The 72,089-nt window shown below is 44.0% G+C and overlaps 1 protein-coding gene across 2 annotated transcripts; it reads right to left on the bottom strand.

Moving 5' to 3' along the window:
• Positions 1 to 24,180: 24,180 nt before the first annotated feature.
• On the bottom strand, positions 24,181 to 68,358 carry LOC122941154 (tripartite motif-containing protein 16-like protein). 2 transcript variants are annotated; one of them, XM_044298185.1, is made up of 6 exons: positions 67,639 to 68,358; positions 39,542 to 39,637; positions 35,939 to 36,172; positions 34,881 to 35,052; positions 27,581 to 27,676; positions 24,181 to 24,977 (listed from the first exon to the last, which is right to left on the bottom strand). In XM_044298185.1, the coding sequence occupies exons 1-6, from the start codon at positions 68,137 to 68,139 to the stop codon at positions 24,277 to 24,279; spliced, it is 1,800 nt and encodes a 599-aa protein (XP_044154120.1). In that variant the 5' UTR covers positions 68,140 to 68,358; the 3' UTR covers positions 24,181 to 24,276. The 2 variants fall into 2 exon arrangements, with proteins under 2 accessions (XP_044154120.1, XP_044154121.1); XM_044298186.1 differs by lacking the exon at positions 67,639 to 68,358 and adding an exon at positions 41,452 to 41,508.
• Between the last annotated feature and the right edge of the window lie 3,731 nt (positions 68,359 to 72,089).

The following is a 72,089-nucleotide window of genomic DNA, read 5'->3' as shown; positions in this document are numbered from 1 at the left end:
TGACAAAAAAATTATTTTTTTGCACCTATTTTTTTTTTTTTTTGACCGTGTTAATCTGGGGGGTTGGGTCATGGGGTATTTTTATAGAGGAGATTCTTACGGACGCGGCAATACCTGATAAGTCAACTTTTTTTACAATTATTTTGGTTTTAGACTATATTATCTTTTTTGATTCAAATTTTTTTGGGGGTATCTCTAAAGTCTAAGGGTCATTTTTGTAAAAAAAAAAATTATCCAATTATCTCATGTGGGGGCTCATTTTTTGTGGGATGAGTGGACGGCTTTATTGGCACTTTTTGGGGGGCTATATGACTTTTTGATCGCTTGCTATTAAACTTTTTATTATGTAAGGTGACAAAAAAAACCTTTTTTTGCACCTTTTTTTTTTTTTTTTCCTTGACCGTGTTAATCTGGGGGGTTAGGTCATGGGGTAGTTTTATAGAGGAGATTATTACCAACGCGGCGATACCTAATATGTCTACTTTTAATAAATTATTTTAGTTTTTTTTGGGTGTCTCAAGTCTGAGAACCAGTTTTTTTTATCCGATGTCAGTGCTAAATTGGGATATAAATTTAGTACTCCATGGAAGTGTGATACTCCCTGAAGCAACCGTCAATGCAGAGGCCCGGATGATCGGGGCAAGTGTCGCACTGAGTAGTTGTGTCCTTCCGTATCCCCCTCCTGCGACACACTCTGCACTTTTTTTGGGTTCGTCCCTTCTTTCCAGTATGGGGGACCACACCTGGAAAGTGTTGGCCAGGGACGATCCGGGCACCTACAGTTCCCGAGGTACTCCGGCCTGCTCTTTCCCGGTCCGAAAAGATCAGGGCCTTGAGGACTGCCTCATAGAACTGGAGGAATGTCCCTGTGCTGCCAGCGCTTCGGGATAGTACAAAAGAGTTGTACATGGCAACCTGCACCAAGTAGACCGCAACTTTTTTGTACCATGCCCGGGTTTTGCGCATGGCGTTATATGGCTTGAGGACTTGATCAGAGAGATCAACTCCTCCCATATACCGATTGTAAGCGACGATACAATCGGGCTTGAGGACCGTTGCCGCGGTACCTCGCACAGGGACAGGGGTGATGCCGTTACCATGAATTGTGGACAGCATAAGGACATCCCTCTTGTCCTTATACCTGACCAGCAACAGGTTTCCAGTGGTAAGGGCACGGGTCTCACCCCTGGGGATAGGTACCTGGAGGGGGTGGGCAGGGAGGCCGCGTTGATTTTTCCGCACGGTCCCACAAGCGGACGTGGATCTGGCGGCAAGGGACTGGAACAAGGGGATACTGGTATAAAAGTTATCCACGTAAAGGTGGTAACCCTTATCCAGCAGTGGGTACATAAGGTCCCACACAAGTTTCCCGGTAACACCCAGAGTGGGGGGACATTCTGGGGGTTGAATCCGGGAATCTCGCCCCTCGTACACACGAAATTTGTAAGTGTACCCTGAGGTACTCTCACAAATTTTGTATAGCTTCACGCCATACCTCGCCCGCTTGGAGGGCACATACTGGCGGAAAATGAGTCTCCCCTTGAACGCAATGAGAGACTCATCAACCGCGACCTCTCTTCCAGGTACATAGGCCTCCATGAATTTGGCCCCAAAGTGATCGATGACCGGCCGTATCTTGTACAGACGGTCATGGGCAGGATCACCTCGGGGGGGACATGCTGCATTATCGGAATAATGCAGACATTTCCGGATGGCCTCAAACCGGGAGCGTGTCATGGCTGTACTGTAAAGTGGGGCCTGGTATAGGACGTCCCCACTCCAGTACAGCCTGACACTGGGTTTTTTGACCAGGCCCATATGCAGCACGAGGCCCCAAAATGTCCTCATTTCGGCTGCACTGACCGGCGTCCAGCCACCGGGCCTGGCCAAAAAGGAGCCCGGGTGTTGAGCGACGAACTGTTGGGCGTACAGATTCGTCTGCTCCACCATCAGATTTACCAGTGGGTCACTGAAAAAATGACAAAAAAAGTCATATTCAGTGTAGCCCACTGTGGAAATCTGGATTCCTGATTGGCCTACAAAATCAGGAATCACAGGCTCGTATCGCTCTGGGCTACACCAGACAAGTTCACCGGCAGGGGGCTCCGGTGGATTTAACTGGTGGGCCGGGAAACCAGTACGAGCCCCAGAGCTGCTCGTACTAGTGTGGGCCACAGGGTCCCTAACATGGCGGTCCCCTTGCTCCGCCTGGCGGCGTCTCCGCCGCCTTGGGGGCTCATCATCATCGCTAGATGATGAGGAGGATGCGGATGACAACAGGAATGTGGGGTCATCCTCATCCTCACTGGGACTCTCGGAGTCAGAGGCAATCTGGGCGTATGCCTCCTCGGCCGAGAACGTCCGGCGGGCCATAGGGGAGTGTGTGTCTGCGTGTATATGTGCGTGTGTGTAACTCTTTATTTTGTGTGCGTGTGTGTGGGGGCACGGGTGTTCACGAACTCACCCTAAAACTAACAGAAAAAAAATAAAATAAACTAACTAAAAAAAAGGGCAAAAAATGTGGGGAAAAAAATTCAAAACCGCTGATCAACCGTCCGAAGTTGATCAGCGGTGGGGTGTGCGATGCGCTAACAGTGGCCGGACACTAAGTGCCGGCCACAGTCAGCGTACACGAAAAAAAAAAAAAATGCACCCCAAAAAAGGTGGGGGGGGGCAGGGGGGGGGGGCAAGTGGCAGCACCCCTGGGGGGTCTAGGGTCACACAGCTGTGCTGTGGACCCCAGACACCCTAACTTAGGGTGATGCAATCAAAGTTCAAAAACTAACTTTCCCTTTTTTTTCCCTGCCTAAACCAAACTTTCCCTAGCTGTCCCTATGTACCTGATGGGGTCCTGGGGGGCACAGATCGGGTCCTGGGGGGCACAGATCGGGTCCTGGGGGGCACAGATCGGGGTGCAGGCAGCGGTGGCAGACACGTGCAGGCAGCTCCTCTCTCCTCCGGCTCCGGAACACAAAAGGAGGAGGAGAGGAGCGCCTGCCTCTTTTGAATCTGCCGCCGGACCGCCCACAGACCAATCAGAAAGCGATCCTGAGTGGTGATGTCACCATCACCACTCAGGATCGCTGGATGGTGATTGGTGGGGTGAAATCACACCACCATCACCATCCTGTTCCGGGTTATCGGGACTTCAAAGACCCGAATAACCCGGAAACGCAGAAAACCGCAGGTCTGAATTGACCTGCGGTTTTCTGCGATCGCATACATGGGGGGGTCACCGGACCCCCCGGCGCATTTGCTCCAAGTGCCTGCTCAATGATTTGAGCAGGCACGGGGTTCCGATCACCGCCCGCCGTGCGGCGGTGATCGAAAATGCACAGGGCGTACATGTACGCCCTGTGTCCTTAAGTACCAGGGCACAAGGGCGTACCTGTACGCCCTATGTCCTTAAGAGGTTAATATAGAGTCTAAAATTAGACCCCAAATGGGACAAAAATAATACTGGATCCTAAAACGTATCAAGACCCAGGCCACTAATTTAATTTCAGGTCACAAACTAGGCCTCCTCAATATATTCAGACCCCAACCCTCCAACGTAATATCAGACCCCAGATCAGACATCCTAAATATACACCATAGCCATAGTAAATTAAATTCAGACCCCCGACCATACTCTCAAAAACATATTCAGACTCCAGCAAATGGGGTGCTGCCTGTATGACCAGCCAGGTGCAGCACCAATATATGAAATAGAGGGGGGAGCGGTGCACATACACATTGAGAAAGGTAGAGTGCCCCACACTCACATACTCACAAAGTGGTAAGCAAAGTGCAGAACCCGAGCACAGTGAATTGTGCAGTTACCCCACTTAGAAATGTGTAGAAACTTCTGGGTGCATACACAGGAGGTAGGGTGCAGCAAACACAGTGAGGGGGTAGCACCAAGCTATTGTACATATACAAACCGGATTCCCAAAAAGTTGGGACACTAAACAAATTGTGAATAAAAACTGAATGCAATGATGTGGAGATGCCAAATGTCAATATTTTATTTGTAATAGAACGTAGATGACAGATCAAACGTTTAATCCGAGTAAATGTAGCATTTTAAGGCTGAGTTCACACGAGCGTGACAGATTTGGTCCGGATGCGTTCAGGGTGCGTTCAGTTAAACTCGCACCATTTTGCAAGCAAGTTCAGTCAGTTTTGGCTGCAATTGCGTTTAGTTGTTCAGTTTTTTCCGCGCGGGTGCAATGCGTTTTGATGCGTTTTTCACGCGCGTGATAAAAAACTGAAGGTTTACAAACAACATCTCCTAGCAACCATCAGTGAAAAACGCATCGCACCCGCACTTGCTTGCAGATGCAATGCGTTATTAACGCAGCCCCATTCACTTCTATGGAGCCAGGGCTGCGTGAAAAACGCTGAATATAGAACATGCTGCGATTTTAAAGCATTGCAGAAGTGATGCATAAAAAAAACGCTCATGTGCACAGCCCCATTGAAATGAATGGGTCAGGATTTAGTGCAGGTGCAATGCGTTCACCTACTGCATTGCACCCGCGCGGAAATCTCGCCCGTGTGAACGCAGCCTAAGGCCTCTTTCACACGGGCGTCATGTTTTTTGCCTGGATAAGAGGCGGGTGCGTTGCGGGAAAATGCGCGATTTTTCCGCGCGAGTGCAAAACATTGTCATGCGTTTTGCACTCGCGTGAGAAAAATCGCGCATGTTTGGTACCCAGACCCGAACTTCTTCACAGAAGTTCGGGCTTGGGATTGATGTTCTGAAGATTGTATTATTTTCCCTTATAACATGGTTATAAGGGAAAATAATAGCATTCTGAATACAGAATGCTTAGTATAATAGTGCTGGAAGGGTTAAAAATAATAAAAAAAGTTAACTCACCTTCTCCTCTTGTTAGCGTAGATCCCGGTCTGTTCTTTAGCTGTGGACTGAATGACCTGAGGTGACGTCAGATCACATGCTCCAATCACATGGTCCATCACCATGGTGATAGAGCATGTGATCTGACGTCATCAAAGGTCCTTCAGCCACAGCTAAAGAACAGACCGGCCTCTACGCGAACAAGAGGAGAAGGTGAGTTAACTTTTTTATTATTTTTAACCCTTCCAGCACTATTATACTAAGCATTCTGTATTCAGAATGCTATTATTTTCCCTTATAACCATGTTATAAGGGAAAATAATACAGTGAATAGACTGTCACCTAGAACCCATGCGTGAAAATCGCACCGCATCCGCACTTGCTTGCGGATGCATGCGATTTTCACGCAACCCCATTCATTTCTATAGGGCCTGCGTTACGTGAAAAACGCACAAAGAGGAGCATGCTGCGATTTTCACGCAACGCATAAGTGATGCGTGAAAATCACCGCTCGTGTGCACAGCCCCATAGAAATGAATGGGTCAGGATTCAGTGCGGGTGCAGTGCGTTCACCGCACGCATCACACCCGCACGGAAAACTCGCCCGTGTGAAAGGGGCCTAAAGGAAAAATACGTTGATTCAAATTTTCACGGTGTCAACAAATCCCAAAAAAGTTGGGACAAGTAGCAATAAGAGGCTGGAAAAAGTAAATTTGAGCATAACGAAGAGCTGGAAGACCAAGTAACACGAATTAGGTCAATTGGCAACATTATTGGGTATAAAAAGAGCTTCTCAGAGTGGCAGTGTCTCTCAGAAGCCAAGATGGGTAGAGGATCACCAATTCCCACAATGTTGCGCAGAAAGATAGTGGAGCAATATCAGAAAGGTGTTACCCAGCAAAAAATTGCAAAGACTTTGCATCTATCATCATCAACTGTGCATAACATCATCCGAAGATTCAGAGAATCTGGAACAATCTCTGTGCGTAAGGGTCAAGGCCGTAAAACCATACTGGATGCCCGTGATCTCCGGGCCCTTAAACGACACTGCACCACAAACAGGAATGCTACTGTAAAGGAAATCATAGAATGGGCTCAGGAATACTTCCAGAAACCATTGTCAGTGAACACAATCCACCGTGCCATCCGCCATTGCCAGCTGAAACTCTACAGTGCAAAGAAGAAGCCATTTCTAAGCAAGATCCACATGCTCAGGCGTTTTCACTGGGCCAGGGATCATTTAAAATGGAGTGTGGCAAAATGGAAGACTGTTCTGTGGTCAGACGAGTCACGATTCAAAGTTCTTTTTGGAAATCTGGGACGCCATGTCATCCGGACCAAAGAGGACAAGGACAACCCAAGTTGTTATCAACGCTCAGTTCAGAAGCCTGCATCTCTGATGGTATGGGGTTGCATGAGTGCGTGTGGCATGGGCAGCTTGCATGTCTGGAAAGGCACCATCAATGCAGAAAAATATATTTAGGTTCTAGAACAACATCTGCTCCCATCCAGACGTCATCTCTTTCAGGGAAGACCCTGCATTTTTCAACAAGATAATGCCAGACCACATTCTGCATCAATCACAACATCATGGCTGCGTAGGAGAAGGATCCGGGTACTGAAATGGCCAGTCTGCAGTCCAGATCTTTCACCTATAGAGAACATTTGGCGCATCATAAAGAGGAAGGTGCAACAAAGAAGGCCCAAGACGATTGAACAGTTAGAGGCCTGTATTAGACAAGAATGGGAGAGCATTCCTATTTCTAAACTTGAGAAACTGGTCTCCTCGGTCCCCAGACGTCTGTTGAGTGTTGTAAGAAGAAGGGGAGATGCCACACAGTGGTGAAAATGGCCTTGTCCCAACTTTTTGGGGATTGGTTGACACCATGAAATTCTGATTCAACATATTTTTCCCTTAAAATTGTATATTTTCTCAGTTTAAACTTTTGTTCCGTGATTTATGTTCTATTCTGAATAAAATATTAGAAGTTGGCACCTCCACATCATTGCATTCAGTTTTTATTCACGATTTGTATAGTGTCCCAACTTTTTGGGAATCCGGTTTGTACAACCAGTGGGGTGCATCAAAAACAGAGATGGGAGTGCATCAGGTAATATAGCATCCATAATTGTTGCCTGATCCAGGGACAGTAGTTACATAATGGAAGAAGTATAGCTACTGCACAACACTATAACCGCCACTACTCTGTCTCTTCTCCTCGGTTCCAGTCAGAGATCACTACACTGGGAACACATCAACTATTCACATCCTCCATTACTTCTTCCCCAAGCCCTGAGTCAAAAATTACTGGAGCTCCTTACCCTAATTACTGACACAGATAAACTTTTTTTCATACTGGAGATGTTCAACTAATGCACCCCCTCCACTAAGAGACCAGCCCATGAGCATAACCTCCCCTGAGGATCCTGAAGATCATATAGATAACATTCCTCTGCCACCAATGCTGGAGCCATATGGACACCTACAATCCTTTATTTGGTCCTGATATATGTATCCAACCTTACAGACCACAGGTGTCAATATCTGGTCCTCCCATGAGGAACCAGCTCATATGCTTGGACCTGAGGTTAATAAATTAAGGTACAGTGCAGCCAACATGGGAACTGTGTCCTAAATTCGATCTACATGTTATCTCTCCATCATCCCTTGTTTCTGTAACTCCATTGGCACGTGATCATTACCGAATCCATTCACCATGATGCATGAGATCAGTTTCCACCAAAACCGCATGCATCACATCATCAACCTTTGGACATCCCTCACAGAACTTGCTCTGTCAAACTACAAAAGTGACATCACTTAGAGCATCAAACTCCCCGTCTATTTGAAATCAATGATGGTCGAGACGCATTTGTCTATAGTCGCCTTTAAGATGTTACTTTTGAAGTTCTCCCCAGCGTCTACCTGACTTTCTCCACTGCCAGTTGGGTAAGAACATCCAGGCGCCAGCAATTACGTGAAAGAGAGAAGAGTCAATGCTTGAATCTTGCATGCAAAATCCTCCCTTGGGTTTTGCCAATAGAAATTGATCTCAGATCTCAACGTCACATTATTCTTACTTCAGCTACAAGACGTTAAATAATGAACGGCGCAGCCCCTATGTTTGTACCAGCGCATCTGAACTCAATTCATTTATCACTCCTGGACTGCAGAAAGGTGACATCAGCCCTTAAATTGATATCCCGGAGGCTGAGATTTGGGAACAGCAGCTTGTACTGTAACAGCTGCACTCCTCGAAATGATGGAAGACAGAGAGCGGCCGGGGAAAGGTCGTCCCAAATTGAGCTCTATTCCAGGTTCGGATGAGGCCCCTTTCTCACCCCGTAATTCACTTGCTATAAAGGACGTCAAGGGAGAAATTCAAGACTTTTTTTTTTTTCAGCAACAGCAGTGCAGATAACAAGTATAAAGTAATACAGACACTACATTCCTGTGTGAGAAAAAATATGGCAATACACACTATTACTATTGTTACTATTATTATGAGCATTAGCATTATTGTGTTATTAATCTTGGGAAAGACAACTACTATAATACTGCTCCTTTGTACAAGAATATAACTACTATAATACTGCTCCTTTGTACAAGAATATAACTACTATAATACTGCCCCAATGTACAAGAATATAACTACTATAATACTGCTCCTATGTACAAGAATATAACTACTATAATACTGCTACTATGTACAAGAATATAACTACTATAATACTGCTCTTATGTACAAGAATATAACTGCTATAATACTGCTCCTATGTACAAGAATATAACTACTATAATACTGCCTCCTATGTACAAGAATATAATTACTATAATACTGCTCCTATGTACAAGAATATAACTACTATAATACTGCCTCCTATGTACAGGAATATAATTACTATAATACTGCTCCTATGTACAGGAATATAACTACTATAATACTGCCTCCTATGTACAAGAATATAACTACTATAATACTGCCTCCTATGTACAAGAATATAATTACTATAATACTGCTCCTATGTACAAGAATATAACTACTATAATACTGCCTCCTATGTACAGGAATATAATTACTATAATACTGCTCCTATGTACAGGAATATAACTACTATAATACTGCCTCCTATGTACAAGAATATAACTACTATAATACTGCCTCCTATGTACAAGAATATAACTACTATAATACTGCTCCTATGTACAAGAATATAACTACTATAATACTGCTCCTATGTACAAGAATATAACTACTATAATACTGCCTCCTATGTACAAGTATATAACTATCATAATACTGCTCCTATGTACAAGACTATAACTACTATAATACTGCTCCTATGTACAAGAATATAACTACTATAATACTGCCTCCTATGAACAAGAATATAACTACTATAATATTGCCCCAATGTACAAGAATATAACTACTATAATACTGCCTTCTATGTACAAGAATATAACTACTATAATACTGCTTCCTATGTACAAGAATACAACTACTATAATACTGCTCCTATGTACAAGAATATAACTACTATAATACTGCCCTCTATGTACAAGAATATAACCACTATATTACTGCCTCCTATGTACAAGAATATAACTACTATAATACTGCTCCTATGTACAAGAAAATAACTAGTATTATACTGCCCAATGTACAAGAATATAACTACTATAATACTGCTCCTATGTACAAGAATATAACTACTATAATACTGCCTCCTATGTACAAGAATATAACTACTATAATACTGCTCCTATGTACAAGAATATAACTACTATAATACTGCCCCCTATGTACAAGAATATAACTACTATAATACTGCCTCCTATGTACAAGAATATAACTACTATAATACTGCCTCCTATGTACAAGAATATAACTACTATAATACTGCCTCCTATGTACAAGAATATAACTACTATAATACTGCTCCTATGTACAAGAATATAACTACTATAATACTGCTCCTATGTACATGAATATAACTACTATAGTACTGCTCCTATGTACAAGAATATAACTACTATAATACTGCCTCCCATGTACATGAATACAACTACTATAATACTGCTCCTATTAAGAAGAGTATAATTGCTATAATACCACCCTTTATGTAGAAGTATATGTTTCTGATTTGGTAGAATAATACTGCCATATGATTGGAGTAGACCCGTGTACACTCCCCTGTGAACACTGTGCAGCGGTGTAAGGTTCCCGCGTAGTCTCTATTATCATGGGTAATATCACATCCAGCGACAGGCTCAATGTAGCATCTTTACATTGTAACAAATTTATTGAATGGCAATAATTTGAACCGTTTGGGCAAACACCGTCTGTGGCCAATTATTAGCTAAACGACTTAATTTCATTACGCGCGGCCTTTCTATCGCCTCACAAGTCGCTGCGTTTGCACATCACAATTACCCAACTAATCAAGAATAAATGAACTGCAATTTCCTCTTGACGGCAGAGAAGAATCGGGGAAAGCTCAGCGGAACGCTTGGCATTTCAGAGTCGAAATGTCAAAGATTTTCCAGGGAGATTGGGCATAAATTCCACTTTTGTGTCAGAAACGAGCAGACAGAACCGTTCACATTAAACGCGGGCAATAAAAAGGATCGCCACTTGGGGACCGCGGACGTGCACGACTTGTGAAGCGTAATCCTCTACCTTATAGACGGTGACTTTGAAGTAAAAATTTTTACAGTTTTGAAGTTTGAAGATGATCCTGATGAACCTGACATTATGTAAATCCATATCCTGTGGTTAGTTTTAGGAATTGTTCTTTGGGAACACAATAGTAACATCTTATCTTCCGGGGTCTTCACGACAGATAAGGTCCATGTGGCATACACATAAGAAGATATTGTATGCAGTCAATCAATAGATAAAACAGAGCCACTATGGGCACTCGTGTGCGTTTCTCACATGTCGAAGCATGGTGCACCACGGTATGATGACTCTTACTAATGTCATTTGGTGCACTTTTCACACCATTTGGAACCAAGCTTATCAATGGGTGAGGATTAGCAGGATATGGGCATAGGTTTATACATCATTAAGTAGAAAACAAAGATGAAAGACAGACATACAGATGGATATGAAATACAATAGATAGAGAAATAGATAATGAGATCGATGTATAGATAAATTTGAGATGGATAGATCTTTTTTTATACTTCAAAACCTGAAATTTCTACATAGGCGTATAGCAAGCACAGCACCCCACAGTATTCTGCTGCTGAGCAATTGCTCTTTGTTTTTTAAAAACGAGTTGCATTATAGCAAAAGCATTTTCAAGCATTTGATGCCCATGATAAGAACATAGTCCTACCACTTTACAAATCATTAGTCAGACCACACATGGAGTACTGTGTACAGTTCTGGGCTCCTGTAAACAAGGCAGACATTGCAGAGCTGGAGAAGGTCCAGAGGAGGGCAACTGACCCCCTTGGGGACCCACAAGGAGAAACTCCCATGGAGGAGGAGGATGAGGAGCTGCCACAGGAGGAGGAGCAGGAGGATGATGATGACAATAACATTAGCCACAACACCCAATCATCTCAGTGAAGGGGGGACGCTGGTTATAATGGGCAGCTGTATGGTTGCTGATGATTACTGGATAGCCATGCTTTTAGACTCTCATTATCAATGCAAAATAGGGGAATGTTTTCCTCCTGCCGAAACGGACTCCAATTTACTTTATTACCAGAAAACGCTGTGTATGTGACTTGCTGCTGCTTCCGACGAGCAGACACTTGCCTCAAGCGTGTCTGAAAGGAAGTCCTCTGTCTGCTCCCCCTGCCCACAGGGTTACCCACCTCCCACCCTCTCCGCTGGCACAAGCAGCAGCTAGTTCCCTCAACATGATAGAGCAGTTTTTTCATGTGGTGCGCCAGGACAAATCAGTAAACATAGACCTCCCGCCTCAGTGACCAGGTTCAGGCCTACCTACACTCTTGCCTGTCTCCAGCGCATACCCTGTTCCCTGATCCCATGGATTTCTGGGCAGGCAGACTGGAACAGTAGCCCAAACTGGCACAACACACTCTCTGTCTTCTCTCTTGCTCAGCCTCCAGTGTAATCTAAGAGAGGATTTTCTGTAATGCAGGAGGCGTGCTGACACCCAAACAGGCCAAGGTATTCTCTGCCAGTGTCCAAAACATCAAATTTTATCAAAATGAACCAAGCCTGGATTGGGGAGGATTTTTACACACATCTGTCTGAGGCCGATGAATAGATTTGGCCTTGCTGATGATGCCCTACATGCATTGTACTGCTGTTGGTTCCAATTAAAAAGGAGAATTTATCTAGGCTTGTACACAACCGTCCGGTCCCATTCACTATAATGGGGACTGGTGGAGTTTCGGCTTCATTCCGGCAAATATGCCAAGAATTGGCAGGAAGAAAACTGCCGCTCCTTTCCCTTCTGTCCTATAAGTTTTACAGTGAGGAACAGCCTGCGATTTTGTCCCTCACACATTAGGGATTTTTTTCCCCCCTCCCCCTGTCCTGACTTCACCTCTCGTATATCCATTGGCCAGGTCCACGGTCTCCAAACTGTAAGTTGTCGGATTTCTGTTTTTTGGATTGTATTATCATGGACACGTTCAAAGTAAGGCTTTGTCTAATTATCTGACATTGTTCACGATTATTATCTATATATATATATATATATATATATATATATATATAGAACAAAGAAATCGGACTGCACTCCAGTTGAATCTTCAATGAAAAAAGGTTTATTCACCCATAGGTGGCACAAGCGACGTTTCGGCTCACATATGAGCCTTTCTCAAGCATTGGTAAGATGTGAACAGGTAACATATAAAGGTGTGTCAATCATAACACTAAGTGATTAAACTTAATTGATACTTTAAGACATATCTGCAGAAAAATATTATAAATAAAACAACATACTGCCAATTCAATGTGATTGATGAAGTGAGATGTGCAATAAGTGCATAAAGTGCATAGTGCATCAAAATTATATCTAAATTCATCCAACTCCAGAAGTACTCTCAGCTGTATTCAACTTGGAACATGGTGATTACATAAATCATAATGATACACATGTGTGGGAGGAGAAAATGAGTTGATTAATACCTTGGTCAGTGTTAGCGACCACGCTGTCCATCGCGCTGTACCGCGCGTCCTTGTGTTGTCTATGCGCATGTCCCGACCTGGTTGCTGCGTCACTCACAGGCGCCCTCCATAAGACGTACGTACAAGATCCAGGCACACATCAGTGACGTGAGCGACGCTTGCTGCAGTAACTCACGTCAGCCTGTGTGTCCATCAAGGGAGGGAGCGCATGCGCCTAACTAGTCCCCAATGTACTGACCACCATTTTGGATAAGGGAGTCCTGCCCTGTTATTGATATGTACAATATACTACACGGATTGCCGTTTTTAGTTCCACATTCTGTCACTCAAATATATTTGCAGGTTGGAAGAGTCCCCTCCCTTTCCAAGCAGGAGACTCAATTCCAATTGTTACCCCAGTCCTGTAAGCACGTCAGTGCCATCAGTACTGTGGGTTCCTAACCTGCTAAAATACGTGACCGGGGGGTTCTCCCCATCTTCATGTATCGGAACGTAACCTATTTGCAGGTCGGCACCACAGTCAAATTATAAACGTAAATTACATCCTATTTAAAGATTGGGAAAGATAGGGGATGAATCAAGGAAAATTTCCTGTTTTCAACCTTCGGGACATGTGCAAGACAACAAGAGACACTATTGTGTAAAAGAAAAAAGAAAAAAATATCTATTTTTTCAACGTAGGTCTCTCATCCACTGTCCAGGTCCATCAACTTTACAAGATACCTTCTCCAAAAGTATGAGTGCGCCTAAAATAATGAAATAAAAAATATCAGTGATATATATAATTTATTTCGCATTTTTCATTTTTAATTATTGATTTTCAAGTTACTGTTTTTATAAAAAAATTATCATTGCCAATAAATCCGTCTACTGCAAGAGGATTACCTAACGCCCAACCAAAGCATAAAAGGGCAAACCACCCCTCTCACAACCCTCCTACATATCTATAGTCAATATTTAGTCCATTTGGATGTAGACTATTTAAAGTCTGTATCCAGTACATCTCTCTTTTTTTAAGTAGGGATATTCGATCCCCACCTCTCCGTGGCATATGGACCTGATCGATGATCCAGCACCGAAGGTCTTTTTCACTATGCTTATTTAAGCTAAAATGTCTTGGAACTGGAAGGTCTAAACGTCCCTTTCTAATAGTAAAACGGTGGTTGTTCAGTCTGGTCTTTAAATCAGTGGAGGTCTCTCCCACATAAAGGAGTTGACATGGGCATGATAGAACATATATGACATGTGACGAATCACAAGTCAGGTGAAACTTAATAGGGTATATTTGCCCTGTCACAGGATGTGTGAATGTCCTCGACCTACAAATTACGCGGCAGTTGACACAGTGTAGGCATGGGTAACACCCAGTACCTAATGGGGCTAACGTTGTTTGTCTAGACACTACTTTGGGTCCCACGTCAGCTCTCACCAGCTGATCTCGGATATTCTTACATCTGCGGTAGGCACACAGCGGTGGTGCCTCAAATTCTGGTACTGGCACCCGGCAACATCTTAATATTGCCCAATTTTTCTTAAGTATTTTGCTAATGGCGCTACTGTGCTCTGAATACGTGGACACAAACGTAATTCTGTTGCAGTCTTTCCTTTTTGGTTGCCCTGCAGTAGGGTATCCCTGTCAACCACTGCCGCCTTCAATTTTTGAGCCTCAAGCAGTGTGCTGGGGTACCCTCGTTGTTTAAATTTCGTAATCATACCATCCACTGTTTGTTCAAAGGTGTTATTATCTGCCACAATCCTCCTAGCCCTTAAGAATTGCGAGTAAGGCAAATGCTTTACCATACTCCTGGGGTGACAGCTTTCGTATCTTAACATCATATTTTTGTCAGTGGGTTTAGTATACAATTCAGTAGAAATAACCCCATTGGACACCATTACATTAGTGTCCAAAAACTGAACGGCAGTATCCGAGTAAGTGACGGTGAACTGTAGTTCATCGTCAATTCCATTCAGATATCCGTGGAATTCCTTCAATTGTTGTTCGCTCCCAGTCCAGATGAGGAAGATGTCGTCTATGTATCTCCACCATCCCTGAATGTACTGGGCATGGTGGGAGTCATAGACGACATCTTCCTCAAACTGGCGCATATATATGTTCGCATAGGTTGGGGCCACGTTGGACCCCATCGCTACGCCCCGCCTCTGGACATAATATGTATCTTGAAACAGGATGTAGTTATGTTCAAGTACAATCGTGAGTAACTCTATGATAAAAGAGCAAGCTTCGGATGTCATTGATGACATATTCAACATGTTTCTAACTGCACGGATACCTTTAGTATGGTCGATTGAGGTATAGAGAGATACAACGTCAAAAGAAACCAGAATACTTGCTCTAGTCTCATCCAAATTCACTTGTCTTAGTTTTGTTAAGAAATCAGCTGTGTCTCTAATATAGGACTGACCACCAGTAGAAAAGACACGTAGCACCTTATCAAGAAAGATTGCCACGTGGTCAAATACTGAGTCAGTGCCCGAAACAATGGGTCGCCCTGGTGGGTCCACCATTGTTTTGTGGACCTTGGGTAATACATAAATTACTGGCGTGATGGGATGAGAAACCATTAAATATTCTTTGAGCCCCTCATCAATAATACCTGCCCTCAGGGCCCCAGAAACACATGTATCAATCATACGTATAATACTGAATTTTGGATCATGTGACAACAGATTGTACACTTTAGTATCACTCAATTGCCTTAAAATTTCTTTCACATACTTGTCAGTGTCAATCACCACAACAGCACCGCCTTTATCGGCGGGTTTAACCGTCAAATCACTGTCCCTTTTAAGCTCATTTAACGCATACACCTCAGCTGCAGTGAGATTGGGGTATCTGAAGCCACCCGGCCGTAAAAGAGACTTCAGCTCCCCAACCTCTGTTTTAACAGCCGAGATGTAGGCCTCAATGGCTGGTTCATTAACCACAGGTTGGAAGCAGCTGCTGTTGGAGAGATTAAACATGTTACAGTTAAACTCACTGGATCTTTTAGACTGTACACCACTTCTTCCCTGAAACCATAACTTTAACTTAAGGGAACGAAAAAAGTTACTCAAATCGGACTCCACATCCTGCCAATTCACTTGTGTGTTGGGGCAAAAAGATAGTCCTTTAGATAAAACCATTACCTGTGCAGGGGTCAATAATTTTGAAGATAAATTGATGACTGCTACTTCTTCATTTTTTGTTGTGTCCGTGTTTTCATATTGCGCGTTTTTGCGGTACCTTCTATATCTGCGGCCGCCTCTCCTGGTTCGTTTCTTTTTGTTGTATTTGAGTCCATTTTGTTTCCTAAAAAAACCTCAGGATCACCTTTATAGGATTGAGCATTTTTCTTGGCTTTTTTATCCCTGGTATTAGTGAATGCAGAATTGCCAGGCTGCCAGCTGTAGATGTCTCCTTTTTTGTAGTCCTCATTATCACGGGCCCAACACAACCAGGTCGGGACATGCGCATAGACAACACAAGGACGCGCGGTACAGCGCGATGGACAGCGTGGTCGCTAACACTGACCAAGGTATTAATCAACTCATTTTCTCCTCCCACACATGTGTATCATTATGATTTATGTAATCACCATGTTCCAAGTTGAATACAGCTGAGAGTACTTCTGGAGTTGGATGAATTTAGATATAATTTTGATGCACTATGCACTTTATGCACTTATTGCACATCTCACTTCATCAATCACATTGAATTGGCAGTATGTTGTTTTATTTATAATATTTTTCTGCAGATATGTCTTAAAGTATCAATTAAGTTTAATCACTTAGTGTTATGATTGACACACCTTTATATGTTACCTGTTCACATCTTACCAATGCTTGAGAAAGGCTCATATGTGAGCCGAAACGTCGCTTGTGCCACCTATGGGTGAATAAACCTTTTTTCATTGAAGATTCAACTGGAGTGCAGTCCGATTTCTTTGTTCCGTATCAGTGGGTAAGCACCATTTACCATACTCGGACAGTGCACCCTCTATATTTGTTTTTTGGCCTGGTGGTGCTGCTGGTAATTTTTTTCCGTATATATATATATATATATATATATATATATATATATATATATATAGTATTATTTTAACATTTAAAAGTAAAAGTTACGTTTTATATGAAAAGTAATTTTTTTCTGTGATATTTTGGTCTCACCTGACCACTTGACTTTCTCCCATGCCTCCTCTAGATCATCCAGATGGTCAAACTTCAGACGGGCCTGGACATGTGATGACTTGAGTAGGGGAACCTTCCGTGCAATGCATGATTTGAAACCATGGCGGCGTAGTGTTCTACCGACAGTGACCTTTGAAACTGTGGTCCCAGCTCTTTTCATGTCATTGACCAGCTCCTCCCTTGTAGTTCTTGGCTGATTCCTCACCTTCCTTATCATCAGTGATACCCCACGAGGTGAGATCTTGCATGGAGCCCCAGTATGAGGGAGACTGACAGTCGTCTTTAGCCTCTTCCATTTTCTAATAATTGCTCCAACAGTCCACCAAGCTGCTTGGCAATGGCCCGTAGCCCTTTCCAGCCTTGTGGAGGTCAACAATTTGTCTCTTGTGTCTTTCGCCAGCTCTTTGGTCTTGCCCATGGTAGTAGTTGGCGTCTGACTGACTGTGGGGTGGACAGGTGTCTTTAAAGAGCTCAGACAGATGCTACTAAGTTAGATTAATGAGTGGAGTAGAGGTGGACTTTTTAAATGCACAGTAACAGGTCTTTGAGAGCCAGAATTCTTGCTGTTTATCAGGTGTTCAAATACTGTAAATTCTTTAAAAATCATACAATGTGATTTCCTGATTTTTTTTCCCCAAAGTGGGAATGCACCTACCATGTGAGTTTCAGACCCCTCCATGATTTCTAGGTGGGAGAACTTGCAAAATTGCAGGGTGTTCAAATATTTCTGTTCCTCACTGTATACCAGGGATTTATACAAAATGATTATGATCAGAAATGCAGACTTTTTGAATTGAGATTATGCAGCAGGACCTCACCGGCTGTTGTGCAGACATTGCCACCTTGTGGTAATATGTGGTGCTACGGAGGATGCATATCAGCAGCTACCAGTATAACTTTCCAAACAAGAATACGCTAAAATTCTGTAAAATACAAATGTTTAAAAAAAAAATGTAATATCTATTGTATTTAATTTATTATATATAACTTTTATAAATAACTATGTAAAAAAATAATAGTACACTGCTCGTTATTTTTTGGGGAAAAGCTTGAAGCTGCTCCTCTTCAGAAATTATATTAATTATGCATTTTAAAATAACACAAATTTTCTATGGCTACACAGTCACATCTGTTAGGACCCATTACCACGAAGAATAAATCTGGGTAGTGACCTCTGTAAACCATTATATGTGTGTGCAGACAAAGGGAGGGGAAGTGACAACTGCTCTGGACACATTTCTGGCTCACAAAGTTGTCACATTTAACATTCCTTCACCAGTAGGAAGTGCAATAGAGAAGTTTCGGATCTAATGTTCCTCTGGTCTCTGGATTTCCAGTTTCTTTGCCAAATTATAACCCAAATCCATATAGTTAGAGGTTTTGCACCAGAAGAATCTTGGAAAGTTCTAAACCCAGTAAAGAACGGGGTCACAATGTTTGCCCGTGGTGACTTTAGCTTTAGGGTGGTCTTCTCCTGTTTCTCCATTGGACTGTACAACAGGAGATGTAGGGGATTTGCCTGAATCGCTGTTGGCTTTACTGCTTCTTCTGTCTTCATACAAGTTCACACAGTGTGCAGTCTGATATTCAGCATAAACCATTCATCTCTTCCAAATAAGAGGACTGTTCTTTGTAGTCTAACTTGTTTATTGTTAAAACAGGATTTTTGATTGGTAAAACTATAAGAATACAAATGGCAAGTATAAGTATAGATAGCATGTACTATAACATTTGCATGAACACTGAAAGCACATGGTAAAATGGCTACCTATACATAGGATTACATGTCTAGCTAACAGTAGTAACAACTTCACTGAGTAACAATTACAACTAGCTGAACAGCTCTGCATAACATCATGTCCCTGAAACAAAGGTAGATCTCTCACCAGATATGCTTATAAAGGATGGTGGAGTTTATGAAGGCCACAGGACTGGTCTGCTGATGTGTCCTGGAGACTGGAGACTTCACTTTCCCAGGATGCTTTGCACTCCGATAATGAAGTGCACCACCCACAATGCAGTAGTCTTTGCAACAGGAAAAACAAAGTGTAATGCAACTTAACACCGCTATATGGTGCTACAACCACACTAACCACTTGAGAAATACCAAGACTCTGGCAGAATGAACTGGAATCATTTTCTAACCCTGCTAGGCAGAACACTCCCCGTCAACAGACGCCACTAGTAGGTCCTTCATTCTTAGCAACCCATTTTGGTCAATGATTGGCTCTGCATTTTAGTAGAGGATGTGGTTTCTTGTGCAGGGGTCATTCTTTGATAAGATCTTTGAGTTTGTTCTCTTCTTGAGAAGACTTAAACAGCCTGTAAGGAGAACCTCTGGAGGCAACGTTAGTTTTGTGGACTGCCACTGGTGTTTTATGAGGTTTGACACCAGGGGTAGTGGGACATGACAATGTAAAGTAAAAACTGGGATCATTTCTAATCCTCGCCTGCTGATTAACAAAGTCTACAAACACCACAAAGGGGGGGAATGGTACATTATGAACCTGTTCATAATGGGAACCATGCGTGATCCCCTTCTCCTGTAGATTATAAGGGAGTTTTTGGACAATCAGGTTGAGACCTCTGGCGGTGTCCAGGAATGCTAGCCCTGGCAGATCTCCTTCTGTCTGAGCAACCTGTACCTATATCAACAAGTCACTGAGTTCCCTGAGCTTCTGCTAACCCCTACCCACTATTCTGGGAAAAATTATCTATTCTCTTAGATAGAGCATTCTCATCAAGTTTTTCCCACACCATCTTTAGGCCTTTGTCCGGATAGTTTATGTTAACGTTTCTGATTCTTTTGGCATGTTCAGTAGACTCACTTCCAAGCCACTTTACCAAGAGATCTAACTCCTCACTACAGGAAAGATCTAAGTATCCTATGGCATTCTGGAAGGAGGCTCCCCATGCCCTGTAGTTCTCGGGGCGATCAGTAAACTTTATAAGTCCTTTAGTATCCAGCTTCTGTTTAGCACAGAACTTAGCAAAGTCCATGGCGGCCTAGTTAGCACCAATACTACCCAGTGTGTTGTTATGCTGCGTGTGTGGTGTATACCTTTTAGGGGTTTCTGTCTTAGGGAAGTCTGTATAATACCATTCTGATGCAAAGGTTGTCACTTTAAGTCAAAGCAAAGGTTGTAGCTTCTGTTCTGTAGTGCGGTAGTTGTAGTCAGCATCGCTTTGCAGCATACCGTCCTGCTCAAGGTACAATGGTTCAAGGTAGGATCTTTGGCACTCTGTATAAGCTGGCTGAAATACTGAATTATAGTCGTTATCTGTTTTGAGATGCTGATGGACATATTCTGAGATGTGCTGTGCTGGATCTTGTTCATTTAGGCCTGGCCCAAGTAGTTGGCTGTGTTTATCGGATTCAGGAAACTCCAAGGCTTCTAGGAACTCTTTTATAACAACTAAGAGGGTACTTCACTATATGCCGGTCATTTAACCTTACAGAGGAGGCGGTCTGAGGAGGATCGAACCCTTTGAGGGAGGAGGACGAAGGCGAATACCCTGGTTCATTCACCTGTGTCCCGTACGACGAAATCATAAGCAGCGCGGTTCCAAACCCTGATTCTAGGAACTCTGCTTTGGCCACTTCGGCTGCTGCTTCTTTCTCTGCGGTGAGGTTTTCCAGTGACGCTTGCAGGCATGCTGTCTCTTCTTCCAGTAACGCCTTCTCTTTTTCCTTTGACGCTTGCAGGCATGCTCTCTCTTCTTCCAGTAACGCTCTTTCTTTTTCCTTTGAGGCTCTCTCTTTCTTTATACATAACCTATCTAGTAACCCAGCGAGACCACACAGAATAACATAATACCTACATAGATATAGTCTATAGCCAAATTATAACAAACAAACAACCATCTCATTGATAAAAAGATCTCTTTATTAAATACATATATATAAAAGACATGTAAAAAACATATACACAGGAGTCCCCACCATTTCAGTGGGACTAAAAAAGTGTAAGGGGACAACTGGACTCAGACTAAATGTATAAAGTATATAAGGTGATCACAAGAAAGATGTCCTCCTGCTGACGAAGCCATTCGGCGAAACGCGTTGGGTAAGTGAGGGACACTGGTATGGGACATGTGATTATACTCTGTTTATGCATTGGTAAGCTTGTCTAAGGTTTCTCTGGCTCTACCCTATATGGCTATCCTATGTTTTTACTATTACAAGTCTAAATATACCTTTCTATACTTTTTTTATATTCATACATGAATAGCCTGCAGTGGAGATCCGTTTACCTTTACTTTCTCTTGCTTAAGTACTTTATTACTCATATGAGAGACGTGATTACACTTTGTGTATATATTGATAAGCCTGTTTTAGGTTGTTTGGTTCTCTCCTATATGGTTGCCTCCTGATTTTACTGTCACAGGTTCAACATCATATTATACCTGTGTGTGACTTCATAATGTTTGATGCACTTTCATATTTACATATGTGCAACCTGTAGTAGAGATCCAATTACCTGTGTCTGGTGATATCATATCGAAAATGAATGGGGTCAAAGGATTATGTACCTGAGGGTCTTGTAATAGGGACTGAAGGACCTCTCGAAATGATCGCGTGATGTTGACGTCATGATCAGCTGACTAGCTGATGATCACATGCTCTTCCTATTATTATACAAGGTCCTAGGATGTATTATTTTAGGACATTTAGAACGGGGCTTGAAGGACCTTCGAGGCGATCATGTGATGGCGACGTCAAGATCAGGTGATTATCTTGTGATCACGTGGTTGGGGGTGATGCGGCCGGCACATGCGCTGTGTGGCTGCTGTCCGGACGTGCTCCAATCATGTCGCTTGGTTTGGGCAACGGGGAGGCGCTGAAGGAAGCAGTCAAACATCATGGACGGGACCGCGCCAGAACTTCCCCCATTAACAGGTGCTAAATAATTGATCCCTCCTCTTTGGCCTATATATGCCCAATGTGTCTTAATGTTAAATGTACATCCTGACGAAGCCTACGTGGCGAAACACGTGGCGAGGTTGAGGCATTTGGGGATCCATTCTCACCGCGAGCAGCAGCAACATGGGTATGTAATGTGAGACTCATTTGTTGTTTGGACTGACGGAACTATTTAGTGTTTAGCAGTTATTATCCATCAGTTATATTATTACATAATGCCGCAGTCTGACATTCAATCTGAGTCCTAGATTGAGGAGGGTGTAAGGACAATTTGGATAGTCATGTTAGATGTTTGATGTGAGATGTTATTGCTATTACTATCCATCACTTATTTCACTGTCACCTGACTCTTCATTATTTTGGCAACTGTGGCTGCTCAATGGGCAATTTTCCTCATATGCGATTCTCTGCAATGTTGAGCCCATTTTTTAGAGGCTCGCTTCTTCATGTCCTATCCCTTTTGACTAACAGTGATATTTATTGTTCTATGTAAATTAATAAAAGTATTTATTTTTATATTAACAGCATCCTCGTTTTTTGGTGTTTATTTATGCCAGAGTGGTGTAATGTCTCTGTATGGTAGTGGTAATAGTGTCAACGGTGTCTCCTACCTGGGTACGGCTGGACTCTTGGATCCTGGCTCACTTGCAATAAATTGAGTGTGGTGCTAGTAGGAGTAATAGAGGAATTTGCAGCAGTAATTAAGATCCAGACCTTGGGTGAAGTTCAAACTTGTCTTTACTGGTAGTAGTTTTCATCCAAGCAAGGTACAGCATTAGTCTTTGGTCCCAGCAGGTATTGGCAATGTGTGGCAGGAATCTCTCTTCTGCTCTATCATGTACCTGGAGCTTTGCAGGAAAGGACGTCTGCTTTGTATCTCTGTAATGTGGCAGGGATTTGGCTTCTGCACTCTTCTGCTGTGTGTGGACTGACTAGCTGAGGAGGAATGGTTTCTCCTAGGATCTCTGGTTTGTACTTACAGTTAGCTTCACAGGGTATGGTTCTTCCTGGAACAGGAGTTGTCTGCTTGCTTTTTTTTCCAGCTGAGACGGAAGGGCTCAGGCTGGGGATGATGATCAATGTCTTAGCCGAGACAAGATCCTGGCTTTGGATCCCTATATCTGGGAGCTCCTACATGCGCAGCCTTCCCCTAGCATGGGATGGGCTACACTAACTTAACTAACTTCCTTCTATCCCCATGAGGCAGGATATGGGTGCAGCCCACTTCTGCTCATAGAGGGGGGGAGTTGAACTGGAATGAACTTTTCCAGCCTAGAAACACTAAACTGGCTCTAACTCCTTGCTAACACACTGCTGCCACCTGCTGGTGAACATGAAGAATGACAACAATATACGTTTAACAAGGCTTTCAATGCACATTTGTGAAGATGTTATGTTAAATTACTTGAGATGACAAAGTTAATGCGCCTAACATATTGTAGTGGGGTAGAAGAGTTTAGTAACACAACTCTGGGGTGTTACACATTGTGTGCCTTTTGCTGGCTGCTTAATGTCTCTGTGCAGACTCAGACTATGTAGGGGTGGATGTCAGCGTGGTTTGGATCGTGCTGCTCTTGCTGTGGGCTGCGCTCTCGCTTCTTGTGACTGTATGGCAGGCGCTGCAACCTTGTACGCAGGACCGCATGTGTGATAGTGGCTCTGTATAGTCATATCCACGATCACTGGTGACTAGCATCTGTTTTACTGTTCTGTCTTCATACACATTCACACAGTGTGTAGTCTGACACTCAGCGTAAACCATTCCTGTCTTCCAAATAAGAGGATTGTTCTTTGTAGTCTAACTTGTTTATTGGTAAAACAGGATTGTTGATTGTTAAAACTATAAGAATACAAATAGCAAGTACAATTATACATAGCATATACTGTAACATTTGCATGAACACTGAAAGTACATGGTAAAATGGCTGCCTATACATAGGATTACATGTCTAGCTAACAATCACAACTAGCTGAACAGCGCTGCATAACATCATGTCCCTGAAACAAAGGTAGATCTCTCACCAGATATGCTTATACAAGGATGGTGGAGTTCAAGAAGGAGACATGCATAGGACAGCTCTGCTGATGTGTTCTGGAGACTGGAGACTTCTCTTTCCCAGGATGCTTTGCACTCCTACAATGCAGTAGTCTTTGCAACAGGAAAAACAAAGTGTAATACAAATTTCACTAATTTGGAATCATTTATTAACACTGCTGGGCAGAACACTGCTACTTGTCTCCACCTTGATGGTCTGAACTGTGGTATTGATTAAAACGTCCGTCTTAGAAGTAGTCAGCATGATGGTCTCCTTGGAAGTGGCTGTCAACACCTTGGTTTCCATGCTTGGCACACTTTGGGCCATGTCATCTGGACTAATTATGGTCACTGAGCTTTCCTTTTTGGGAAGCCAAAAGGCAGCATAAAGGGGTTCGGAAAAGGTGCCCTCAAACCTGTGGAGAAGAGTCATGGTGTCCTTGACCCCATAGAAGGCCACCGTGCCTCTCTGGTAATCTATATAGACTCCAATCCTTGAAAACTTCTCCTTCTTTAGTGGTGTCTCCACATCGCTGTGCCAGGCGGAAAATTCTTTACCGTTCCATTTGAGGGTCCAGGAGAAATCATTTCCAGTAATGTTGCTGTTACTCTCCGTCCCCTTCCGGTCAATGCTGTTGTAGGTCATGCCAATGTAGATGACCTCCCCTTTGAATTCAGCCTCGAAGTAGTGGCGACCCATGTAAAAACTTTCTTCACTTAGAACCTGACGCCAGTGCTCGAACCTTTCTGGGTGTTCCGGGTACGACTGTTGCCATGGAGATACATTGTTCACTTTACGGTTGTTCTGCAGTAACCTCAGGAAGCAGTGAGCGGTTACCGGGTCCAGGGTAACGTTTGTTTTGTCTACAATGGGGGGGGAAAACAGGAAATATAAGCATGGAGGTTTTTTTAGGATTCTTGTTGAGTGGAAACAGCTAGTTCTTGCTGAAGGATCTTTTACGACTTTATTATAAATATGGCTTATATTGATCTTCCAAATGGATATCTAATATGTTCACTCAGCATTTAAAGGTTAATGAACCAAACTTCAGGATCCTCCAGTGATAAACCATATTGGTTGAGGAAACCTAGCAGCAGGTTAATTTCCCTGCAGCGCCCCCAGAGGAGAAATATAGCATTACCCTATGTCCATTCAAATCAATGGGTTGCAGGACAAGGCAGGTCCTCCACTGCGAGAGGATCTCTGTAGCCGCTCTCCACTCTGGGCTAAGAGATGAAGGTTCTAAACAGAATCCCCTAATGAGTTGTATAAAAATGGGGTCTCTAAACTGGAGAAGCCCTTTAAATGGATTCTACAGGATGTTTTAAAAGTTGGCACTGAGCCAGTCAAAAAATTGAAAAAAAATCCTTTCCTTTATAATGTCCAGCCATCGTCCCCACTACTCCTGCAGTGATCACGTGCTGTTCATCGACCACTGCAGATAGTCACTGCTCTCAGTGGTCACATGACTTTCACACGCATGACTGCTGAAGCCAGTGATTAGCTGCAGTGGTAACATGAAGGTGCTGCAGGGATTGATGAGCTTTTTTGTTTTATTTTTAAAAATTATTGGAGATCCCCTTTAAAGGTGTAAATAAGACAATCACTACCCATGCAGATCAGGATACTATTATGTACTGATTGATCAGAACAAGAGATTAGTTAACAGCAGCTTGCTGACAGTTTATAATTTTTTCTACAAAAGGGGGTTGGTCCTCTCGAAGAGGTGGTCTTTTGGAGAGATTTTGATATATACATGTACCCATAGCTATTATTGAAAGTGCCTTGAAGTTGAGTACGCCTGTGTGAACAGGGCCTTCTGTCTGCCTGCAGCCACCACTAGAGGGAGCTATAGAGTTACCTAGACTCCCCCAGTGGTGGCTATGGGGAAATTTCAGCTCTGTACCACAAAAACAGAGCTATAAAGATATATTAAAAAATGAATCAGCATTGAAGAGAGGATCTAAAGGCAACATAGGGTTTAAAGGTGCAGTTCAAGGTCTGGGACCAAATCTTTCCTGCTGGAATAATTCAGCATTCATCGAAACCAATGAACATGGACAAGGAAGGTCTCATCAGGAGCCATATGGAGCATTACCGCCATATGGTTGTACAATGCAGATAACCCCTTCCAGTCCTGGCATCTGCATTCACTTGCATTGCTCCTGCTCTGTAATTGTTCAGAGACGGCTGCCTACTGGCATTGAGAATCTGCCGAGAGTTTATTCGTGAAATTGCTACACTGCTCCTTTATGAGGCTGTAAAACTAACAACAGAGCTGGGCGAGTACATTAAATATAAATTATCACCGCTGACTTTGTGTACTGATCACGATAACAGGAGAGCGTGACCTACACAGAGCGGGGAGGATAAAGTCACACCCTAATGGAGACAGTAGACATTTCCAGATTCAGTCATTGCTTTCAGAGCAGGGCTGTCTTTAACACAGGGCAAAAGGTGCAGCTGCCCCCGGCCCAGTTGCTCCTGAGGGGCCCAAGGCAACTGCCTCTTGAGCCCCGCTGGCCACTGAGGGACCTTTCATGGGTCCATACTTTATTAACTAAGTAGCAGGACATGTAGGGCATACATGGGGGATGTCCCTGCACTTACTATTATTTCTGGGCGCCACTCCGTTGCACCGCTGTGGCCCCCCGTTACATTCTCCCGCGCTGTATGCTAAGTAACAGCATCGGAACACCAGGGAGGAGACATCAGCTTCTCTCCCTGGGCGTTCCTTCTCACCCAGGGAACGCCCAGGGAGAAAAGCTGATGTCTCCTCCCTGGTGTTCCGATGCTGTTACTTAGCATACAGCGCGGGAGAATGTAACGGGGGGCCACAGCAGTTCAGGGCTCTCACAAGCGGTGCAAAACGGATCAGTTTTGCCCTAATGCATTCCGCCCTGGCACACAATGTAAGTCAATGGGGACGGATCCGTTTTCTCTGACACAATCTGGCACAATAGAAAAACGGATCCGTCTCCCATTGACTTTCAATAGAGTTCATGACGGATCCGTCTTGGCCATGTTACAGATATTACAAACGCATCCATTCATGACGTATGGATGCAGTTGTATTATTGTAACAGATCCGTTTTTGCAGATCCACGACGGATCCGCACAAAATGCGAGTGTGAAAGTAGCCTTAGTTAATAAAGTATGGACCCATGAATGCGGCAGCGGCACTTGTGTTCTCCCTCTTGCTCAGGGTCCAATCAATATTAAAGAAGGCCGTGATTCAAAAGTAGGGGTCCAATTTCCAAAAGTAAAATTTTAATGCCCCCCAACCTCTACTGGATCATTGCTAGGCCATTTCCTGGTATGACATAAAATGGGTGTGCCCAGGGTACCTCAGGGGTGTGAACTTTTTTTTCCATTAAATTTGCAACATTGTAAAACATTCTTTGGATCCAAAACCTGAAGCTCTATTGGCCGTAAGGAGGACACAACACAGCAATGGTTCACTTACATTTCAGAAAGTCTTCTCTAGTGGAGGGGTCGGGAGCTGTTAACTTGTGATTCTTTGACATAATTGCGGATACCATGGTCTTCATCCCTACATCCTCTGCAAAAAATAAAAAATATGAAAATATAAATTTTCTTATCTTAAAGGAACTCTTTAAACAATGTCTTTCTAGGTATCGTTCCCACACAGGTTCCACACAGAGGAACAAGTTACTGCTTTTATGGTATGTACCTCACTAGTGCTTTCAGTAATATTCTGCCACCCAGTGGCCATTTGTGTTATGGCTATGTGATATTTTGTTATGTCCACAGGACCTTGTGGTCACATCTTCCAGTTTTGTAGGTCCTCTAGCCCAAAAGTATACTGCCGTTTGTTGCAGTGTGATTGCTCCTCTCTGGAGGAGGAGATGGGTGTACGCTAAGTAGCTAGCAATGCCCTATGCTGAAATGCCAGACTGTGACTAAAACTAGGGGCACACTGTCTGTAACTGACTGAAATGGAAGTTAACATCTGTTTGCACAGAGCTCCCCCTAGTGGTTGCTACATGAAAATGTAGTATTTTAACATTTAACCCCCTTAAGGACCAGGCTCATTTTCACCTTAAGGACCAGGCCATTTTTTGCAAATCTGACCAGTGTCACTTTAAGTGCTGATAACTTTAAAACGCTTTTACTTATACAGGCCATTCTGAGATTGTTTTTTCGTCACATATTGTACTTCATGACACTGGTAAAATAAAGTCAAAAAAATTAATTTTTTTGCATAATAAAATACCTAATTTACCAAAAATTTTGAAAAATTAGCAAATTTCAAAGTTTCAGTTTCTCTACTTCTGTAATACATAGTAATACCCCCAAAAATTGTGATGACTTTACATTCCCCATATGTCTACTTCATGTTTGAATTATTTTGGGAATGATATTTTATTTTTTGGGGATGTTACAAGGCTTAGAAGTTTAGAAGCAAATCTTGAAATTTTTCAGAAATTTACAAAAACCCAATTTTTAGGGACCACTACAGCTCTGAAGTCACTTTGCAAGGCTTACATAATAGAAACCGCCCAAAAATGACCCCATTCTATAAACTACACCCCTCAAGGTATTCAAAACTGATTTTACAAACTCTGTTAACCCTTTAGGTGTTGCACAAGAGTTATTGGCAAATGGGGATGAAATTTGAGAATTTCATTTTTTTGCCTAATTTTCAATTTTAACCCATTTTTTCCACTAACAAAGCAAGGGTTAACAGCCAAAAAAGACTGTATCTTTATTGCCCTGACTCTGCCGTTTACAGAAACACCCCATATGTGGCCGTAAACTACTGTACGGCCACACAGCGGGGCGTAGAGTGAAAGGTGCGCCGGATGGTTTTTGGAAGCCAGATTTTGCTGGACAGTTTTTTTGACACCATGTCCCATTTGAAGCCCCCTGATGCACCCCTAGAGTAGAAACTCCATAAAAGTGACCCCATCTAAGAAACTACACCCCTCAAGGTATTCAAAACTGATTTTACAAACTTCGTTAACCCTTTAGGTGTTGCACAAGAGTTATTGGCAAATGGGGATGAAATTTGAGAATTTCATTTTTTTGCCAAATTTTCAATTTTAACCCATTTTTTCCACTAACAAAGCAAGGGTTAACAGCCAAACAAGACTGTATCTTTATTGCCCTGACTCTGCCGTTTACAGAAACACCCCATATGTGGCCGTAAACTACTGTACGGCCACACAGCGGGGCGTAGAGTGAAAGGTACGCTGTATGGTTTTTGGAAGCCAGATTTTGCTGGACAGTTTTTTTGACACCATGTCCCATTTGAAGCCCCCTGATGCACCCCTAGAGTAGAAACTCCATAAAAGTGACCCCATCTAAGAAACTACACCCCTCAAGGTATTCAAAACTGATTTTACAAACTTTGTTAACCCTTTAGGTGTTGCACGAGATTTAATGGAAAATAGAGATACAATTTCAAAATTTCACTTTTTTGGCAGATTTTCCATTTTAATATTTTTTTTCCAGTTACAAAGCAAGGGTTAACAGCCAAACAAAACTCATTATTTATGGCCCTGATTCTGTAGTTTACAGAAACACCTCATATGTGGCTGTAGAACGCTGTACGGGCACACGGCAGGGCGCAGAAGGAAAGGAATGCCATACGGTTTTTGGAAGGCAGATTTTGCTGGACTGGTTTTTCGACACCATGTCCCATTTGAAGCCCCCTGATGCACCCCTAGAGTAGAAACTCCATAAAAGTTACCCCATCTAAGAAACTACACCCCTCAAGGTATTCAAACTGATTTTACAAACTTTGTTAACCCTTTAGGTGTTGCACAAGATTTAATGGAAAATAGAGATACAATTTCAAAATTTAACTTTTTTGGCAGATTTTCCATTTTAATATTTTTTTTCCAGTTACAAAGCAAGGGTTAACAGCCAAACAAAACTCATTATTTATGGCCCTGATTCTGTAGTTTACAGAAACACCTCATATGTGGTTGTAGACCGCTGTACGGGCACACGGCAGGGCGCAGAAGGAAAGGAATGCCATACGGTTTTTGGAAGGCAGATTTTGCTGGACTGGTTTTTCGACACCATGTCCCATTTGAAGCCCCCTGATGCACCCCTAGAGTAGAAACTCCATAAAAGTTACCCCATCTAAGAAACTACACCCCTCAAGGTATTCAAACTGATTTTACAAACTTTGTTAACCCTTTAGGTGTTGCACAAGATTTAATGGAAAATAGAGATACAATTTCAAAATTTAACTTTTTTGGCAGATTTTCCATTTTAATATTTTTTTTCCAGTTACAAAGCAAGGGTTAACAGCCAAACAAAACTCATTATTTATGGCCCTGATTCTGTAGTTTACAGAAACACCTCATATGTGGTTGTAGACCGCTGTACGGGCACACGGCAGGGCGCAGAAGGAAAGGAATGCCATACGGTTTTTGGAAGGCAGATTTTGCTGGACTGGTTTTTTTGACACCATGTCCTATTTGAAGCCCCCCTGATGCACCCCTAGAGTAGAAACTCCAAAAAAGTGACCCCATTTTAGAAAGTACGGAATAGGGTGGCAGTATTGTTGGTACTAGTTCAGGGTAGATATGATTTTTGGTTGCTCTATATTACACTTTTTGTGCGGCAAGGTAACAAGAAATAGCTTTTTTGGCACGTTTTTTTTTTTGTTATTTACAACATTCATCTGACAGGTTAGATCACGTGGTAATTTTATAGAGCAGGTTGTCACGGACGTAGCGATACCTAATATGTATACAATTTTTTTTATTTATGTAAGTTTTATACAATAACTTCATTTTTAAAACCAAAAAATTGTTTAGTGTCTCCATAGTCTGAGAGCCATAGTTTTTTCAGTTTTTGGGCGATTATCTTGAGTAGGGTCTAATTTTTTGCGGGATGAGATGACAGTTTGATTGGCACTATTTTGGGGTGCATATGACTTTTTGATCGCTTGCTATTACACTTTTTGTGACGTAAGATGGCAAAAAATTGCTTTTTTTGCACAATTTATTATTTTTATTTTTTATGGTGGTCACCTGAGGGGTTAGGTCATATGATATTTATATAGAGCCGGTCGATACGGACGCGGCAATACCTAATATGTCTACTTTATTTTTATTTATGTAGGTTTTACACAATGATTTTATTTTTGAAACAAAAAAAATGATGTTTTAGTGTTTCCATAGTCTAAGAGCCATAGTTTTTTCAGTTTTTGGGTGATTATCTTGAGTAGGGTCAAATTTTTTGCGGGATGAGATGACGGTTTGATTGGTACTATTTTGGCGTACATGCGACTTTTTTGATCACTTTTATTACCTTTTTTGGGAAGTAAGGTGGGCAAAATTTCAATTTTCTCATAGTTTTTATTTTTTTATTTTTATGGCGTTCACTGTGCGGGGAAAGTAACATGACCGTTTTATAGATCAGGTCGTTACGGACGCGGCGATACCTAATATGTGTAGTTTATTTTATTTTTTTAATTTTTATTCAGTGATAAATGTTTTTTTTTTTTATCTTAACTTTTTTCACTTATTTTTTTTTTTTTTGACCCAGACCCACTTGGTTCTTGAAGATCCAGTGGGTCTGATGTCTGTAAAATACAGTACAGAACCTATATAGGTATCTGTAACTGTATTTTACTTACACTGAACAGATCTATGCTTTCAGCATAGATCTGTTCAGCACCATGGACAGCAGGACGCCTGAGCAGGCGTCCTGTTGTCATGGGAACCTTCCCCGTCTGCTCAGTTATGGTCAGAACTGCGCAGACGGGGAAGGGTAAGGACGGGGCTCTGGGGGGGCTGTCTGGGGGCTCTCTCCCTCTCCCATCGGGGGGCTGCAAAGGCACAGCAGCCCCCCGATCGGAGAGGGAGGGAGCTCCCTTTTACTGTTAACCTTTTCCATACAGCGGTCCGTACGGACCGCTGTATGGAAAGGGTTAAACGGCTGACATCGCATCAACGATGTCAGCCGTTTATACCAGGGTGCCAGCAATGTGCTGGCACCCTGGTATACCCACTGTACACCAACGATTATGCAATGGGAGGCGGGCGGGGGATCGCGATCCCGCCTGCCGCACCGCCCGCCTCCCGCAACGCCCCCACTGCCTGCGACACCCCCCCTGCACCACCCGCCGCCATCAAATCATACAGGGGTGCAGGGGGGGGTGCGCAATATTGATTTTAGGCACTCAGAAGTTTCTGATCCCCGCGGTCAGGGACCGCGGGGATCAGAAACTGCAAAAAGCGCAGCAAACCGCAGGTCTGAATTGACCTGCGGTTTGCTGCGATCGCCGACACGGGGGGGTCACATGACCCCCCCTGGCGTGTTAAAATGATTCCGGCTGGATGATTTAAGGCGGGATCCAGTTCAAATTAACCCCTGCGGCGCCGGAATGCCGATTTTAAAGTCAGGACGTACCGGTACGTCCTTGGTCCTTAAGGACTCGGGAAATAGGGCGTACCGGTACGTCCTATGTCCTTAAGGGGTTAAAAGAGTACTTAGGAGACAGGGCCCTCCCGACCCATAGCAGTCACCATCTCAGTGGTGTGAACTATGTCCTGCTATAATCACTCTCACACAGACTCTTCACAGAGAAACAAGTTTTAACTTTTATTGCATGTTTCCAGTCCTATGCTACCACCTAGTGGCCATTTGTGTTATTGCTATTGGATAACATTTAGTTTTTTGCACAGGACCTTTTGGTCACATGTTCTAGTTTTACAGGTCCTCAAGTTCAAAAGTAGACTGCTGTCTATTGCATTGCTCATGGCATGCTAAAGGTTAGCAGACAAGGGCGATCACGTGTATCATTATTCAAGTGGACCTGTGGCAAGAGTTTATAAAAGGGACTGCTCTTGGGGGTAAGTTATGGGCACTTGTCTGTAATAGAGGTCACTGACCAGAATACATTTTTATAGATGGACCCCAGCATTTTAGCAAGTAATAAGGTGGCTCTGGTGGAATACCTCTGCAGGGATACTCTGTTACACTGCAAGCTTCTTCAGTAAAATGTATCAATTTCTGAAAGAGAATTTTGTCTTTACTATCTGTCTCTTGTGAGTCCTCCTGAGCAACAATACAGGACGCAGTTAGTGAGAACTAACCATGTCCATAGAAATAAAGGAAAAATTATCTACAGTACCACTGATGACCACCAGGTGGCTGAATACCTGGCTGCAATTATTATTGTACACAATAAGGGCTCATGCACACGACTGTATATATTTAGTGGTCTGCAAAAAAACATGGATGACATCCGTGTGTCCTCCGTATTGCATCCGTTATCTTTGCGGATCCATTGTAACAATGCTTATCCTTGTCTGCAAAACGGACAAGAATAGGACATGTTCTATCTAACGGCCAGGCAGACATACGGAATCGAAAAGCGCAGTCATTTTTATTCGGACCCATTGAAGTGAATGGTTCCACATACGGGATGCAAAGAAAATAAAAAAACGGAACGGACACGGAAAACAAATACGTGAAAGAAATTCTAACATATGCCATCTATGGTGTAGATCTGAACTGTAATTCATGCCCATAAATTACAGGCCGCAGGAGGACACGCTCCTCCTGGTACACCCCACCCACTTTTGTCACTGCTTTTGAATTTCTAATTAATAATCCAGTATTTCATTAATTTTAGTTAATTCCAATATTTTTTCATAATTTTAAACCTACATATAACGCTGAGCAATTGTGTCTGTGTGGATTTTCTGTTATTTTGTCATTTACTCCATGAAACTATATATATATATATATATATATATATATATATATATATATATATATAGATACATTTATATAAATAAGTTCTGCTGGTTGCCCTTGGAAACAGTCAATGGTTTAGCTCCACCCTTCTAGAATCTAACATTTTAAACCAAGCTCTGGGAGTGAACAGTGAAGAAAACATGACTAATTATTAACGTAATTTCCTGACATCATCACAATGCTTACTGCCGGAACTTTTCTCCTATTCTCTTCTGAAGAGGGAGGCGCCCCTTTAAGAGTGACTTGTCAGCAGAATCAAATAGACATACTGTTTGGTGGGGTTGATATTGCTGATTAAAATGATACCTGTCTTGTGAAAATCGGTTGTGGCGTTCCTGAGAAAAAAGGCTTTTTAGTCTACATGCAAATGAGGGGTGTGGCCAGCTAAGTGACTCGGCACGCCCCTCGATACACTAAAGCTTTCAATTGCATAAAGAATCAAAATCTTTTTTTCTCAGGAATGGCGCAACCAATTTTCACAAGACAGGTATCATTTTAATCAGCAAGATCAACCATAGCAGGCATTATGTCTGATTGAACAGGGTTGATGCTGCTGAAAGGTGCCCTTTAAGAGGGTTTGCCTGTTCTTGTTGGTGAGTGTCTCTACCTGATTGTCCTCATGTTGGTTTTCAAGGTCGTAAAATGAATTTATCTAAACTCCACTTTAAATATTTACTCACCTAAACTATTTGCCCGCAGGTAGTGGTCAGAGTTTAGACTAAAGCTACAAGGACGTTTATATACTTTGGATCTAACCACCTTCTCCTAGCACACAAGCCTTATGACCATTGCTTGCTACCACCCCCTTGTGGCTCACACTCTCCAAAATTGAAGGCAAGTCAAAGTGTGCGGGGAAAGTTTAGGGACGCTATTGCATTGAGAGATTCCAAGGGGCAGCAAGCAGAATTGTAACTGCACTTTTAGATGTGAGTGGAGTACAAGATAAGAGAATTCTATATGACATCCAATCATAATGGTCGCTTGTCTCCAGCTCTCCATCCATAACTGCCACTTACCTTCCTTAGCAAACTCCTGAAGATTATCCATGTATGAGGTCTGCAGGACATGAATAACTTTGGTGGTTGAATCTTTTAGCACCTTCCTGATCCCAGACAACTTGTCTATAAATCCGATATAAACGCTGGGGAGGGTGTCGTCTCCTGCGGCCTTCTTAAATTCACAATATTCCTGCGGAAATGAATGGGTGGCATTTCTAGAAAGGTTGTAAGAATTTCATGATTAAAGGAAATATGGGTAAGACAGATGAAAACTGAAGGTATAGGACAATGCCATCTAGGATATTGGAGCAGTGGGCTCACCGTGTATCTGGAGCTCCATATCGGTAAAGCTGTTGTAGCATTTTGTCCCTCTATAGCCAGTCAAAATATTTGGGGAAATAGCTATAACTTAAAAAATTGCAGGACCACCAATGACCACCAGGTGGCAATGAAATTCCTTTACAAGATAATTGGTAGGCTTATAAAGGTTAGGAATAAAAGACATTTCCCTCGAAAATAAAATAAAAATCTCCACTAATTCCCTCCCTTCCCTCTGTATTTAATTTAGGGCTTAGAGACCAAGCAGTTTTATTTTAATTTTTTGATCTTCACATTCCAAGAGCCATAACTTTTTTTATTGGGTTCACATCACATTTTTGCCATCCATTTAATGCATACCAAAAACGTATACATGAACAGAGGGAACTCCCTTCCTCTAAACCACTTAGATGCCACAGTCACTATTGACTGCTGCATCTAAGGGTTAAACCACCCAGATCCAGCACTTCTGACTTTCCAGACCATAAGGGAAGGCTCCTGACTCTCATGTGAGAGTCAAGATCCCGCTCTCCACTGCACAGGAGACCTTTGCAGCGATTATTCCTGCCCACTGTAGAAAGCCGGAGGTCTAGGAATACAGCCCATTAATGACCGCCAGAGAAAACTATATCGGCGGTCATTAAGGGGTAATGATGAATTCTGCATCTATCTTCTTCTGTCTTTAGTTGTCTGAATTTCTAGGAAGTTGGGTGAAATCTGATAGGGGATGTGTCCTAGCATTGCTTTTATGTTCATACCTGGAGGAAGCAGAACTCGTTTGTGTGTTTGGCAATCCCCTCCACTTTAGCTTTAATCTTCCTAATTTCATTGCACTGCTGTTCGAGGTGGGTCTTAATACCGATGGACTGGTTGATAGCCGCTCGCTCACGTTGTTCCAGGAACTCCAGCACTTTGGAATGAGCATTCTTGACGGCATCTTGAAGTTCTTGAAACTGAAGATCTGTGGTTCGTTTGGCTTCCGCTACAGAGTTCTGAGATAACATAGAAAGAGAGAAAAGCTCCACCAAAATTCACCAACATCTTCTGAAAACTCTAAGAGGAAGGGTCTCCATGAATGTAGAATTACAGTAACTAATATCAGATGTAAGGACCAGGGGCGTTGCTAGGTTAAAACATTTGGGGCCTGGGCCTCTGATGTTTTGTCCCAGGCCCCGAATGTCCTGCCTGCCTGCTAGATACAACTGTATTACCATCCTCAGGACGGCAATACAATTGAATCTAATGCCCTGCAAGAGCTGAAGGACCTGTGATTACATCACAGGTCATGTGATCAGTGCTAAATGCAGTAGCTGAAAAGGACCTGCGATGATGTCACCGTCATGTGACCAGTGCAGGAGAGGACGGCTCAGCAGTGAAGAGAAGTCCTGTGAAGAAGCTGTGGTGAGGTCTGCTACATGAGGATAGGTAAGTGAAGGGGTAGATTACTCAGTGTGAGAGGCAGAGCAATGTTGGGAGTTGTAGTTATTTAACTGGGATTGTATGTTAGGGATGAATGGAGGGAGGTTATTTACATGGGAAAGTGGGGTGTAGTGATGTTTACATGGGACTGAAAGTTGAGGGGGTGATGTTATTTACATGGGAATGCATGTTGGAGTTGGCTGGGGCAGGGTGATGTTATTTACATGGGACTATATGTTGAAGGCTGCTGTGGGAGGGAGTGAAATTATTTACATGGGACTGGATGTTGAGGGGTAATGTTATTTACATGGGACTGCATGTTGGAGGTGGCTGGGGAGGGGGTGATGTTATTTACGGGGGACTGTATATTGGAGGGGGCAGGAGAGATGGTGTGATGTTATTTACATGGCACTGTATTTTGGAGGGGCTGAGGAATTATCATTTCTGAGGACAGTAAACGGAGGAATATAACTACAGGGGGCATTATAAATACTGGGGGTGCTTCAGGGTGAGCATTATAACAGTAGGGGGCATTATAAATACTGGGGGCATTTTAAATCCAGGGGACATTATAGGCATTCCTATTACTACTGGGGGTTGTATAGGAGGGACTTATAGATCCACATTATTTCTACTAAGAGTACTATGGGGGGCCTTATTACTACTGAAGGGTCTGTAGAGAGCTTTATTACCATTGGAGGAACAATAGGGGGCCTTATTTCTACTGGAGGCTCTTTAAGGGCATTATTAATACTAGAGGGCTCTTCTACTAATGGTGGCACTCTTGGGAGCATTATCACGGTTGGGGGCACTGTAGGGGGCAGTATTACTAATGAGGGCATTCTAGAAGGGAATTACTATTGGTGGGACTATGAGGATTACTATTACTATGGGGGCACTCGTTTATATTTTCTGGATAGTATTTGGGGGTACAGCAATGTGAGGAAGCTAAGATGTCCGTGTGTCACACTCTGCAAGGACGAGGCGGCTGAGAGAAGTTGTCCGGACCGAATGGAGAAGATGATGACAGAGAAGATCTACATCTGAGGAGACATCACCTGGGAGGCACTGGATGTGACAGGTATGTGCTGCTGTATAGCAAGTACAGTAAAATGTCTTCAATGCTAGTGTTTGCGGGGGGATGTCAGGTTTGGGGGGGTTGGTCAACTTAGAGAATTGGGCCATATTCATGGGGCTTGGGGCCCCGGATCATTTGAGACCCTAGCAACGCCCCTGGTAAGGACACTTCTTAGATGAATGAATGACTGCCAAACCTGAAGATTTCAGTGGGATCAGCCAACTATTTAATGTTTATGGGGCCTGCTTGGTCAATGTTTGAGGAGGAGTCTGGAGAGATAGCTGCCTGCTGAACCTCTAAAATGTATTACCAGCTTGAACAATCAGCTGGCCGCACCTATTAATGTCATTAGTATAATGCCAAACCCAGCAATTGTAACAGGGCTATCCAACCTTCTAATGTGTATAGGGTTGCCCTGACTTCCCTCAATGTTGGTGACAGCAAAGGTCAGGCTGTTAGATTTTGACATGCCCCTTAATTGTTCTCTCAGGGGTGGCAGCAGCTTATTTATCTTTCCTGATTCAGAACAGATGCATACTTGGCCGAGCCAAGTTTTATGTACATAGGGGGCTGGAAAAAATAGCCTTTGGCCAAGTTAGTCATCAGAAGTGTATGACACGCTTTATAATGAACCCATGATAAGGGAGTCAACATCAGCTGCATTGGGTAACATCAATGTAAAATTACCTCCCACACCTCTATTTTGGCATTGCCAATAAGAACTATCCACAGCCTCATTTTTAATGTCTGAACAAGCTCCCCCAATGTTATCATATAGACCAGACCGATGAGGGCTACAGTGGGACTGAAGAATTCCCTGACATGACCTCACGACAGACCCCAATATAGCAATGATGAGTTCACCTGCATGAGCCTTTAAGAAGAGTCTCCAAAATGGACAGACAACACCAGCTCCAAAACTACCAGACTTCTGACCCATGCCTCTTGGTAGAGTTGAGCACCATATTTGACTGTGAACATGCCAACTGTTATGGATCACCGACTATGGACCCATTATGACAACTAACCAGTTTGGCTTTGGTCTCAACCCTAAAGGTGCTATTCTGGCGTTCCCCACATATTCCCACTTTAACCCTGTACAAGGATCTAGACTTTGTTGATGGGAAGTAACAGGCAGCTATCTCCTAGAATAGTACCAGTGTAGTTGACAGCTAACCCACGCAGGTGGGAGACTCTGGCGCAAGCAACAGAAGTTCTGAATACAGAAATATCACCAAAAAAGCAAGAAAACTGCTAATACAGTCTGAACAACTACTAAGACTTGAATGCATGTTTCTGAGATTCAGACAGCACACTTGAAGCCCAGATGGTAAGAGACACAGAATAAACAGGCAGGCAGGGTGATAGTGAAGATATAGATGAGGCAGGCAGGGTGGACACTTGGCAGGAACACAGACGAGGCAGATGGACAGGGTTAACTTAAACAGGAACAGAACTGAAACTGAAAGTACTGGAACACAGACAGGAACACAGAATAACCATAGGAAAATTGCAATAGTACAAGACTATCAGAACACTTTGCTGGTTACCAGTGAACCTAAAGCTCAGGCCTCCTCTGTATGCAGGTGGGGAAGGAATTGGAAGCGTGTGCACTGGCCCTTTGAGAGGCCGGAGGCCATAAAGAGACAAAGGCTGGAACATGAGGCAGAAGCATGAAGGCAGCAGCAGAGGGACTTCGACAGCTGAACTAACACCAACCATGCACCATGGACCACCAATTTTCGTCTAGGAGATGGTCCATGTTCTGTCAAAGGTCTGGATCGGCAATTTGGAAACTCTGGTCATTGTGGTCTACTCGTTCAAACTTTAGTAGGTTGGAACCTGTCTCCTCTTGTTCTCTCACCTGTATAGATGTTGTGTTTGCCTCCAGCTTGACAATGGCATTCTCTGCACATTTCAGCTTGAAGTCGTATTCAGTGACCATCTCTTGAACTTCTGTCTGGAGGCATGAAAGAAGATACTGGTTAGGTAAGTGCACATCCCACAATGTAACGAGAAGAGTAAAGAAATACAAAAAAAAGGAAAAAAAAAACCTCTAGCTCTAAAAACAGACCCAGTGCCTTCTAATAGTGAAACGTGTCAGCCTAAGGTTTATACGTTCCACCATCAGGGGAGCACCACCAATGAGGCCAGGTGAGGCGATCTCATTAGGCAGCTCCAGGTAGGGGAAGAGGGAGGCAGTGGAAGGGCCATGGGCAATGAGAGCTTTCATTGTGACAAAGGGGTTAGGTTAAGAATTTGGTATGGGGGGGCGCCGTTTCAGTTTTTGCCTCAGGCAGCAGAAAGGCTAGGTGCACCCCTGTCCACCATGCTCATGTTTACACATTAACCTAGTAGTTTGCACGATGTTTACAGTGTTCCTTGTGCAAAATGAGACGTGAGAGCTCCCGGGACATACATGAAACATATCCATAGGCTCCCCGTTACCTGATGGAGGACAAGCGGGAGTCCTTGTGGTCTCTCTGGGCTGTATAAGTTTGAATTCCTTTTATCTACTGTTTGTACTAGAGCAGCATGCTGTACTATTCTATACAGAAGAATGCCATAAAATATGTATACTTTTTTTTCTAACACAGGGTTTATGCCATTCTTTGGCTACACATTGGCATTCTTTGGCGGCATACATGAAAAGATTGTCTTCTTCTGAAGCCTGGAAAGTACCTTAAAGGGTTAAATGGGAAAGTCACAAAAACAGCCTCAAGTTTTTTCCAATATCATAGGGAAGATCAAGGTCACCAAAAAGAACAAGCAGATCTAGGTCATACACGGGTGTTAACAGCAGCAACAAGTAATGCTACATTGTAGAAGAATTATTGTTTACAGGAGCATTTCTTAACCACTTAAAGGGAACCTGTCACCAGTTTTATGGTGTCCTAACTAAGGGCAACATAAATAAGTGACTGATTCTCTTAGAAAAATGCTGGGTCACTTTCTTTAATTGACCCAGTCAATCTGCCAACATCTTGTATTGAAAAGCTCCAGCTGATAATGATGAGTCATGAATATTCATGAGCTCCTGACTCTCTCCGCCCACCTGCTGCTGATTGACAGTTATTTTCCATATGAATCAGCAGCAGGTGGGCAGGGGAGTGGCTATAGCTCTGAATTAAATAAACGCTGGACTCAATGACCTCACGCTGGACTCAAATCAGCTCATTAGCATGTGGCATGCGGCATCTTTGTGTGTATATTATGAGGTAACCATCTGTCACACCAGTAAGTGAATACATCTAAGGTACTTTTTAGTAGTTAATGACTGTATAAAATTAGTTAGATTATAATCAAATATCCACATGACAGGTTCACTTTATGGACCACAGGTTTATACCCCCTAGTGACCAGGCCCTATTTTACAAATCGGCACTTCACAACTTTAACGGTTTATTGCGGTCATGCAACCTGTGTCACGGTGGTGAGTGGGGAAAACCCCCCACCGTGCAATAGACTGCTGCTGCAACGCCAGATAGCAGGGAACAGGGAGCTGGTCACCTCCTCACGCAACCCTACGCGCTCTCCCTGGACTCCTAGCGTATGAGCCGCCTCATAAGGTAAGGGGGCTCATACTCTCCAACCTAGGACCCTGCTATCCCTGCTACACCCTAGGCCTGATGACAGGGCAGAGAATGCCTGTGCATCCTCGACACGGATGACTGGCGTCTCCAGAGGCCCAGTAGCTGACAGGATGCAAGGCAATGGGGGAAGCCGTACGGCAGGTAAGACACAAAGCACAATAACAATGTTATCTACTCTTACCTGCCGCAGCCAAGATGGAAAGAGGCTCCGGGCTTGGAAACCCACGGTCTTGCCTTCGCTTAACCCCTCCGGGTAAGCACGCCCCTTTCGGAGCCATCACACACCATAATCAAACCTCTCAGACAAAACCCACACCACAACTACATACACCAGGTGGGGAGAGGAATGACAAACACACCGGAGGGGACAATAGACACAGCAAGGGAAACAGAATAATAAATAAGGATGGCTCACACAGACAGGATTACAAACAGCCCAGGAGCAGAGCTCCACACCAAGCTGAGCCAAATCCAAACTGAACCCTCAGAATCCAACACACCAACATATAAGGAGGCCTGAGGTCACACCCACACAGAGACACACCCAATGTTCACAACACACAGAAGGGGATTAACCCTTCCAACACCAATGGAAGGGAGGACAGCAACTAAAAGGGGAAGTGCATACAACTCAAACCCTGTGGACACCAAACAGGGAATGTGCACACATATAAAACACGTTGCCAAGGGCAACCGCACGCATGACTGTTGTCCGCGACAACCGCACCTGAGGCAACCACTAAGTGCCCCCAGCTGCGGTTGACGAACTCCAAAACGCGGGCAACCGCATGCGGCTCCCAAGGAGTCACGACCAAGACCGAGGGTCGTGACAACCTGGCACCCAAATTTATTTTACCTCCTTTTCTTCTCACAAATACAGCTTTCTTTTGGTGGTATTTGATTGCTGCTGAGATTTTTTGTTTTTCTGATATTAATTAAAATAGACCGCAATTTTCAAAAAAAAAGTGTATTTTTAACTTTTTCTGGTAAAATTGTTCAAATATAATTACATTTCTATACAAGTTTGTGTCAGGATTTATTGTACTACATGTCTTTGATTTTAAAAAATCCAATAAGTGTATATTTATTGGTTTGCGCAAAAGTTATAGCGTTTACAAACTATGGTACAAAAATGTGAATTTCCGCATTTTGAAGCAGCTCTGACTTTCTGAGCACCTGTCATGTTTATTGAGGTGCTAGAATGCCAGGATAGTATAAATACCCCCTAAATGACACTTTCTGAGGAAAAGAAATTATAATAAAGTTTCCATTTCTGCTAACTTCTGGCAAAAAAATAATAAAATCTCCCACGGACTCACTATGCCCCTCAGTGAATACCTTGGGGTGTCTACTTTCCAAAATGGGGTAATTTGTGGGGTGTGTTTACTGTTCTGGCATTTTGGGCGGGGCTAAATTGTGAGCAACCCTGTAAAGCCTAAAGGTACTCGTTGGACTTTCGACCCCTTTACGCACCTAGGCTGCAAAAAAGTGTCACACATGTGGTATCGCCGTACTCAGAAGAAGTAGGGCAATGTGTTTTGGGGTGTCTTTTTACATATACCCATGCTGGGTGAGAGAAATATCTCTGTAAATTGACAACTTTGTATAAGATATTGAGATATTTCTCACACACAGTATGGGTATATGTAAAAATACACACCAAAACACATTGCCCTACTTCTTCTGAGTACGGCGATACCACATGTGTGACACTTTTTTGCAGCCTAGGTGTGCAAAGGGGCCCAAATTCCAATGAGTACTTTTAGGATTTCACAGGGCATTTTAACGCATTTGGATTCCAAACTACTTCTCACGCTTTAGGGCCCCTAAAATGCCAGGGCAGTATAACTACCCCACAAGTGACCCCATTTTGGAAAGAAGACACCCCAAAGTATTCCGTGAGGGGCATGGCGAGTTCATAGAAGATTTTTTTGGGCACAATTTAGCGGAAAATTATATATATATATATATATATATATATATATATTTATTTATTTATTTTTTTATTTTGTTTCTTACAAAGTCTCATATTCCACTAACTTGTGACAAAAAATAAAATTTTACATGAACTCACCATACCCCTCACGGAATACCTTGGGGTGTCTTCTTTCCAAAATGGGGTCACTTGTGGGTATTTATACTGCCCTGGAATTTTAGATGCCCTAAAGCGTGAGAAGTAGTTTGGAATCCAAATGCGTAAAAATGCCCTGTGAAATCCTAAAGGTAGTCATTGGAATTTGGGCCCCTTGGCGCACCTAGGCTGTATCGCTGTACTCAGGAGAAGTAGGGAAATGTGTTTTGGGGTGTACATATACCCATGCTGGGTGAGAGAAATATCTCTGTAAATTGACAACTTTGTATAAACAAATGGAAAAAGTTGTCATCTACAGAGATATTTCTCTCACCCAGCATGGGTATATATAAAAATACACCCCCAAAACACATTGCTCTACTTCTCCTGAGTACGGCGATACCACATGTGTGACACTTTTTTGCAGCCTAGGTGGGCAAAGGGGCCCAAATTCCAATGAGTACCTTTTAGGAGGGCATTTTTTGTTTTTTGTTCTTAGTTTTTCCTCACAAAGTCTCACTTTCCGCTAACTTGTGACAAAAAGTTAAATCTTTAATGGACTCAATATGCCCCTCAGCGAATACCTTGGGGTGTCTTCTTTCCAAAATGGGGTCAGTTGTGGGGTGTTTGTACTGCCCTGGCATTTGAGGGTCTTTGCAATCATTACATGTATGGCCAGCATTAGGAGTTTCTGCTATTCTCCTTATATTGAGCATACAGGTAATGAGATTTTTTTTTTTCGTTCAGCCTCTGGGCTGAAAGAAAAAATGAACGGCACAGATTTCTTCATTCGCATCGATCAATGTGGATGAAAAAATCTCTGCCAAAAAATGTGCAAAAAAAAAAAAGAGGGGAAAGGACATAGGAGTGCTTGCGAAGTAAAGCTGTGATTGCTAATAAAGATCCAAAAAGCTCCAAAGTGATCTTTATAGCGCCGCAGCTATTTTACGGTGTTTTTGCAGTGATCAGAAAAAAAAAATTCTGTCACTGCGGTGGGGCGGACTGAACGCAAGTGTGCGCACAAGATCAGGCCTGATCGGGTGAACACTGCATTTTTTGTAGAGCCTAAGGTGACCCTAATGTACTGATATAGATCTGATTGCGATCAGTCTTGATCACTTACAGATACTATATAGTACTAGTGCTGATTAGCGACAGCGATGACGCTAAACAACGACTAATCAGTGACTGCGGTGCGGTGGGCTGGGCGCTAACTACCTAACAAGTAGCTAAGTAACTGGCGGTGATAAGGGACCCCTAGGCCCCTTTCACACGGGCGAGTATTCCGCGCGGATGCGATGCGTGAGGTGAACGCATTGCACTCGCACTGAATCCCGACCCATTCATTTCTATGGGGCTGTTCACACGAGCGGTGATTTTCACGCATCACTTATGCGTTGCGTGAAAATCGCAGCATGCTCTATTTTGTGCGTTTTTCACGTAACGCAGGCCCCATAGAAATGAATGGGGTTGTGTGAAAATCGCAAGCATCCACAAGCAAGTGCGGATGCGGTGCGATTTTCACGCACGGTTGCTAGGAGACGATCGGGATGGGGACCCGATCATTATTATTTTCCCTTATAACATGTTTATAAGGGAAAACAATAGCATTCTGAATACAGAATGCATAGTACAATAGGGCTGAACCCAAGCTTCTTCTGTGAAGAAGTTCGGGTTTGGGTACCAAACATGCGCGATTTTTCTCACGCAAGTGCAAAACGCATTACAATGTTTTGCACTCGTGCCGAAAAATCGCGCGTGTTCCCACAACGCACCCGCACATTTTCCCGCAACGCCCGTTTGAAAGAGGCCTTAGGCCCCATTCACACATCTGCAATTCTGTTCCGCATTTTGCGGAACGGAATTGCGGACCCATTCATTTCTATGGGGACAGACTTTGTCCCACTCGGATCCGGAATTGCGGATCTGCACTTCCGGGTCCGCACTTCCGCTCCGCAAAAATATAGTACATGTCCTATTCTTGTCCGCAATTGCAATATATAGTTCTGGCAATGTGTGGATCCGCGAAATGCGGAAAGCACATTGCCGGTGTCCATGTTTTGCGGATCCATGGATCCGCAAAACACATACAGATGTCTGAATGGAGCCTTACAGGGGGGTGATCAATGACAGGGGGGTGATCATGGAGTCTATATGGGGTGATCAGGGGTTAATAAGTGACAGGGGGGTGTAGTGTAGTGATTGGTGCTACTTACTGAGCTACCTGTGTCCTCTGGTGGTCGATCCAAGCAAAAGGGACCACCAGAGGACCAGATAGCAGGTATATCAGACGCTATTAACAAAACAGCGTCTAATATACCTTTCTGATGCAATTTTTTAAACATCTACAGCCTGCCAGCGAATGATCAGCGCTGGCAGGCTGTAGTCTAACATCTCAGCTCCGCGCCGCTGTGAACGTGCGCGCGTTCACGCGGAATCTTGGGTCTCACGAGATGACGCCAGTAGGCGTCACTGAGACCTGAGAGCGCCGCCGTCCTGACGCGTGTGTGATTAGGACAGGTTTTGTGTGTACTAATAGGACGGCCGCCATTTTATTCCCCCTGGTAATTGCTCCACAGACTAAACAAGCCATTATAACTAATTAAAGGTATTTGGGAATCTCTTTATAATAAGGTAATATTTATGTATTTTCATTATCTTAATTCCCAGAGACCCCTTTAAGAAGAAGGGTAAGGTGTAGCTTAGCGCAGTTCATCCAGCAGGAGATCAGTAGTAGCTCTGCAATATGGAGACTACTAATATTACTGAAGAAACAACCTGGCATAACGCTCTTTAGTACATCGCAGCCATATCAGTCTTCTGGATATTCTTCTCTGTCCACAGTAGTGTTCAAGGGGTGTGAGGTAATCCGCACCTGCCTACCACCGCCCGAATTTATACATTGTGGCAGTAAACTGTTACTGCTGCAGATCGCTGTGGTCGTGCTGTCACTAGACATCTGTGGTCACAGTAAAGATCACAAAAAAAATTAATTAAAAAATACATTTATTTTAAAAAAAGTAAATAAAAAAGTAAAAGCTATAGTTATTAGTTTTAGTAAAAGTATGGCAAGCTACGTACACACACAATTTTCCCTTTTTTCTTTCATTACAAACATAGATGCATGACGGCATAGGTAGGTTTAGCGTAGGAACTGCCTGAACCGAGACGCTGGGTAGGTGGGCACAGATGTATTTTGATGAAAATGTATTTAACAAGTGTCTCAGATTTTATTACTAGAGTCCATATGTTATGTTGCATCTATTACTATATTCTTGTACATAGGAGCAGTATCATAGTAGTTATATTCTTGTACATAGGAGCAGTATTATAGTAGTTATATTCTTGTACATAGGAGGTAGTATTATAGTATTTATATTCTTGTACATAGGAGCAGTATTATAATAGTTATATTCTTGTACATAGGAGCAGTATTATAGTAGTTATATTCTTGTACATAGGAGCAGTATTAGAGTAGTTATATTCTTGTACATAGGAGCAGTATTATAGTAGTTATATTCTTGTACATAGGAGGCAGTATTATAGTAGTTATATTCTTGTACATAGGAGCAGTATTATAGTAGTTATATTCTTGTACATAGGAGCAGTATTATAGTAGTTATATTCTTGTACATAGGAGCAGTATTATAGTAGTTATATCCTTGTACATAGGAGCAGTATTATAGTAGTTCTATTCTTGTACATAGGAGCAGTATTATAGTAGTTATATTCTTGTACATAGGAGCAGTATTATAGTAGTTATATTCTTGTACATAGGAGCAGTATTATAGTAGTTATATTCTTGTACATAGGAGCAGTATTGTAGTAGTTATATTCTTGTACATAGGAGGCAGTATTATAGTAGTTATATTCTTGTACATAGGAGCAGTATTATAGTAGTTATATTCTTGTATATAGGAGCAGTATTATAGTAGTTATATTCTTGTACATAGGAGCAGTATTATAGTAGTTATATTCTTGCACATAGGAGCAGTATTATAGTAGTTATATTCTTGTACATAGGAGCAGTATTATAGTAGTTATATTCTTTGACAATTCTCTTTTTATTGAAAAGCATAATAAAAATGCATACCACAACGGTTTACAATGATGTAGGCAATAGTATACAGCTTTGACATTCCAGGCGTAAATCACAGTATCCTGACAGTACAGAGAAAGGTATTTAAAGTACAAATCCAACTTCTAGTTGACACAAACAAATATATCTGTCATGACTCAAGTGCAGGTGGAATAGACACAATCTACTGACTAACTGTCCATCATAAGCTGCAACTACCTATCACAAATTTGCCTAGTACTTTGTAGTATGACAGGTGAGCAATCTGACACAAGAATCGAGGAGAAAAAAGGGGGGGGGGAAGAAAGGAGGGAAGACCGGGGAGTAAGGAGAAAAGGACAAACAGTGGATAAGAAGGGTGGGAAAAACGTGGGGAAGGGAACCAAAATTGGCCTTCTGTCCATGGCTTATGGCCACTAACAACCTATCCAATAACGAGAGTACGCACTAAATGCACCTATAGGTATAAGCAATAAAAGTACGATAGCTAAGCACAGACAATCCTATGAATCAGTGATAAATGTATAGTAGGTCAATCCGAAACAACACACTTTGCAGTGTCGCTAGTGGTCTCTTGTGTCACGTGTCTACTCGTTCGGTCACCCCTAAACATGAACCAAGGTGTCCAAAGCTTTATGTAAATATTGTGTTTCCTGTCCTCCCAACTCGCCAATTCTTCCATACGACAAATATGGTCCACTTTATTAAGCCACACCTCCACAGTAGGGGGTTCTGTGCGCAACCAGTGTTGTGGGATGACCAATCTTGCAGCCTGAAGTAGGTGAGTGGTCAAACACCTTTTTGAGGGTGAGAAAGTAGGAGTTGGAAGCCACAGGAGCACAAGGGTAGGGGGCACCTCCACGGTGACGTGTGTTATTTTCTGAATGGTGGACAAGACCCCCTCCCAAAATGGCCGAATCTTGGGGCAAAACCAGAAGATGTGAGATAAAGTGCCTGTGGTGTCTAGGCACCTCCAGCATTTATCATCCTGTCTCATTCCTCTAATGAACATTTGCTTCGGAGTATGATACCATTGGGTAAGGACTTTGTATGTATGTTCCTGAATCCAGGTGCATCTAGAAAAGCCATGAGAATGCGCATGTATGCGCATATCAGTCTCACTCAGCACTACCTCTAGTTCAGCAGCCCAATGCCTCAAATATTGTGGCATTCCAGGGGAGCGGGGACTAACCAAGGTCAAATAGCACAGGGAAATGAGCTTGCGAGGGATGGTCTCAAACGTCAAGAGTTTCTCGAACCAAGTCTGGGTAGGATTGTGTCTGTTACTTCCTATCAGTGGCTTGGAAACTGAATTAAGCTCAATCAGATCTAGGAAATTGCAGGAGCTTATAAGTAGAGTTGAGCGAACACCTGGATGTTCGGGTTCGAGAAGTTCGGCCGAACATCCCGGAAATGTTCGGGTTCGGGATCCGAACCCGATCCGAACTTCGTCCCGAACCCGAACCCCATTGAAGTCAATGGGGACCCGAACTTTTCGGCACTAAAAAGGCTGTAAAACAGCCCAGGAAAGAGCTAGAGGGCTGCAAAAGGCAGCAACATGTAGGTAAATCCCCTGCAAACAAATGTGGATAGGGAAATGAATTAAAATAAAAATTAAATAAATAAAAATTAACCAAAATCAATTGGAGAGAGGTTCCATAGCAGAGAATCTGGCTTCCCGTCACCCACCACTGGAACAGTCCATTCTCAGATATTTAGGCCCCGGCACCCAGGCAGAGGAGAGAGGTCCCGTAACAGAGAATCTGTCTTCATGTCAGCAGAGAATTAGTCTGCATGTCATAGCAGAGAATGAGGCTTCACGTCAGCCACCACTGCAACAGTCCATTGGCATATATTTAGGCCCAGCACACACACAGGCAGAGGAGAGAGGTCCCGTAACAGAGAATCTGGCTTCATGTCAGCAGAGAATCAGTCTGCATGTCATAGCAGAGAATCAGGCTTCACGTCAGCCACCACTGCAACAGTCCATTGTCATAAATTTAGGCCCAGCACCCAGGCAGAGGAGAGAGGTCCCGTAACAGAGAATCTGGCTTCATGTCAGCAGAGAATCAGTCTTCATATCATAGCAGAGAATCAGGCTTCACGTCACCCACCACTGTAAGAGTCAATTTTCATAAATTTAGGCCCAGAACCCAGGCAGAGGAGAAAGGTCCCGTAACAGACAATCTGGCTTCATGTCAGCAGAGAATCAGTCTTCATATCATAGCAGAGAATCAGGCTTCACGTCACCCACCACTGTAAGAGTCAATTTTCATAAATTTAGGCCCAGAACCCAGGCAGAGGAGAAAGGTCCCGTAACAGACAATCTGGCTTCATGTCAGCAGAGAATCAGTCTTCATATCATAGCAGAGAATCAGGCTTCACGTCACCCACCACTGTAAGAGTCAATTTTCATAAATTTAGGCCCAGAACCCAGGCAGAGGAGAAAGGTCCCGTAACAGACAATCTGGCTTCATGTCAGCAGAGAATCAGTCTTCATATCATAGCAGAGAATCAGGCTTCACGTCACCCACCACTGTAAGAGTCAATTTTCATAAATTTAGGCCCAGAACCCAGGCAGAGGAGAAAGGTCCCGTAACAGACAATCTGGCTTCATGTCAGCAGAGAATCAGTCTTCATATCATAGCAGAGAATCAGGCTTCACGTCACCCACCACTGTAAGAGTCAATTTTCATAAATTTAGGCCCAGAACCCAGGCAGAGGAGAAAGGTCCCGTAACAGACAATCTGGCTTCATGTCAGCAGAGAATCAGTCTTCATATCATAGCAGAGAATCAGGCTTCACGTCACCCACCACTGTAAGAGTCAATTTTCATAAATTTAGGCCCAGAACCCAGGCAGAGGAGAAAGGTCCCGTAACAGACAATCTGGCTTCATGTCAGCAGAGAATCAGTCTTCATATCATAGCAGAGAATCAGGCTTCACGTCACCCACCACTGTAAGAGTCAATTTTCATAAATTTAGGCCCAGAACCCAGGCAGAGGAGAAAGGTCCCGTAACAGACAATCTGGCTTCATGTCAGCAGAGAATCAGTCTTCATATCATAGCAGAGAATCAGGCTTCACGTCACCCACCACTGTAAGAGTCAATTTTCATAAATTTAGGCCCAGAACCCAGGCAGAGGAGAAAGGTCCCGTAACAGACAATCTGGCTTCATGTCAGCAGAGAATCAGTCTTCATATCATAGCAGAGAATCAGGCTTCACGTCACCCACCACTGTAAGAGTCAATTTTCATAAATTTAGGCCCAGAACCCAGGCAGAGGAGAAAGGTCCCGTAACAGACAATCTGGCTTCATGTCAGCAGAGAATCAGTCTTCATATCATAGCAGAGAATCAGGCTTCACGTCACCCACCACTGTAAGAGTCAATTTTCATAAATTTAGGCCCAGAACCCAGGCAGAGGAGAAAGGTCCCGTAACAGACAATCTGGCTTCATGTCAGCAGAGAATCAGTCTTCATATCATAGCAGAGAATCAGGCTTCACGTCACCCACCACTGTAAGAGTCAATTTTCATAAATTTAGGCCCAGAACCCAGGCAGAGGAGAAAGGTCCCGTAACAGACAATCTGGCTTCATGTCAGCAGAGAATCAGTCTTCATATCATAGCAGAGAATCAGGCTTCACGTCACCCACCACTGTAAGAGTCAATTTTCATAAATTTAGGCCCAGAACCCAGGTAGAGGAGAAAGGTCCCGTAACAGACAATCTGGCTTCATGACAGCAGAGAATCAGTCTGCATGTCATAGCAGAGAATCAGGCTTCACGTCAGCCACCACTGCAACAGTCCATTGTCATAAATTTAGGCCCAGCACCCAGGCAGAGGAGAGAGGTCCCGTAACAGAGGATCTGGCTTCATGTCAGCAGAGAATCAGTCTGCATGTCATAGCAGAGAATGAGGCTTCACGTCAGCCACCACTGCAACAGTCCATTGGCATATATTTAGGCCCAGCACACACACAGGCAGAGGAGAGAGGTCCCGTAACAGACAATCTGGCTTCATGTCAGCAGAGAATTAGTCTGCATGTCATAGCAGAGAATGAGGCTTCACGTCACCCACCACTGCAACAGTCCATTGGCATATATTCAGGCCCAGCACCCAGGCAGAGGAGAGAGGTCCCGTAACAGAGGATCTGGCTTCATGTCAGCAGAGAATCAGTCTGCATGTCATAGCAGAGAATGAGGCTTCACGTCAGCCACCACTGCAACAGTCCATTGTCATAAATTTAGGCCCAGCACCCAGGCAGAGGAGAGAGGTCCCGTAAAAGAGGATCTGGCTTCATGTCAGCAGAGAATCAGTCTGCATGTCATAGCAGAGAATCAGGCTTCACGTCAGCCACCACTGCAACAGTCCATTGTCATAAATTTAGGCCCAGCACCCAGGCAGAGGAGAGAGGTCCCGTAACAGAGGATCTGGCTTCATGTCAGCAGAGAATCAGTCTGCATGTCATAGCAGAGAATCAGGCTTCACGTCAGCCACCACTGCAACAGTCCATTGTCATAAATTTAGGCCCAGCACCCAGGCAGAGGAGAGAGGTCCCGTAACAGAGGATCTGGCTTCATGTCAGCAGAGAATCAGTCTGCATGTCATAGCAGAGAATCAGGCTTCACGTCAGCCACCACTGCAACAGTCCATTGTCATAAATTTAGGCCCAGCACCCAGGCAGAGGAGAGAGGTCCCGTAACAGACAATCTGGCTTCATGTCAGCAGAGAATTAGTCTGCATGTCATAGCAGAGAATCAGGCTTCATGTCAGCCACCACTGCAACAGTCCATTGGCATATATTTAGGCCTAGCACACAGGCAGAGGAGAGGTTCATTCAACTTTGGGTAGCATCGCAATATAATGGTAAAATGAAAATAAAAATAGGATTGAATGAGGAAGTGCCCTGGAGTCCAATAATATATGGTTATGGGGAGGTAGTTAATGTCTAATCTGGACAAGGGACGGACAGGTCCTGTGGGATCCATGCCTGGTTCATTTTTATGAACGTCAGCTTGTCCACATTGGCTGTAGACAGGCGGCTGCGTTTGTCTGTAATGACGCCCCCTGCCGTGCTGAATACACGTTCAGACAAAACGCTGGCTGCCGGGCAGGCCAGCACCTCCAAGGCATAAAAGGCTAGCTCTGGCCACGTGGACAATTTAGAGACCCAGAAGTTGAATGGGGCCGAACCATCAGTCAGTACGTGGAGGGGTGTGCACACGTACTGTTCCACCATGTTAGTGAAATGTTGCCTCCTGCTAACACGTTGCGTATCAGGTGGTGGTGCAGTTAGCTGTGGCGTGTTGACAAAAGTTTTCCACATCTCTGCCATGCTAACCCTGCCCTCAGAGGAGCTGGCCGTGACACAGCTGCCTTGGCGACCTCTTGCTCCTCCTCTGCCTTGGCCTTGGGCTTCCACTTGTTCCCCTGTGACATTTGGGAATGCTCTCAGTAGCGCGTCTACCAACGTGCGCTTGTACTCGCGCATCTTCCTATCACGCTCCAGTGCAGGAAGTAAGGTGGGCACATTGTCTTTGTAGCGTGGATCCAGCAGGGTGGCAACCCAGTAGTCCGCACAGGTTAAAATGTGGGCAACTCTGCTGTCGTTGCGCAGGCACTGCAGCATGTAGTCGCTCATGTGTGCCAGGCTGCCCAGGGGTAAGGACAAGCTGTCCTCTGTGGGAGGCGTATCGTCATCGTCCTGCCTTTCCCCCCAGCCACGCACCAGTGATGGACCCGAGCTGCGTTGGGTGCCACCCCGCTGTGACCATGCTTCATCCTCATCCTCCTCCACCTCCTCCTCATCCTCGTCCTCCTCGTCCTCCAGTAGTGGGCCCTGGCTGGCCACATTTGTACCTGGCCTCTGCTGTTGCAAAAAACCTCCCTCTGAGTCACTTCGAAGAGACTGGCCTGAAAGTGCTAAAAATGACCCCTCTTCCTCATCCTCCTCCTCCTCCTCCTGGGCCACCTCCTGTTCCATCATCGCCCTAAGTGTTTTCTCAAGGAGACATAGAAGTGGTATTGTAACGCTGATAACGGCGTCATCGCCACTGGCCATGTTGGTGGAGTACTCGAAACAGCGCAACAGGGCACACAGGTCTCGCATGGAGGCCCAGTCATTGGTGGTGAAGTGGTGCTGTTCTGTAGTGCGACTGACCCGTGCGTGCTGCAGCTGAAACTCCACTATGGCCTGCTGCTGCTCGCACAGTCTGTCCAGCATGTGCAAGGTGGAGTTCCACCTGGTGGGCACGTCGCATATGAGGCGGTGAGCGGGAAGGCCGAAGTTACGCTGTAGCGCAGACAGGCGAGCAGCGGCAGGATGTGAACGCCGGAAGCGCGAACAGACGGCCCGCACTTTATGCAGCAGCTCTGACATGTCGGGGTAGTTGTGAATGAACTTCTGCACCACCAAATTCAGCACATGCGCCAAGCAAGGGATGTGCGTCAAATTGGCTAGTCCCAGAGCTGCAACGAGATTTCGCCCATTATCACACACCACCAGGCCGGGCTTGAGGCTCACCGGCAGCAACCACTCGTCGGTCTGTTGTTCAATACCCCGCCACAACTCCTGTGCGGTGTGGGGCCTGTCCCCCAAACATATGAGTTTCAGAATGGCCTGCTGACGTTTACCCCGGGCTGTGCTGAAGTTGGTGGTGAAGGTGTGTGGCTGACTGGATGAGCAGGTGGAAGAAGAGGAGGAGGAAGCCGAGAAGGAGGAGGTGGCAACAGGAGGCAAAGAATGTTGCCCTGCGATCCTTGGCGGCGGCAGGACGTGCGCCAAACAGCTCTCCGCCTGGGGCCCAGCTGCCACTACATTTACCCAGTGTGCAGTTAGGGAGATATAGCGTCCCTGGCCGTGCTTACTGGTCCACGTATCTGTGGTTAGGTGGACCTTGCTACAGATGGCGTTGCGCAGTGCACACTTGATTTTATCGGATACTTGGTTGTGCAGGGAAGGCACGGCTCTCTTGGAGAAGTAGTGCCGGCTGGGAACAACATACTGTGGGACAGCAAGCGACATGAGCTGTTTGAAGCTGTCTGTGTCCACCAGCCTAAATGACAGCATTTCATAGGCCAGTAGTTTAGAAATGCTGGCATTCAGGGCCAGGGATCGAGGGTGGCTAGGTGGGAATTTACGCTTTCTATCAAATGTTTGTGAGATGGAGAGCTGAACGCTGGCGTGTGACATGGTTGAGACGCTTGGTGACGGAGGTGGTGGTGGTGGTGTTGGTGGTACATCCCCTGTTTGCTGGGCGGCAGGTGCCAACGTTCCTCCAGAGGCGGAGGAAGAGGCCGAGGCGGCAGCAGCAGAATAGGCCGAGGCGGCAGCAGCAGAAGAGGTAGCAGGGGGAGCCTGAGTGACTTCCTTGGTTTTAAGGTGTTTACTCCACTGCAGTTCATGCTTTGCATGCAGGTGCCTGGTCATGCAGGTTGTGCTCAGGTTCAGAACGTTAATGCCTCGCTTCAGGCTCTGATGGCACAGCGTGCAAACCACTCGGGTCTTGTCGTCAGCACATTGTTTGAAGAAGTGCCATGCCAGGGAACTCCTTGAAGCTGCCTTTGGGGTGCTCGGTCCCAGATGGCGGCGGTCAGTAGCAGGCGGAGTCTCTTGGCGGCGGGTGTTCTGCTTTTGCCCACTGCTCCCTCTTTTGCTACGCTGTTGGCTCGGTCTCACCACTGCCTCTTCCTCCGAACTGTGAAAGTCAGTGGCACGACCTTCATTCCATGTGGGGTCTAGGACCTCATCGTCCCCTGCATCGTCTTCCACCCAGTCTTGATCCCTGACCTCCTGTTCAGTCTGCACACTGCAGAAAGACGCAGCAGTTGGCACCTGTGTTTCGTCATCATCAGAGACATGCTGAGGTGGTATTCCCATGTCCTCATCATCAGGAAACATAAGTGGTTGTGCGTCAGTGCATTCTATGTCTTTCACCGCTGGGGAAGGGCTAGGTGGATGCCCTTGGGAAACCCTGCCAGCGGAGTCTTCAAACAGCATAAGAGACTGCTGCATAACTTGAGGCTGAGACAGTTTCCCTGGTATGCATGGGGGTGATGTGACAGACTGATGGGGTTGGTTTTCAGGCGCCATCTGTGCGCTTTCTGCAGAAGACTGGGTGGGAGATAATGTGAACGTGCTGGATCCACTGTCGGCCACCCAATTGACTAATGCCTGTACCTGCTCAGGCCTTACCATCCTTAGAACGGCATTGGGCCCCACCATATATCGCTGTAAATTCTGGCGGCTACTGGGACCTGAGGTAGTTGGTACACTAGGACGTGTGGATGTGGCAGAACGGCCACGTCCTCTCCCAGCACCAGAGGGTCCACTAACACCACCACGACCATGTCCACGTCCGCGTCCCTTACTAGATGTTTTTCTCATTGTTATGGTTCACCACAACAACAAATATATTATTTGGCCCAATGTATTGTATTCAAATTCAGCGGGATATAAATTTGAGGCCTAGTATTTAGGCGCTGGGTGACCGGTATGGATTTAGTGACAGAATTAGACTTGGAAATGCACAGAAGCGTGTGTGTGAAGTTATTCTGAATGACCCAATGTGCACCTTGAATATTATATACCCTTTTTGGGATAGATTTCAAATAGCTCTGATATAGCAGGAACCACTAAATTATGAAATTGCTAAATTGGGAATTGTACTTCAACCCAGAACAAAAAATGTGCTTTGACGGGCACTAAATAACTTTCCCAGCTACAACAGGACAGCGGTAACGAGAGATTTAGAGGGATTTAAATTTGAGGCCTAGTATTTAGGCGCTGGGTCACCGGTATGGATTTAGTGACAGAATTAGACTTGGAAATGCACAGAAGCGTGTGTGTGAAGTTATTCTGAATGACCCTATGTGCACCTTCAATATTATATACCCTTTTAGGGATAGATTTCAAATAGCTCTGATATAGCAGAAACCACTAAATTATGAAATTGCTAAATTGGGAATTGTACTTCAACCCAGAACAAAAAATGTGCTTTGACGGACACTAAATATCTTGCCCAGCAACAACAGTACAGCGGTGGGTAACGAGAGATTTAGAGGGATTTAAATTTGAGGCCTAGTATTTAGGCGCTGGGTCACCGGTATGGATTTAGTGACAGAATTAGACTTGGAAATGCACAGAAGCGTGTGTGTGAAGTTATTCTGAATGACCCAATGTGCACCTTCAATATTATATACCCTTTTAGGGATAGATTTCAAATAGCTCTGATATAGCAGAAACCACTAAATTATGAAATTGCTAAATTGGGAATTGTACTTCAACCCAGAACAAAAAATGTGCTTTGACGGACACTAAATATCTTGCCCAGCAACAACAGTACAGCGGTAACGAGAGATTTAGAGGGATTTAAATTTGAGGCCTAGTATTTAGGCGCTGGGTGACAGGTATGGGTTTAGTGACAGAATTAGACTTGGAAATACACAGTAGCGGGTGTGTGTGAAGTTATTCTGAATGACCCAATGTGCACCTTCAATATTATATACCCTTTTTGGGATAGATTTCAAATAGCTCTGATATAGCAGGAACCACTAAATTATGAAATTGCTAAATTGGGAATTGTACTTCAACCCAGAACAAAAAATGTGCTTTGACGGACACTAAATATCTTGCCCAGCAACAACAGTACAGCGGTAACGAGAGATTTAGCGGGATATAAATTTGAGGCCTAGTATTTAGGCGCTGGGTCACCGGTATGGATTTAGTGACAGAATTAGACTTGGAAATGCACAGAAGCGTGTGTGTGAAGTTATTCTGAATGACCCTATGTGCACCTTCAATATTATATACCCTTTTAGGGATAGATTTCAAATAGCTCTGATATAGCAGAAACCACTAAATTATGAAATTGCTAAATTGGGAATTGTACTTCAACCCAGAACAAAAAATGTGCTTTGACGGACACTAAATATCTTGCCCAGCAACAACAGTACAGCGGTGGGTAACGAGAGATTTAGAGGGATTTAAATTTGAGGCCTAGTATTTAGGCGCTGGGTCACCGGTATGGATTTAGTGACAGAATTAGACTTGGAAATGCACAGAAGCGTGTGTGTGAAGTTATTCTGAATGACCCAATGTGCACCTTCAATATTATATACCCTTTTAGGGATAGATTTCAAATAGCTCTGATATAGCAGAAACCACTAAATTATGAAATTGCTAAATTGGGAATTGTACTTCAACCCAGAACAAAAAATGTGCTTTGACGGACACTAAATATCTTGCCCAGCAACAACAGTACAGCGGTAACGAGAGATTTAGAGGGATTTAAATTTGAGGCCTAGTATTTAGGCGCTGGGTGACAGGTATGGGTTTAGTGACAGAATTAGACTTGGAAATACACAGTAGCGGGTGTGTGTGAAGTTATTCTGAATGACCCAATGTGCACCTTCAATATTATATACCCTTTTAGGGATAGATTCCAAATAGCTCTGATATAGCAGAAACCACTAAATTATGAAATTGCTAAATTGGGAATTGTACTTCAACCCAGAACAAAAAATGTGCTTTGACGGACACTAAATATCTTGCCCAGCAACAACAGTACAGCGGTAACGAGAGATTTAGAGGGATTTAAATTTGAGGCCTAGTATTTAGGCGCTGGGTCACCGGTATGGATTTAGTGACAGAATTAGACTTGGAAATGCACAGAAGCGTGTGTGTGAAGTTATTCTGAATGACCCTATGTGCACCTTCAATATTATATACCCTTTTAGGGATAGATTTCAAATAGCTCTGATATAGCAGAAACCACTAAATTATGAAATTGCTAAATTGGGAATTGTACTTCAACCCAGAACAAAAAATGTGCTTTGACGGACACTAAATATCTTGCCCAGCAACAACAGTACAGCGGTGGGTAACGAGAGATTTAGAGGGATTTAAATTTGAGGCCTAGTATTTAGGCGCTGGGTCACCGGTATGGATTTAGTGACAGAATTAGACTTGGAAATGCACAGAAGCGTGTGTGTGAAGTTATTCTGAATGACCCAATGTGCACCTTCAATATTATATACCCTTTTAGGGATAGATTTCAAATAGCTCTGATATAGCAGAAACCACTAAATTATGAAATTGCTAAATTGGGAATTGTACTTCAACCCAGAACAAAAAATGTGCTTTGACGGACACTAAATATCTTGCCCAGCAACAACAGTACAGCGGTAACGAGAGATTTAGAGGGATTTAAATTTGAGGCCTAGTATTTAGGCGCTGGGTGACAGGTATGGGTTTAGTGACAGAATTAGACTTGGAAATACACAGTAGCGGGTGTGTGTGAAGTTATTCTGAATGACCCAATGTGCACCTTCAATATTATATACCCTTTTAGGGATAGATTCCAAATAGCTCTGATATAGCAGGAACCACTAAATTATGAAATTGCTAAATTGGGAATTGTACTTCAACCCAGAACAAAAAATGTGCTTTGACGGACACTAAATATCTTGCCCAGCAACAACAGTACAGCGGTAACGAGAGATTTAGAGGGATTTAAATTTGAGGCCTAGTATTTAGGCGCTGGGTGACAGGTATGGGTTTAGTGACAGAATTAGACTTGGAAATACACAGTAGCGGGTGTGTGTGAAGTTATTCTGAATGACCCAATGTGCACCTTCAATATTATATACCCTTTTTGGGATAGATTTCAAAGAGCTCTGATATAGCAGGAACCACTAAATTATGAAATTGCTAAATTGGGAATTGTATTTCAACCCAGAACAAGAAATGTGCTTGAACGGACACTAAATAACTCGCCCAGCTACAGCACTAGGGACAGATTTAGCTGGATATAAATTTGAGGCCTAGTATTTAGGCGCTGGGTGACCGGTATGGATTTAGTGACAGAATTAGACTGGGATATGGCCAAAAAATAAACAGACTATTGCTGGTTAAATGCACTTGGTGTGACAGCTTCACCCTGATGTAGGCTTTAGCCAAAAAACAACCACACCATTGAGGGTTAAATGCACTTGGTGACAGGCGCAGCTTGCCCCTGATTTTGTATATGGCCAAAAAATGAACAGACTATTGCTGGTTAAATGCACTTGGTGTGACAGCTTCACCCTGATGTAGGCTTTAGCCAAAAAACAACCACACCATTGAGGGTTAAATGCACTTGGTGACAGGCGCAGCTTGCCCCTGATTTTGTATATGGCCAAAAAATGAACAGACTATTGCTGGTTAAATGCACTTGGTGTCACAGCTTCACCCTGATGTAGGCTTTAGCCAAAAAACAACCACACCATTGAGGGTTAAATGCACTTGGTGACAGGCGCAGCTTGCCCCTGATTTTGTATATGGCCAAAAAATGAACAGACTATTGCTGGTTAAATGCACTTGGTGTGACAGCTTCACCCTGATGTAGGCTTTAGCCAAAAAACAACCACACCATTGAGGGTTAAATGCACTTGGTCGCAGCTTGTGCTGGCGCACCACAAGACACAAAATGGCCGCCGATCACCCCAGAAAAATGAGACTGACAAACGGTCTGTGCAGCCTAAAAACAGTGAGCAATTGAGGATCAGCAGCTCAATGATCCACAGCTGCAGATCGATCAGTTAATCAAGTCCTTTGGAGGAGTTAATCTGCCTAATCTCGCCCTACTGTCGCAGCCGCAACCTCTCCCTACGCTAATCAGAGCAGAGTGACGGGCGGCGCTATGTGACTCCAGCTTAAATAGAGGCTGGGTCACATGGTGCTCTGGCCAATCACAGCCATGCCAATAGTAGGCATGGCTGTGATGGCCTCTTGGGGCAAGTAGTATGACGCTTGTTGATTGGCTGCTTTGCAGCCTTTCAAAAAGCGCCAAGAAAGCGTCACAAAAGTGCCAAGAAAGCGACGAACACCGAACCCGAACCCGGACTTTTACGAAAATGTCCGGGTTCGGGTCCGTGTCACGGACACCCCAAAATTCGGTACGAACCCGAACTATACAGTTCGAGTTCGCTCATCCCTACTTATAAGTGAATGTAGCAGGTGGTCACTAGAGAGGGCACCAGAGGTCGCCCCTAGGAGTTCCTCTGTCTTTAATTTGCGTACTTTAAGCCAGATAGGAGCCATTTGTTTTGCATTCGGATGCGTAGCAAAGGGGAGTAGATCTGCTGGCATTGAAGGGGAGGGATTGTTCAGAAGGTTAAGTTTAGTATTTAGCTGCTGAATCACTGATGCAGTGCCCCCCAGTAGAACCTACGACTTGAGATTAGAAGCATTGAGGCCACATAGACCTGCCCTCTGAACCGGAGAAAGCTGAGCGAGCTCCAAATCACTTCCCCAAGTTCTATAGTTAGAGGCGTGAAGTTGGATCCATCTCTTCAGATGAATCGCCTGATAGTAAAGATGTCCATCTGGCAACCCAAACCCCCCTGTGTTCCTCCATTGTATCAACCTGTTGTGGGCTATCCTGGCAGTCTTCCCGCCCCATAAAAATGTTCTAAAACGTCTCCTGACCTGACAGAAGAAGGACATAGGGAGAAAAATGGGCAACATCTGTAGCAGATAGAGGAGTCTGGGCATGATGAAGGCCTTTAAGAGATTCTTCCTGCCCATCCATGAGACATAAGGGATTTTAAGAGAATGAAGTTGGGTCTGCACATCTTTTAGTAACGGGCTAAAGTTAAGAGAGAAAATTTGGTCTAAGCTAGCAGGTAACTTAATCCCCAAGTAGGAAAGATGGGAGCCCTGCCAAATGAATGGGGTCCCACCCTTTAGTAAGGAAACCATTTTGCTTGGCGCTGAGACATTCATCGCTTCCGATTTCGTGTAATTGACCTTAAAATTTGAAATCCTCCCATAATGTTCAAAGAGGGATAGAAGATGCGGAAAGGCCCCGACAGGGTTGGTGAGCATTACCAGAAGATCATCAGCATATGCGGCAATCGTAAATTCAGGGGAGTTCTCATTGACTTTGAGACCTTTTATGCCGGGATGTTCCCTTATTGCCTGCAATAACGTCTCCATGTCCATGACATATAGTGTAGGTGACAGTGGGCAGCCCTGGCGGGTCCCGTTCGTAATCGGGAGTGGCTGAGATAGTGTCCCATTCACTCTTATACGAGCACTAGGTTCGCGATAAAGGGACATGAAGGCAGTTTGGAATTGTTCTGGAATGCCAAATTTATGCAGGGTTTTCTTCATGTAGCTCCAACTAACCCTGTCGAAGGGCTTTTCCGCATCCACACCCAGGAGAACCAGCGGGGCCCCCGTTTTTTTAGCCAGTTGCATCGCCAAGATCACTCTACAAGAATTTTGGTTACCCTCCCGCCCGGGTACAAACCCAGCTTGATCCGGATGGATCAGTTTTGGTAGCAGGGGTGCAAGTCGGGAGGCTAGTACTTTGGCCCATATTTTAATATCGAAGTTGAGGAGTGAAATCGGCCTATAATTACCGCACTGGTCAGGGTCCTTTCCTACTTTTGGGAGTATTGCGACCATTGCCTCCAGGGATTGTCTGTGTAGCGTAGAGCCATTTAACAGAGAGTTGCACCAAGTAGTCATGTGCGGGAGTAAAGTAGTTGAGAGCTTTTTATAATACCCCACTGAGAACCCATCGGGACCAGGACACTTCCCCATTGGCATAGACCCCAGTATGCCTGCTAATTCCTCATTTGTGACAGGAGCAAGAAGTTGTTTCATGTCTATGGCGTTAAGTGTAGGCAACTTAATGTCCGCAAGAAATTTATCAGCCGCCGAGGCTATATCAGCTTCTGTGTCGCTGCCTGAGCAACCCAGACCATAAAGCTGACTGTAGAATTTTGGGAATTCTCTCGCAATGTCTGAGGTTTTGTGTACCAATTGACCTTTGGTATTCTTAATTCCGTGTATATAAGAAGCGTCCTTTTTTTGTTTGAGCAACGATGCCATAAGCCTCGTGCCCTTATCACCATGGGCATAAAAACGGAACTGGGCATACTGGTAAGATTTGGCCTGGTGGTAATTAAGATGATCTTTTAATTTTATTCTAGCGAGTCTGAGATCCGCTTGGGCCTCTACAGCTTTAGATTTTTTGTGTAAAGACTCTAGGGCAGAAATCCTCTCTAGCAGTGAGTGGAAGGTTTTAAGTCTGTCTCTTTTTATCCGACTGCCCAGAGCTATCAGTTCCCCTCTAATGACCGCCTTGTGAGTCACCCAGACAGTAGCAAAAGAAAAGTCATCTGTGGTGTTCTCCTTAAAGAAGTGTTGAAGCTTGGCGTCTATGTTTCTCACCTCAACTACATCATCTAGCAGAGTTTCATTTAATCTCCATTGTTTGGAGTGCTGAGGCAAATCAGAGAACACTTAAAGACTACCACTCTTAAGAACAGAGGTTCATTCAAGTGTTTTCAATCAGGTATTGAAAACACCTGTGGATGTCAAGGAGCAGCAATCAAGCATAATAAGCACCAATTAGGCAGATTTAAAAGGACTGTGATACTCAGCTCCTTCTAGACATTTACTGGTGTGTTTACAAACATGGTGAAGTCAAGAGAATGGTCCAGGAAGACAAGAGAAGAGGTGATTTCTCTTCACAGGAAGGGCAATGGCTATAAGAAGATTGCAAAGATGTTAAACATACCAAGAGACACCATAGGAAGCATCATTCGCAAATTCAAGGCAAAGGGCACTGTTGAAACGCTACCTGGTCGTGGCAGAAAGAAGATGCTGACTTCAACTGCTGTGCGCTACCTGAAGCGCAAAGTGGAGAAAAGTCCCTGTGTGACTGCTGAGGAACTGAAAAAAGATTTGTCAGATGTGGGTACTGAAGTTTCAGCTCAGACAATAAGGCGCACACTGCGTAATGAAGGCCTCCATGCCAGAACTCCCAGGCGCACCCTCTTGCTGTCTCTAAAGAATAAGAAGAGTCGACTGCAGTATGCCAAAAGTCATGTGGACAAACCACAAAAGTTTTGGGATAGTGTTCTGTGGACTGATGAAACAAAATTAGAACTGTTTGGGCCCATGGATCAACGCTATGTTTGGAGGAGGAAGAACAAGGCCTATGAAGAAAAGAACACCTTGCCTACTGTGAAGCATGGCGGGGGGTCAATCATGCTTTGGGGCTGTTTTGCTTCTACAGGTACAGGGAAGCTTCAGCGTGTGCAAGGTACCATGAATTCTCTTCAGTACCAGGAGATATTGGATAAAAATGTGATGCAGTCCGTCACAAACCTGAGGCTTGGGAGACGTTGGACCTTTCAACAGGACAATGATCCCAAGCATACCTCCAAGTCCACTAGAGCATGGTTGCAGATTGAAGGCTGGAACATTTTGAAGCGGCCATCGCAGTCACCAGACTTAAATCCGATTGAGAACCTCTGGTGGGACTTAAAGAAAGCAGTTGCAGCGCGCAAGCCTAAGAATGTGACTGAACTGGAGGCTTTTGCCCATAAAGAATGGGCGAAGATACCCGTAGATCGATGCAAGACACTTGTGTCAAGCTATGCTTCACGTTTAAAAGCTGTTATAACTGGAAAAGGATGTTGTACTAAGTACTAAGATTGAATGTCACTTGGGGGTTGAATAAAACTGATAATGATGTGAGCACAGAAAAGACATTTGTGGTCATTTCATTATAAATGTTATGTTATAATTGTTGACTTACAAGTGCCTCTTTGATTTAATTGTAAACAAGATGACTGAGATGATCAAAATCAATGTCAAACTGGCCAAAACACTCAATTTCAGTGGGGGTTGAATAATTTTGAACACAACTGTACATAAGCGTATAGGGACCTGAATAAACAGCCTGCGACCCCCTAATGCAAACATGTAATCAAACTGCACACAAATGTTCTCAATGGCGGTCGCTCCCTTCCAGGGAAGTGCTAACGAGCACTGAAAGGACGCAGCAGTCCTGCGATACAAAGGCGCTCCAAAACTAAACTGAAACATAACTTAGGAGGCCTTCAGAATACTAGGCAGACTAGACCTGTATCTAAAGTTCAGGTGATTCTCTGTTTAGACCCGGGACCTTTTCTTGGCGGCACTTTGGACCATCTGGAGCATTCAGAAAGGTCTGGAAGCGGGACGCCAGTGTCCACCGAGGGCAGCCATGATGGAATGTCCTGAGGCGTAGTGTTAAGCAGCTCCCACGCTGCCGGCAGATCACTGGGGGTCTGGATCGTGCACCTTTTGCCTTCTTTGGAAAAAGTAAGGCCGAAGGGGAAAAGCCACTTGAAAGGGATCTTACTCAGCCGCAGTATCTCTGTGACTGGACGCAGGGCTCTTCTTTTGCTTAAAGTTGAAAGCGCAAGATCTTGAAATAGCAGGATCCTGGTCCCATCATATTGCAGGTCCCCTTTCTCTCTGGCCGCTTTAAAAATAGCCGCAGTATCAACATATCGTAGAAGTCCACAGACCACATCACGAGGGGGATCACCCTCCTTGGGTTTAGGGCGCAGGGAGCGGTGAATGCGCTCGATCGTAACCGCTGAAGCGCTTTCAGGGCCCAACAGGGATGCGAAAATGGCGGATGCTGCTGCAGGCAGCTCGTCATGAGACACCGTCTCCGGCAGGCCTTTGAAGCGCACATTCTTGCGTCTGCTTCTGTTTTCCTGATCTTCAATCAGGGCATAAGTGTGATCCAGGGAGGACAGGTACGCAGAGCAGTTGTCACCCAGTGTGCGGGCATGCTCCAGGATGGCCCCTTGCGTGTTTTCGAGCCGTTCGACTCTATGGCCGATATGTTTAACGTCCCCTTTAATCTCGGTGAGCTCCTGCAACACCGGTAGCAATGCCGATGTAAGCGCCTGCTGAAGGAACCCTTTAGAAATAGGCTCCGGGGCGTCAGCATGTGGACTCTGTGAACCCTCAGTGGACGGGCTGTCAGCTCTTTCGGCGTCTTCCATGCCTGGCGGCGCCATCTTAGGTCGCTCCGACACCAAAGCTGCAGTCTTCTTATTGAAGTACTTCTCCATGTCAGAGGGCCCCCGGTCTTGCTTGAGGGGTTCAGGTCTGTCTAGGGGCAAATACCTGCCAACTTTTCCCATATTTGAGCGATTTAGGGTGCGAAATAGACCACTTTGTAGGGCAATGGAGAGGAGAGCTCTTTTCACATGCGGCCGGTCAGGACGCCGGTCAAGCTCCGCCCCCCTATAGTAGTTATATTCTTGTACATAGGAGGCAGTATTATAGTAGTTATATTCTTGTACATAGGAGCGGTATTATAGTAGTTATATTCTTGTACATCGTGGCTGTATTATAGTAGTTATATTCTTGTACATAGGGACAGTATTGTAGTAGTTATATTCTAACACATAGGGGGCAGTATTATAGTACTTATATTCTTGTACATAGGAGGCAGTATTATAGTAGTTATATTCTTGTACATAGGAGCAGTATTATAGTAGTTATATTCTTGTACATCGTGGCAGTATTATAGTAGTTATATTCTTGTACATAGGGACAGTATTGTAGTAGTTATATTCTAACACATAGGGACAGTATTATAGTAGTTATATTCTTGTACATAGGAGGCAGTATTATAGTAGTTATATTCTTGTACATAGGAGGCAGTATAGTAGTAGTTATATTCTTGTACATAGGAGCAGTATTATAGCAGTTATATTCTTGTACATAGGAGCAGTATTATAGTAGTTATATTATTGTACATAGGAGCAGTGTTATAGTAGTTATATTCTTGTACATAGGAGCAGTATTATAGTAGTTATATTCTTGTACATAGGAGGCAGTATTATAGTAGTTATATTCTTGTACATAGGAGCAGTATTATAGTAGTTATATTCTTGTACATAGGGGCAGTATTACAGTAGTTATATTCATGTACATATGAGGCAGTATTATAGTAGTTATATTCTTGTACATAGGAGCAGTATTATAGTAGTTATATTCTTGCACATAGGGACAGTATTATAGTAGTTATATTCTTGTACTTAGGAGGCAGTATTATAGTAGTTTTATATTCGAGCACATAGGGGGCAGTATTATAGTAGTTATATTCTGGTACATAGGAGGCAGTATTATAGTAGTTATATTCTTGTATATAGGAGCAGTATTATTGTAGTTATAGTCTTGTACATGGGGATAGTATTATAGTATTTATATTATTGTACATAGGAGGCAGTATTATAGTAGTTATATTCTTGTACATAGGAGCAGTATTATAGTAGTTATATTCTTGTACATAGGAGCAGTATTATAGTAGTTATATCCTGGTACATAGGAGGCAGTATTTTAGTAGTTATATTCTTGTACATAGGAGCGGTATTATAGTAGTTATATTCTTGTACATAGGAGCAGTATTATAGTAGTTATAATCTTGTACATAGGAGGCAGTATTATAGTAGTTATATTCTTGTACATGGGAGCAGTATTATAGATGTTATATTCTTGTATATAGCAGCAGCATTATATCATATTTTCTTGTATATAGAAACGGTATTTATATTCTTTTACATAGGATGTAGGATTATAGTGATTATTACTTGTGACCGGTTTTGCCCTTTAAAACGATCGGTCCTATATATTGCACTATAAGAGAGGTAAAGTACAATGCTTGGTTTGTAGATATAAATATTAAAGGAGTTTTCCGGGAGTTAAATATTGATGTCTTATCCTCAGTATAGGTCATCAGTGTCAGATCGGTGGGGTTCGGTTTCCAGCATTCCTTCTGATCAGCTGTTTAAAGGGGCTGTGTCATTCTGTTCCCTAATTATATGTTATCTATGAACAAGTATCATCATGTTGGGTGGAGTTGTTGCTGCACATCCTGTAGATACTTGCTCGGGCATCCATAAATTCCAGAACATTTTGAGTCCATCAGAAGCTAGTACATGTAGTGGTAAAAGATTGATATTAATGCTCCACATATGTGAAATATTTTAGATACATATTTTATATTCTACATTTGACTAAAAGTGGAATTTATTGATTATTTGCTAACATTGTGGAAACTTGTTGCTGTGGCAAAATTGTAGCATTGCCACTTTTCTTCCAAAAATGTTGCAAGTCCCAGTAGTTTGATGCCCACCAATCAGACATTGATGAATATGCAACTGATATAAAACCTTTAGTGATGTCATCACGCTGAAAGCAGTGACATCACTGGTGGTAGTGCCCCCCTCTTATGTTAACTAAGCACACCTACAAATGCATTTAAAATGTCAACTTATTAAGAGTATGTTTGTTTGTTTTTTCTGGGGAGATACAGAGGAACATGCAATGTGTCTTCTATGGATGATGCATCGACTAGAAAGGTCTTACCTCCACCTGCTTCCTTGCTTTTGAACAAGGGATTGGGTTGTGGTCCTTGTGGTCCCCCTCTGCGCATTCCTCACATACACATATCAGGTGCTCTTTACAGAACCAATCCAGAGGTTTATTATGGAGGCTGCAGGACCTCAAGGCGGCATCATTCACAGGGGGCACCAACTGATGAGTGTGCAGTTTGGGGTTATCCAGGTGAGGTCTGAGGTGGGTAGTGCAGTAATTCACCATGCAAGTAAGACAGGTCTTCACAGCTTTCACCTTGGTCTCCAGGCAGAAGTCACACCAAACCTCATCACCTGTAGGCTCCTCAGTTTTCTCCATAAAGGTAGCATTTGCTTCTCCTGTTTCCACAGGAACTTTCAATGGTTCTATTTCTGCCATGGAGTGGCTTTTAGACATCTTGACCACATTGTCCTTGTCCTGTGGAGTGGATGAGATTTCTCCACAACTTTGGCATTTGGGGAATGGCTTGGAAGTTTCTTCTGTGCCGGCCATGTTCAAGGAACTACCAAGTCGAGTCACTAACTTTTCTGCTTTCTCTGGAGTTGAGTATCAGGTTTACAGAAGGCCACACCTGGCTGAGTAACCCAGCCAGAAGTGTTTAACTGGTTGTGTGCCAGAAACAACGGAGGACAAGCAGATAATCCCACATGACTCTGCTTCCTCCTGTCAAGTCATGCTTTCCTAACTTCTTTCGGCAAACTGTGTGTGAATTTTAGCTATGATTCAGAAGAACAAAAGACGTGGTGACGTGGACAATGCTGACATCATCTGGTCTGCCCGGAGAATCTCCTGCTCTGAATCTATTGCCAGTGTTTGCAGAACTCATGTAACCTTCAGAGATATTCTTACCGGGGGAAAAAATCTATTAAAAAAAAGTGGAAAATTCCTACAATTAAAGGGGATGTCTACTTATGTTAAAAATGCCATAGTGACTGTATAATAAAAAGCTCTACAGCTTTCTAATATACAGAACTTTGTGTTTCGATTCCTCAGATTTCTTCATTTTCCATAGCTCTGCTTGCTACCAATGAATTTAAACACAGAGAAAATCTACAGTAAGGGTACTTTCACACTTGCGTTTTTCTTTTCCGGCATAGAGTTCCGTCACAGGGGCTCTATACCGGATAAGAACTGATCAGGCGTCTCCCCATGCATTCTGAATGGAGAGTAATCCGTTCAGTTTGCATCAGGATGTCTTCAGTTCAGTCGTTTTGACTGATCAGGCAAAAGAGAAAACCGTAGCATGCTACGGTTTTATCTCCGGCGAAAAAAACTGAAGACTTGCCTGAATGCCGGATCCGGCATTTTTTTCCATAGGAATGTATTAGTGCCGGATCCGGCATTCAAAATACCGGAATGCCGGATCCGTCCTTCCGGTCTGCGCATGCGCAGACCTTTAAAAATGAACAAAAAAAAAAAGCGGATCCGTTTTGCCTGATGACACCGGAAAAACGGATCCGGTATTGCAATGCATTTTTCTGACTGATCAGGCATTTTTCTGACTGATCAGGATCCTGATCAGTCAGAAAAATGCCTGATCAGTCAGAAAAAATGACATCCGTTTGCATACAGTTTGCCTGATCAGGCAGTCAGTTCAGGCAACAGAACTGCCTGCCGGAATCAAGCAACGCAAGTGTGAAAGTACCCTAATTCTTCTCCCAGCTGCGAGGTGGATACATTTGTATCCAGTCCAGATATCTCTGTCCTGTCCTGATTGCTACAATGTATCAGTCTGGAGTCCAGGGCAGTTGTTTTTCAGTGTTTTATTAGGTTTGGTTGAACTTTACCCTAAAATTGTTCTGCAAAGCAAGCGATTCAAAGCGTATCCCTTTAAGGATATGAATGAGGTGTCCTTCACCTAGATCCTTCCCTCAGAAAGACACTTGAGATTTATCTCCTGTCCTACAAGAGAAAGAAGGGTAGAAGAGACCCAGAAAATTGGAATGAGTTATGGGTGCACATTGGCATGCAGTGTTATGGGGCACAATGGCAGGAAGTGTTATGGGGCACAATGGCAGGAAGTGTTATGGGGCACAGTGGCAGGAAGTGTTATGGGGCACAGTGGCAGGAAGTGTTATGGGGCACAGTGGCAGGAAGTGTTATGGGGCACAGTGATTGGCAGTATTATAGGGGCACAGTGGCAGGAAGTGTTATGGGGCACAGTGATTGGCAGTATTATAGGGGCACAGTGGCAGGAAGTGTTATGGGGCACAGTGGCAGGAAGTGTTATGGGGCACAGTGATTGGCAGTATTATAGGGGCACAGTGGCAGGAAGTGTTATGGGGCACAGTGATTGGCAGTATTATAGGGGCACAGTGGCAGGAAGTGTTATGGGGCACAGTGGCAGGAAGTGTTATGGGGCACAGTGATTGGCAGTATTATAGGGGCACAGTGGCAGGAAGTGTTATGGGGCACAGTGATTGGCAGTATTATAGGGGCACAGTGGCAGGAAGTGTTATGGGGCACAGTGGCAGGAAGTGTTATGGGGCACAGTGATTGGCAGTATTATAGGGGCACAGTGGCAGGAAGTGTTATGGGGCACAGTGATTGGCAGTATTATAGGGGCACAGTGGCAGGAAGTGTTATGGGGCACAGTGGCAGGAAGTGTTATGGGGCACATTGACTGGCAATATTATGGGGGCACAGTGGAAGGAAGTGTTATGGGGGCACAGTGACAGGCAGTGTTATGGGGGCACAGTGGCAGGCAGTGTTATGGGGGCACAGTGGCAGGCAGTGTTATGGGGGCACAGTGGCAGGCAGTGTTATGGGGGCACAGTGACAGGCAGTGTTATGGGGACAGTGACTGGCAGTATTATGGGGGCACAGTGACAGGCAGTGTTATGGGGACAATGACTGGCAGTATTATGGGGCACAGTGGTTGGCAGTATTATGGGGGCACAGTGGCTGGCAGTATTATGGGGGCACAGTGGCTGGCAGTATTACGAGGGAACAGTAACTGGCAGTGTTATGGGGGTGTTGAGGAAGGGTTGAGACGTATGCATATATATCCATGCATGCCTGCAAACACGTGCGGGCATGTATGGTATGTATGTGCATACATTAACCACAGCATCATGGGACGATGTGCGCAGATGTGCCCAGCATCTGCGCACGGCTGCCCATGGTGATCCCAAGGGGCTCATGGTGGCCCCTGTGGGAAATATGTGCCTCCTTTAGACTGTGCCCCTTATAATATATATATGGCTGTGGCCCCTTATAACATAGATATATATATATATATATATATATATATAATCCAATTGTCTTATATGCATGTGGCCAGTTATGTCTGTCCCCCCCCCCCCCCCCCCGCCTACCTGCGGGTGATGGCAACAGATGGCTAGATTGTCCCGTTTCTGGTCACTTCAGAAGATGAATAGAGCTCTTTAAAACATGCCCAGCAGGGCTCCCCCACCTTCTGTCTAGGGACTGTTACATGGGTGTGTGTGTGGTGCCATGGTGTCTTTGGCTGTGCAGATTGTGAGCCTCAGGGGGCCAGCCAGTTGTCTGCTGCAATCTGAGTGCATGCATTCCGTCACACGCACACGATGATGTCACTTCCCTACACCTTGGATGGGGGAAGTGGGAGGGGGGTGAGAGTGACTTATATATCAGTCCAAGACAAAGGAACAGGTCTTTTGTAGTGATGGGAAGTTCGGATCTTTCAGATGAATCGGTTCATTTGAATCAGCTCGTTCAAATGAACCGATTCATGAATCGGATCTTCGGTTCACTTCCTGAGCCGGCAGAGGCAAGTGAACTGAAGATCAATGCGCATGCTCAGCTCATCGAATCTTCGGTTCACTTGCTGAGTCGGCTCTCAAGTGAACCGAAGGTCAGGAGGGACTCGCTCCTGGCAAACACAGCTCTGCTGCAGTGAGCAGACTGTGATAATTGTCTGAGAGTTTTACTTAAAAGAATCGGGTCACTGAGTCCCTACCAGACTACAGCATGTAGCAGAGCTATGTGTGTACAGGGTGCATGTAGCAGTGTAGCATGATGCTACACTGCTGCATGTACCCTGTACACACACAGCTCTGCTACATGCTAGATCAATGCCCCCCCCCCGTCCCCCCGGACGGACTTACAGGGAGCCGCCGAGCAGGGAGCCTGGCAGGGACTCGGTGACTCACGGTTCTTTTAACTCAAAAGAATCAAATGAGTCTCTGACTCATTCTATTCTTTTAACTAATAGACTCAGACGATTCTCTGAGTCCCTGCGACTCCCCCTGTGCTGGGAGTCAGTGCTGGCTGCCTCTGATTGGTTGGAGGGCGGGGAGGAGGCGGGGCTAGCGTCCACTGCTGGCTCCTATTACACTGCCTGCTGCTGATCTGTCTGGTAAGGGCTCTTTCACACTTGCGTTCTTTTCTTCCGGCATAGAGTTCCGTCGTCGGGGCTCTATGCCGGAAGAATACTGATCAGGATTTTCCTAATGCATTCT

Source organism: Bufo gargarizans, chromosome 6 (genome assembly GCF_014858855.1).
Source record: "Bufo gargarizans isolate SCDJY-AF-19 chromosome 6, ASM1485885v1, whole genome shotgun sequence".
Lineage (NCBI taxonomy): Eukaryota > Metazoa > Chordata > Amphibia > Anura > Bufonidae > Bufo > Bufo gargarizans.
Note: the sequence above shows the minus strand (reverse complement) of the source record. Positions and strands in the feature narration are given on the sequence as shown.

Excerpts from the sequence above, each read along its gene's own strand:
- LOC122941154 (XM_044298185.1), bottom strand. The coding sequence starts at position 68,139 with ATGGCCGGCACAGAAGAAACTTCCAAGCCATTCCCCAAATGCCAAAGT. Across the intron at positions 39,638-67,638 it reads AAGCAAGGAAGCAGGTGGAG|ACAGAAGTTCAAGAGATGGT; the intron begins GTAAGACCTTTC and ends TCATGCCTCCAG. Across the intron at positions 27,677-34,880 it reads TCAGGAGTTTGCTAAGGAAG|AGGATGTAGGGATGAAGACC; the intron begins GTAAGTGGCAGT and ends TATTTTTTGCAG.